Here is a 60,948-nt window from a genome sequence, read left to right as displayed (position 1 = left end):
GTCCCCCTCCCCCCTTACTAAGGGCCTATGTTATTTTTTTTTTGTCTGTTAAAACAGTTTTCTTAAATACTTCAGGCAATTCTCGTGTGATTTGTAATTGCCGGCACTCCTTGGAAGTGTTGAAAGTAAAGCAACTGATGACGAAGCGTAAAGAAATTTGACCACATTCTTTCTATTTAAATATACAGTGAGAAAAATTTATTTTTTGTCCTGATTCAACAATGAATGGATTTCAAATCTTTAACACTTGGGATTTAACACAATGTTATCCTGTAAAGGATTTACTTTTTTAAGATCCTAAATCTTTTCACTTTTCGTGACTCCAGTTCAGCCACCCATATAGAGTCCACTCCGTCAAAACATAGGCCATGTGGCTCCTGAATTCCAGCCGCCTCCCTCAGAAGCAAACGAACAAAGGCACCGTCTTTGTCAATCACATGAACACTGTGTCTAAACTGGTCTGCAATAATGACGTCACCCAGAGTGTCTACGTCAATCCCCATGGGCAAGAATTGCTCTGATTTCTGTTTTGAGCACATGCCGCTGTAGGAGAATCTAAATTGCCCTTTTTCATTGACAGCAATAATCTTTTTAAGGTTATAATCACTGACTATAATGTCCTGGTTAAAGTTTTCGACGATGTATTCTGGGCGACTGTATAATTTCCGGTCCTCCCCGGTGATCTCCCTTACCTTACTTCCGGATAGTGTGTATTCCTCAACTTTACCCTTCTGGTCGGTGACATAAGTTGAGTCGTGAAAGAGACCTACAAGAATGTGACCGGATTGAGTAACGCATAGCCCGGCCGGACACCAGTCAGTGGTCAGCAAAGTCCGAGATCCGCCCCCTTCTGTAACTTGCAGAATCCGTTTGGTTTCGATATCACTGTACAAAATGCTGTCATCATGTAGAATTGCTATTCCATCGGGAGATTTTTCTGTATCGGTAGTTATTGTGACAAGGTTGCAATTCTTATCGTCAATTATTCGGATATCACGATCATTGCCGAATAGTAAAACCTTCGTCGTAGTTAAACATCTGACCCCAAGCTGATATTCAAGATCCGTCTCGATGCATGCCGTTTGTTTCGGTCTGTCAGTTATGTGCCTCCTCAGTTTTTTAGCGTTCTTTGGAGGAAGTGCCGAGATATTATGATGCCCAGTGATCTTCCGCCGAGTGTGTTCGATTTTACATCTTGTACACAAATATCCTGGGCAGTTCTTGCACAGGAATTCCCCCGCCTCGACTTCGCATTCTTCACATTTCAATAAAGAGTGTACGTTATCCTCTGTCATAGCACCTATACACAAACAATAAATATGTCATAGAATACATACATGTAATATAACAAGTATTCCCTTTCGAACAAGAGGCCCATAGATCATAACGCGCTCCTGTGTTTCATATTTAGATATTTTACTAGAAAAAGACGTTAATGGTAACCTAAAATGATAAACGTGATGACTTCAACTTTTCAATCGTCAACTTCCCTTACTTATATAGCAATATACCCTTATCACATGCATATGGGGTTTATGCTCTCAGTTGATTCGATAAGCAAGAGCATGCTCTACATATGAACAATTTCTAAAACGAGGCAAACTATTGACAAACAAGTTGATGAAACAAGGATATCAACAGTCTCCTTTGAAGTCGTCATTTCGCAAGTTTTATGGTAGATACAATGACCTTGTCAACACAAAGTCAAATGCTGACTGATGTTTTTCATACTAATTGTTAGGCCATTACTTATACACTGAACTGTCTACGGATTTTTCAGGGTTTTTTTCCCGATCATGACAAGGAGCACAGGGCGGGTGTGACCGGTCTGCAGGGGATGCTCACTCCTCCATGGCACCTGATCCCAGCTCTAAATTTTGAGGTCCGTGTTTGCTCTGCTCCAAATTTGTACCCTTTCATTGGACTTTCGAGTTTGAATACTGTTCGTTATCTTCATATTTCATTTAGTCCTGTTGTTTCATCAGAAGGTTTTCATTTTCCCCCTCTGTGTATTGTATTACATGAAAATATATCCTCCCCTTTTGTAGCCCCACCCAAACACAAATGTCCATGAATTTACAAAAACTCAATCCATACTACGTTTGGCGTTGGCATATTAATATACCTAATCGTAACCCTGCTTCTTTTGATTTTTTTCTAAATATAAATTTCTATTTAAAATTCCGACCTTCTGTTGTAGCCCTATCCTAGCTACTGTAGGGGATAACTATGAACATTTTGAATAAAAAATTACTGTTCTTTTACATGGTTTTCACTTTTAAAACTTAAATCCCATTTTTGGGCCCAACCTAATCCTTAGTATTCGGTAGAATAGGGAACGTTGTAAACTTACGCAGTCAGTCCTAATGTTCAACAACCCCCTCTCGATCTTCTCTCTCTCATCGGCAATGGGCTCATTCATTCATTCTATCTTTATTTCCTCCCATGGGAGATTGCTTGAACATGGATACATCAAATCATAGGAATATTACAAGTAAATAAATAAATACATAATATCATAAGAAAAGAAAAGAAAGGGGAGATATATACTTTAAATTACAGCAGGTAAGAACGAGGTTGCTGACAAGAGCCATGTATAAATGGTGATATAGCTCATAGGTATAAAACTTTTTTTTTCTCACATCAGAAGTAAACGTACGTAGCCCAACCAATGCCAATTAAGGTATCATTAGGTATAAATATTGATTGTGGTTTAATGATGCACCTGAAAAATTCAGCTTGCGCTCGATAAAGAATATTGAAAAGATTATGTGGTGTTTAATTTCTTCATCGGATGCATATACAATATCTGTATGATTGTTGGGGCAAAGTTCAGACTAAACTGGCTAACACAGTGCGCAATCTGTGTGATAGCTAAGGGAGACTGAACATAGTTCAAATATTAATCCCAAAAATTAAAGATTTTATACAAGGTTTATTGGATTTTTTTTATTGGGTAACAAGATACTAAGTAATACATTGCTATCATTTACGGCAAAATTGTTCTCCTTTATCATCTTGCATGCATATGGCCTCATATCGAATATTTGTGTGATTTTTTTTTTTTTTATCAAAGTTTGGTTTTTTTTTTTGGGGGGGGGGGGTGAATGCAGTTAAAAGTAGTGAAAAATAACCTTTTGTAAAGCCAAGATCTATAATATGGGCTTGATTAGAGCAGTGTCTGTCCTTTCTGATATTAGAATGGATTCACGAGTTTCAAGTCTAAAACAGTTATATTCTGAAAGAATTTATGACTGCCTGGTTTGATTTTCCATCTGATATATACATTTGATACTTGTAAAAATAAATGGTAAAAGAGAAGAGGTGATGATTTTTACCGAAGCTTACTAACAGTGTGCGACTGTAATTCATCCCCCCCCCCCCCCGGACCAACATATATACCTTTTCCGTGGGTGAGTTTAAGCTCTTGAAAAAAAATTTACGGCACCTAAGAACACTGTAAAGATCTTTTGGGGTGAGTGGGTGGGGGGTTGGAAAACCATTTGAAAAATCAGCTTCTTTCTCATAAAGTAAAGGTTTGTATACATCTGTACGTCGACGAAATTCGCCGTGCAAGTAACCAAGCGAAGATTTGTAAGAAATTAAGAAGGCACTTTGAATTAACTTTAAATGAATCCCAGGTTAACGTAGTCAAAAAATGGTATATGTTGGGTAGTCTCTTGTCCTCTTACCTGTGGAAGGATGCAGTAACATCATTAAAAATAAAGTATGAGACTTGAATCTTTAAAAATTAAATTTATACAAATAATCTTACCTACGGCGCTTGTTCACAATATTCAATATTTGTGTAACATTTTACGCCTCATTATTGTTGTGAACATCTGCATTCAATGCTGACTGAAGAAAACCCTTACCACTTCCTTATTTTGAATTTTTTGTCGCAGTGTTGCTTGTTCTTATCTACGACGTAAGATTTAAACCTGCACAAATTTGCACCTGATAATAAATTTAACCAAGATTGCTTTGTTGTGGTTGTCAGTTGAGATCTTTAACTTTGGTACTTCGATCAATGATTATTGTGTAATCGGTCTCCAGCGAGTCACCAGTTGGTGATAGACAATGCTCAAGTTTCGTGGAAAATCTCAAGTTTTTAAAATTCACACACTGAAGAAAAATTATCTCTGTCTTTTGAAAACTTCAGTTGGTTTTTTTTTTTATTTCTGGTAGATTTTTGCTTCTAGTGACTTCATTTAACTTCATTTCGGAAGAAAATTATGAAGATTTCACAAGTAATTAACATAAAGAAGGTGGGGGTGCTCCCATCTCCACTTCTTTCCGAGAGTATATAGTCTTAGGTTGTTAATTTTCTACAAAAATTTTCAGTTGAAAGCCGGTTAGTCCCCATTTTCTCATTTTTGTGGAAAAATGAAAGAACCCCCTCACTGAAATAAACGTTCAAAGTTTAGGATTTTTTTTCTTCATTTTTTTTTTTTGGAGAGGGGGCGGGCTTTCTTGTTTCCTATAGTTATTTTCTGACCTCAACACCCACCCCCTCTATGAAAATCGATGCTACCTATCTGAATTCAAATATCTGAAATCATTGTTATTTCTATTACCTTTTTTTTTGCTAAAAATTCTTCACATCAGTGGAAAATAATTAATTGTAGAAGTAGTCTTAGAAATATATGTATATATAGGTAATTCCAGAATCAGAACCAGAAATCTGGAATGATTTATATTCTACATACTTGGGGGTGCAGGGATGTTCTGGGAGGGGTCAGTGAGTATATACTGGTCATTCCCCTGAGTCATTTCTGGATATAAATGGGTGCGCCATGTTGACAAGGTCCTATAATGCATTCAAGATGCATGCATTTTTTCGAATACAAAATAAGCATGATTTAAACAGATGAAAAATTATTTTATTTCAAAACTGAGATTTTTGTAAAGCAGGTGCGATCAGACCCAGTCCCTACCTTGATAATGCAACTTGGTCCGTCACTCATCAGTTAGGCAACCTTTGTTTTTATGACAGATTTATACACCTCCGGGGAAAAACTTTCATGATATATATGTATCAGTATATAAAAAAACCCCCCAAAAAACAAAATAAACATATTAAATTATCTGAAAAATGGCATTAATCGATTGATTTCTCTACGTTATGATGCATCCTTTCAATACATCGAATGGAGACATTAGGGTTTAAAAAAAAAAAAAAAGAAAGAAAAAAAAGAAAAAGACTTTCAATGGAACGTTTGGCAAAATTATTTTATAGCTAGCTCATATATATGTCTCTTACCAAACAACCAGAAAATGTTTTGGACGCGGTGAGCAGTCAAAACTTATCTAAAGTGTATTATGTAAAGTGTAACTTTCAATTTATCAATATCAGTATTTAAAGATTTGGTCTTTCATATGCCAGATTATACAGAACACGTTTGATCAGTATTGATTTTAAAAGAAGAATAGAGAAACTTTGCTTTTATCAGTATATGCTTAAAAAATATATATTGATTTTTTTTTTACAACTTTGAATTGAGATCCTCTTCAATACCTGTGTAGTCTTTCGAAAGGGTTAAAATATTTCCTTTTGAACCTTTTTTGCATTTTATTGAGATTTGTTGTATTTAACTTACTTATTAAATTTTTAAGCTTTTTTCTTTGGTGAAATCCTTTGATCCGCCTACTTCTGGGAAATAGAGTTGTCTTTCCTGATACACACCGGAAACCTTCGTATAATGATTTGTGCGCATGCGGCTTAGCTTTATTTTGATTTTCACTCGCGCCATGAGTGAGCACAGAAACAGAGTTTTTCAGGTAAACAACAGCATATTTACAAACAAAGTTGACATATTTTGCACCCGATCTTATTCCCCATTCCTACTGAATATAAATCTAGGCCAGGATGATGGATCTGTGGGGTGTAAGTACCGTAGACTAGCACCGGTATTTTTTGCAGGATTTTGGTGCCAGAATGTCTAGGGGAGTCATTGTGTTGTATAGTGGCTTAAGTTCCAAGTTTCTTAAAATCATTACTTATTTATCGATATCTACTGTATTTGTCTGAAAGAGAGCTTTGTCGAGGGTTGAAATTTTGCTGGATACTTTTTTTTTTCCTTGGCGAATATTGTTTTCATAGTTTTCTGCAATATTCGTGTCTTCGGGCTAAACTAACTACGTGTAAAGTAAAAAAGTACTCTGTGAAGCTAATGCCTATCAATACTGAATAGTATTGCCTCTCAAGTTCTCTCAAGATAATAAATCAAACAGATCTGTCAATTTAACTAATTTACTTTCATAAAGATAATAAATCAAACAGGTCTGTCATCTTGACTAATGTACTTGTGGTAATGGAAAAAAGAAATTCTAGAACCATGATCTGACATGATGGAAAACAATGCAGTTTGATTTTTTTATGAATCTTGAAAAGCATTCATCTGTAATGGTTTTGGCAGTGGCGGGTCTGTATAGCTCTGTAGTTAAAACACCTGACAAATGATGCAGGGGTCCTCCGTTCAATTCCTAGTCCAGCCGTACATTTTCTCCTTTCCTGTTACATAATTTAGTGCTGTTGACCACCCCCTGAACTTGCAGATGAAAGTCCTGCCAGGGGCAAAAAGAAAATGTATTGTGTCTTTGAGGGCAAAGATAATTTAAGGAGGAATGTATTAATGGTTTGAGCCCACACACACACACCTGTTCCTGTAACAAATTTTTTAACCCACAGTATAATAATAACAAAAGGTATCTAACTCCAAATTACATGTAGTACCTCCCTCCCGGAATCAAAGTTATTTTACACTTTCAGAGAAAACGCACTAGCAAACTAACACCATTGTCTTCTACGATAATTTATCTAAAGAACCACGTACGGCATGCTTGGTTTCATTTTCTTTTATCTTCGTAAACAGCGTCAGAACTCTGCTTGCCGACTGGAAAATTCAACACACATCATCATGAAAAGGTATATTTACTATTATTTCCTATGTAGATTGTAACACACGCTTTGATTGGTTACAAAGTCGGGTGTAAATTTCTTTACACCTGACTTGAGCCGGGGTAAAAAACGTGACTTCACAATGCATAGTTTCTCTATGATGAAAAGCAAATAACATGACATCATGATGCATTGTTAGTAGGATGTAGTAAATCTTATCGATAGCTTGAAGCATAGTTGATTGGACTTGTTTACAAAGAATTTATTTGAATACATAGGAAATAAATTCGTTATCCAGGTCCAATCAAGGGTGTATGGGATTTCGCCCTTTGGTCTCAGGGTGTATGGAATAAAACTCTGGATAAATCCCCGTACACCCTTGATTGGACCTGGATAACTAATAATCTTAGGCAGAGAGCAAATTTAAAAATGAGTGGGTTTAAAAATTCAATTCAAATGTTTATTAATAAATATTGCAGTGAATAAATAAAATTCTATGTTATTTTCCATAAGAACATTATGATATTTTTCCATTGTAATTTTAGAAACAGATATTTAGCCACTCAGAATCCAAGAATATTAGTACATACCACCTCATGGTGTGAGACAGATTTTCCCATCAGCTAGCAGAGTTATCTTGGACCTAGGGCTGGGAATATCAATACATATCACGATATTTGAGCCAAGATACATGTATCACGATATATTGAATTGGTTATAAATTCTTCTTTTTGTATTGAAATGAACAAATTAAACATTTCTTCACAAATAGGAAAATTTATTCGTAGAAGCTGTCTTTCTATTGATAAACAAAATGGTTTCACAGAAGTGGTGTAAATTATTATATATATCATATTAAATAATATTTATGTTAAGCATATATATATCTTATATATTAATCAAAAGTATTAAGTAAATAAAGAAAAAATAAGTCAGAATTTTTGTTGTTGATATTTCGATATTTCTACATACATATCAATATGTGTGTGATCCTCACACAGAATCGATATATCGTCCCAGCCCTACTTGGACCCCTTCGAAGCTTTAACCCCCTGTTTTTAATTAACATATGTTTTCAATGTTTTTTTAAAGAGCATTTGTTTACCTTAATCATGTTAATAATATAAAAATATATACATAAAAATGTGTCTCAAAACTCAAAAAGTTTCGCAATCCAGTTTATACGATGTATGTGTATGTGAAGGAAACAAGTTGGAATTAAATGAACCCATGTTTTCTTTTCTTTGATAGACTAATAAAAATTGGGTGGCAAAAAACCGGTAATACTCATATTTCCCAGGATGGTGGGAAATACTGGTATTTGCCAGGAAATACTGGGAAATAAGAAATAGCTACATACCTTAAATCTGGAACTTTTTACTGTAGATACATTTTTAGCAACTTTGCGCGTGGATTGCATTCGCAAAAATATTCGTCATAAAAATAAATCAACAACAATAAAATGTAAACGAAAATTTTGCTGGAAGCTGGTGTCTATTTTTAACCCCATGAAAAGGTGCTAGTAAGCAGTCATTTTAAGAAACCTGTTTATTCTACAATCTAATTTAAGTAATTACCTGACGTGATAATCTGTGCGTGGAGAGTACCTACACTACATTCAATATCGTCTGGTGGTTTGACATGCAGTATGTCTCTTTTAAATTAATCCTCCAAGAAAGAGAGGCCAGTTGTTTTATCTAACAACTAATCCTAGCAAGACAGATTGTTCACGAGATTTGACTTAATAAAATGTTATGAAAACTTCAAACAGTTTAGATGTTTTATCTCTTCCAGTATTTTTATCTGATCATTGAACTTTGGCATCATTTAATGCTGTATGTATATGCATAATTTATTGCATGTACATATATAATTTGTAATATGATTATTCAATGTTGGCATGGTTTTATAATGTATGTATGTACATGCGTAATCTATTGTATGTACATGCATAACTTCAACACTGTTTTGAAAATTTTAAGCTTTTTTTAAATTTTAGTACCACTGTACCAATGACAGTTTGCAAAATTTTGAAATGTAAAAATTAATCAACAGCTTTTCGACGCAGATTCCCAAAAATAAATCAACGTAAAAATTTCCAGATTTGCGGAATATAGCTATATATTTCATAATTTTATTCATATTTGTTGGATGTAGTACACCTTATTGTACCTAAGACTGCATGAAATTAAAAAGTTGCGCAAAGTCCTGTGCACTTGAATTAGACTTAACCTTGTTAAATTTGGGTTTTTTTCCATTACATTCACAATAATATTTGCTGTATTTGTAAGAAATGATGATCGAATTCATGACAGTTAATTTGATATGTAATTTAGGACCAGCATAAAACATTTCACTGCACAAAAATGACACAATAACTCTGTTTGCAGGCTGCATGTAAAAATAGGAATCCAAACTTAACAATACTGTAAATACTTCGAAAGAGAAAATTTGATAATTTTCTTCTAAAAAAACCTTCTGCCACAAAATATAGTTCCTCTCTTAATGCTTTGAATTCGTTATGGAATTTAATCATGGAGTTTTAATTGAATATAGTTTAATTAGCATTGTAGAATCCAAATATATTGTAAGAACTAAAACATTAAGCAGAATTTTTTAAATAGAGGTCAAGACAAAAATCTGCTCAAAAGGTCAGGAGCGAACCTTTAATAAGAGACCTTTAAGTTCTACTCAAGGTAATTATGTCTCGACAATGCTCAATCAGGAGCACAAAACTGACAAGAGCAATTTGTTTAAACAAGATGATTGATTGTAATAACTACAATGTTTATAGAAGAATTAAAACAAGTTTATTTTGTTCTTGGATTTATAATTGATAAACTTAATTTTACACTTGGATTAGAAAACTTGGCTTTTGCAGGTCCAGCACAATATATAGCTTGATAAAGCCATATAGCTTTATCAAGGTATTACAGATACCTTGATCAAGGTATTTTATGTAATGAAAATACAAAAAAAATCTTAAAAAATAGATTTAAAAGTCGAATTATGAGTTGTGGTCAGTGTATTCATTCGTGCATGAAAAGTAGTCAGGTATCAAAAAGACAGCATAAAAGAACGTCTCCTCAATTAAACGACATGCTTTTTTACCGATTTCTTTGTGTTTGAGTACTTTACATGCATGAGTGAATTTACTGACAACAACTCAGAACTCGACTTTCAGTATTTTTTAAGGATTTTAAGGATTTTTGTATTTTCATTACGTAAAATACCTTGATCAAGGTATTTGTATATATATTAATATAGATACGGATATTTATTAATTTTTTTTTACCTTTATCATTAATGGAGTAGTTATCACATTCGTGGTGTAAGGTATTTTATAAGGAGAAGGATAGACAGTTGTCTGTTAATTATACTACCTGGCATCTACCTGTGCATTCTCACGAAGTGTTAGTGTTCTGTTTCCATCTTTTAAATTGTTATTTATAAAGCTTATATATAAACTCAGAAATCAACAGCTTGCAAAAACTGTTTGTCTTGTAGACTAACGTCTAGCACCATTTCAGAAGTCTGGCTTTTGAATACAAGAAGTAAGACTTTGTGGTAGACCTGTTTGTTTTAATTTATTTATAATAATGTGTATGGATCAGAATGCTTGAAAATTAATTAATGTAGACTGACACTTATATTACAACTTAGTGGAAATAACCTTAATTCTGTAAATAATGGTTATGTGTGTATATATATTAAGATTACCATGATTACAATGTGAAAAATGGAAATTTTGATCAAAGGGGAAAATTTAAAAAAAAAAAAATTTTGGATTTTTTTTTGAAGGAAATGGCCAAAAAGTGAAATAAAAGCTCCATATTTTGTGAGATGCTATTAATTAATAAAGTAAAATAATTTTATTTTATAGGTATTTTGTACATCAATCTGCACCAAAAATGTAAAGCATTGAAAGTAAGAACCAGATAAACAGAGAGTCACTGAGGATTTTCAGAGGAGGAACCAGAAACCAGTCAAATCATGACGCAGGCGCCAACTTCAAATGACGCATGTCTAAGTATCGTACACAGTCTGATGTGTCACCGCCAGGGCGGCGAGAGTGAGAGCTTCGCAAAACGTGCCATCGAAAGTCTGGTCAAGAAGCTGAAAGAGAAGCGGGACGAACTAGACAGTCTCATCACTGCCATAACAACTAGCGGCGCTCATTCCACAAAGTGCGTCACTATACAGCGTACGTTGGACGGAAGGCTACAGGTATTTATAATTAAGTCAGCACAGCAATAACAACTGTGGGGTCCACTCAACAAAGTGTGTCACCATACAGTGTACACTAGATAGGAGGCTAGAGGTATTGAAAATTATGTCATCACCACAATAACTGGAGGGGGAGGGGGGCACTCCAAATATGTGTCACTATACAGTGTACACTAGACAGGAAGCTACAGGTATTTATAATTAAATCATCACCGCAATTACAACTGATGGGGGGTCCTGTCCACAAAGTGTGTCACTATACAGGGTACACTTGGCAACAGTCCACAGGTATTATCAAGACCATTGGGCCCACTATACAAAATGTGTCACCATACAGTGTATAATGGACCGAATATTGCAGGCATTTTTAATTAAGACCTGATTACAACCAGTGGCACCCCACTTAACAAAATGTGTCACTATACGCCCAAATTGGAGGGGCGACTGCAGGTATTTTGATTACCGTAAGTATACCAAGACAGAAATGTAGAATAAAATAAGAATTGTATCGCCATGCATTATTTATGAATATCTTGATTCATACCACTAAATGTAAGAAAACTGAACTCGCATAAAATTTGACTCAACAGGGAATGATAATTCAAGCATAGCAAAGATGAATTTTATATCATGTGAATTTATAGTTTTACAGTGAGTGATTAAACATACCTTAAAAATCATACTTTAACTTTATTATTCCTCTCAGGTTGCTGGTCGTAAGGGATTTCCTCATGTTATTTATGCGCGGATTTGGCGATGGCCGGACCTTCACAAGAATGAACTAAAGCACTGCAAATTCTGTCACTATGCTTTTGACCTCAAGCAGGACAGTGTGTGTGTTAATCCGTACCATTATGAGAGAGTAGTCTCCCCTGGAATCGGTATGTACCTCTTTCTCTTGTTTTCTTTCTTGATTTTTCTCTTGTTTTCTTTCTTTTCTCTCTCTCATGTTTGAAACAACCACTAGCACTGATTGAGCCAGACAGAGTTTGTTTTTGCTCTATCTTTAAACAGAATAAGGGCATCTTTAAAAAAAAAAAATGTTCGCTCGCCCTCTCCCAACCGACTGACTAAAAATGGCCTGAGAAACAAAGTTTTTATATGGCTATATATTGAATGAAGTTACTTTTGAAACAACCAAATTTAATTCCAACAAAACCATTTAAGGTCACAAAGCAACAAAATTTTATTCCCATGAAAATTAGTGCTTCTATTGTATATAGTTAATAATGCATTAATGTTTTGAAAATCCTGGGCATCTTGGAGGTAAGCAGAGTACAAACTTGTAATGAGCAAATAATTATGCAATTGATAGGTCAGTTGAATAAAATTGGCTCTTGGGCCTCTTTTTCTAATTATTTGTAGCAAACTTTGATGAAATGTTCATTATTTTTTTTCAGATTTGTCTGGGCTGAATATTCAACATGCAGGTAATTTTGAATGAATGCAAATAAAGGCAGTTATAAAAAGCAAGTAATCTTGTCCCACATGGATGCAGGTCATTCTTGTATTTGGAATATTTGATATTTTTAATATGGGAATTTTGACTAGTTCCCTTTCTGCAGAAGTATGAGATTCCTCAGAAGTGATGTGTTTAGAATTCATAAGGCCTAAAACAAAAAAAAATTGATTGTTTGCAGTTGCCTACTGATCCAATAAAAATGCACCAGACCCAAACTTTTTTTCAGCCATTTTTTGAGATGATTGGGGGGTGGGGGTAAGTTTCAAATTTTCAGGATATTGAACCGTTTCATTTTCTATTTTTTGATTTTTGTTTTTATCAATTTAGTGGCTTCAAATAAGTGGAGCATATTACGTTTAGTATCAACCCTTTGAAAATCCATATGATCTATTATAAAAAAAAACTTGAATATTAAATCTATTTAAAAAAACATACCTACCTATATACCCACTCTAAAAAATATAGGTCGGCAACTGCAAACAGAGAATTTTTTAAGCTTGGCTTAATACTTGAATACTTGTTATTTGAAAAATGTTATAGCTGAATTCTGAAACAAACTACCTTCCTCAGAATTCATTACATTCAGAAATGAATTATTTGGGAATTCACAGGGGAATTAAAAGTTGATTAATATTAGGGTGTCTGAAAACTTTTTCTTGGTACATGACAATAAGGCAGTTAATTGATGTAGAAAATAAAGGTTTTTAGAAAAGACAGGATTTGAAATTGTGTGAATGACAGTGATTTATCTACTCTATTGAAAAGGAGAAAAATCTATCAGTTTGGAAAAAATCATCGGTAACTTTTCAAATGTTAAAGTTACCATGCATTTGTGTACGTCTTGAAGATGCACTTAAAGCATGGACCTGATTTCACTATCAATTAATTTAAGCATATGGATGACTGAGATTCTAAGCTTTCTGTTTAATTGTAAGTGAAATTTCTATTTAATGAGAAAACAATACTCTAGCTTTGCAAACTTTTGGTGGAGAAGAAATACAGAACTCTCTAAATTGAAAAATTGAACATACTGAAAATTTTTGAGAGGGGAAAAGGCCAATTCCGACCTTTAATTGGGTGTAGAAAAATCACTGGAATGGATTTGACAAATCTGACGTAGTTTCTGATATTTCAGCCCCGCCTTCTCGCCTCGTTAAGGACGAGTACGGGAATGAGATCGGGATGAACATGTCGAGTTCGGAGGAAGTCTCGCAAACAGTTCAGCATCCTCCACAGAGCGAGTTTGCTCGGATCCTTACCTCGGGAGGCATGGGTCGGTGTCTGTGTTGTTTTGATTGTTGGCTACAGAGGGAAGGGAGGGGGGGGGGGTAAATTTGATTTTCTTAAGGGCTGCAGGAGCATTTTTAATGCCTTATAATTTTATATTTATATATATATTTTTTTGAAATGTGTTTGGATACTTATCTTTCATCTTTAACTTCTATAGAAACATTTTATACATAATCTCCAAAATGAAGATTTTTTAAAATAAACTAAAGCTTCTTATTATAGATAAATTTTAATCAGTTTATTTCAAAATATTATAGCAATTTTATTAGGATAATGAAATTTGAAAAAATACACTTTATTTGAAAATTATTTTATTCCATTTTAAATATTAAGCATCTTTTCTTTGTGAATTTAAATTGGAATTAAAAAATCACAATTTTTTAGGGGAGAATCTGCATGAATTAAATGAATTGTTTCTCACTGTCAAAATAATTGTAATTTTTTTTATTTTCAATTTGATCAAGCACATTAATTTTGCTTATTGTATCACATTTAATTGTGGGCTGATATATCAGAAATTGCCTCAGCTGTTAAATATAGTGATGTGTGTCGCAAATTCTGTGGCTCAATTTTTTTTTTTACATATTTAATTTTGAACTGTATTATTATTTTGAATAGCCTTGATTGTGCTGGATATTTATTTTTAGGACAGCCAACATCCTAGTTTTATTTTTATTGGTTTATAATGCTGTGATTGGTTGATTTAAACACAGGTCAGGGGTCATCTGGCCCTCAGTCAACTGTACCTCAGCACCCGCACACAGCAGGACCAGCTATATCAAGCCCCCTGGGGCGGGGCCCGAGTGCCCCCAACACCCCCCTACATAATCCAATGTCCCCCCAGGCAAATCCTTTATCGCCACAGGCACATTCAGGTTCTATTTTTAGTTTGATGTAGAACTGCTTGTTATGTAATCTTGGTGCAGTAGATGTTTTAATGTATATTGACATCTGTATGTCTGGCAAGAGTTTTTGTGCTGCAAATTTTCTAATAAGCACAGCTATACCCCTGCTGCTTGACTTTAATGAAACTGTGTGTTCAGAGAAGGGTGATTTGCTGCTTTTTTTCACCTTCCTTTCCAGAAATTAAAAAAAAAAATAGAATGTCATAATTCATTCCAAAAATACCTGTCAATATTTAAAATTTCAGTTTTATACATTAATAGCCTTGCAGTAAATTTGTTCGGTAAAAAGTTTATATAACTTTCCAGCTATTCTTTTCCCTTTTGGGTAATATCCTGAAGAAGATTAAAAATAGACCAAATGTAATTATGAGAAGTTTTGAAAAATACATTCTATCTTTGAAAAAGGGAAAGGGCTCAACATTCTAAATCAGTTTTTTATCAGACAAGTCAATCTCCAGATACTCAAATTATACAAGTTATTTTTGTTCCTTTATGGAATATTGTGAATATAATACATGTATAGAAAATCCACAGAATTCATCTAAGAGATTGATTTTTTTAATTGCAGACATCAAGTATGAAACTTTACAATTTCAACAGTTCAGGTCATACATCACCAGATATAATTGTTACTTGATGAATGTGTTTGATACTTCATGATTGCTAGGTCACAAACAGTGCTTCTGTATCTTAATCAGTAATGTTGTGTTTTCATGATTTTAACAATTTAAAGCTTTATAAGTCAATATTGCAACAAGTTCATTCTTGAAAATATATTTTTTTTATATCTGTTCTATGTCAGACAAGAAATTAACTAATTCGGACTTGTAGCATGTTGTCAACTTGTCTGATGGGAAAGTAAATGTTTAAATGTTGAGCCTTGAAGAATGCAAAGTTTCAAATATGTACAGATCTTAGATTGAATGAAAGAGAAAGTTTTAGAATTAATTGCCCATGTGTGAAATAATGTAAGAATACCTTACTGTTTTAATACTGGATACAAAACTTGTAAATAGGCACAGAATACCTTACTTATTACAAGACACTTAAAAATAACCATCAGTTGTTTCTTATATATTAACCTTTGTGGGATTTTCTTTGCCTGCTTATTAAGTAAATACAATACAGAAGAACAAGAGTCCCATTCAGAGAAATCCCTCATGCATTTAGTGTAACACTAAGTCCCAGATGTTAATAATACATACATGTATATTATTGTAGGCTATAGACATGGCACACATCTTCTCTGGACACAACAAGCACGCCTAATTTCTGTCTTAGCTTATACACATCTAATGCTTGACTGTACATCAGTGTCTTCCGCATGCTTTGCTTTGTATGTATAGCAGGTCATGATTAGAAACATTTTGTGGAGTATTCCCTGAAAGTTTTCTAGGAGTCTTCCTCATCTTCTTCAAATCAATGAGACATTCTGAGTAGTTCTTATCCTGTCCCTCCTTTCATTGTCTGCATATGTATGAATACGTGATTAACATATATCAGACCTGTTTACTCTTACGATTTCACCATATTTTGTACGGATTTTCTGTATGAATACATGATTAACATATATTAGACCTGTTTACTCTTACGATTTCACCATATTTTGTACGGATTTTCAGTCCAAAATACGTCTCACGTTTTGCTGTAATGAAAATGCAGAAATCCGTTCATATGGATTTTAGCAATTAGTTCTTGTTATCTGTCTCAGTTTGACGCTTTTAAATCGCTAAAAAAGAGAAAAATTTCAAACATTTAAGTTCCAAAACGCAGTGGTTTAAAAAAAATGACAGAAATCACTCGAAAGAAAGCAGGGTATGATGTTTCGCTTTGTTAGTAAACCATGATTTGGTAATCAGAAATGTAGTTGTTTTCTAGTAATATATGTACAGTCGATGAAAAGTGAAATCTTACGGGCAAATGCCAAATCTCACTGACAAATCTAATAAAAAACATTGAGAGACAACAACTTGGGTAAACAGGTCTGATATATGCAAATGAATCTTTGAAAAAAAAAATGATTAAGGAATGAATGATTTACATACATATAAATGCCATTAAATGGATTGGTGATCTCCATATATATGATTTGTTGATGATATAGTGTTGATATTAAAAAACAAAAGCTTTAATGTGACTAACCTGAATTAAGTCTGTAGATGGTAATTAATCACTGTTAATTATACCCGGGCCTGAATCATCTGTGTATCTGGGCTTCACTGGATGGATGATTTTTTAAAATCTATATCTATTTTATGTTATTTTTATCTTAAGATTTTGTACATGTGTTATGTTCAAAATTATTTTCACCTTGTATTTCCAGATTGTATTGTCAAACTTTAATCTTCCTCTTGTGCAAAGGTTGATTGTTACCAGAGGTGGAGTTGTAGCAAGGTCATTGAAATATTCTGAAGTTCAAAATATCCAAGGATTTGAGGTTAAAATACCTAGTGGTTGCATGGTACTTCAATCTCACTTCAACATATCCATAATTTTCTTGATAGCAAAGTTCTAGATACCTAAGCTGAAAAGTATACTTTAAATAACTTTTTATTCACGAGAACTTTATTTTCGTGCAATTACGCAAGACAATGCTCGCAAAAATTTCATTCTCACGTTTATTAGTATTCCTTAAGATTATTAAGAGCAAAAACCACAATTTGTGAAAATTTTGTCTCTCCTTTAAAGAGTCAATAACTATCTCATGAAAGTAAGGTGTCACGAAAATTTACTGATCTACAGTAGCATTGTCCTGTCCATCACTTAAAAACAGAAAAATACTTTTTTTCAAAGGTAATTTTGAGTGTCTTTGTTTGACCTTGAACCAATAGCATCAGATCAAGGTCTCAAGTTCAGAAAAATGAAATTTGTTGTCTCTGAAATATCTGAAGCAGAGAAGTATGAAGTGATTAATCATACGCTTGTGTCCTGAGATGATGTCAATGCTTGGATAAACAGTGTTTTTTTTTCAGTACTTTGGGACTGAAATAAAAGTGGTGGTTTTTCTCATTCTCTGGTCATGAGCAACTTGCGTGTAAAATATGAAAGTAATATGAACATCCTAGCAATTAAAGGCCATGGCCAAAGACGCTAAAACAAGATTCAAACCTAAAGACATCAACTTTATCAGTGATTTTTTAAGGGGCCGATTTGGGGCCGAAATTTGGGCCCAGTCCCAATTGAAAATATGCCTGTATTTTCCCAAAATATAGTGGAAGTTTTCTCAAAGAAAAACTTGCAAAATATGTGATCAAATTCAGTTGTTTATTGCATGTTTTTCTGTGAAGTTCAAGCAGGTTTTGTTGTTCAGCCACGTTGGATTTCTTCGTAATTAGATCATTCATACCACTATTGTTCTTGATGCAAGTAATTAGATAATTCATACCAAGAATTTCTGGGAGATTCCCAATTTAGCCTAATTGATGCTGAAATTCCCAATTCCGAAGGCCCCAGCCCCCAGTCCCAAAGTACTGAAAAAAAACACTGACTGACATTTATCATTGAATTATTTTATTTTGAATAGTTACTTCTTAGTAGGAACATTTGAAGCCAATGAGATTGGATTTCTTGTGATGTAGGTCATACAACATGTGTATTAGATTATGAGTACAAATAAATTACAGATATTAACAGGTAGACCTACGTAAAACTGACATGAAATGTCAACATTTAATTTCTGGCAGGTGCTATTATAAAAAAGATGTAAGTTAATTTAAATAACTATGACAGCTTTTAATGTCAATAACAATTATATTTAAACCTAAGAAATGTATATAAACATTATCAAGGATTCTTTGTCCAGTTAGATGTGGTGAATAATTAAATACTTCAGAATTGATCAAGGTTTATATGACAGGAAAGGTAGAGAGCCATATAGTTATATACATTTTATGTACTAATTCTTAATCTTTATAAACTATTGAACAGTGCTATTTATTTTTGCTTGTGGTTTCTAACACATTTATTATCTTGCTATAAAGGAATTAATAGCCTTGTAGAAGGAAGCTAGAAAAAATGAAGATGCTCACAATAATTTAGCTGCAATCGGTATACTTGTAAAATCACATATTTTCGTGGGGTCTAATTTTTGTGGTTTGAGGGAAAAGTTTTTGGTTCGAGGAGACTTGATTTTGTGGATGAAAGAGTGCTGAGTTATAAGATATATTTGAAATTCTACATTTCATGGAAGATTTGAATTCTTGGGTCTCTTCACAAAGACAAGGAAAATTAAACCCTCACAAAAATTTGTGTTTTCACAGTGACTGTACAAATGTAAACTTATTTTCAGATCAATATGAATGAAAAAAAGGGATCAGTAAGCAACTCAAACAATTTATTTGATAGTATTTAGATATCGGTACATATCAAGAGAGTAAGATTTAAATGTTGATATCTAATGCCTAGTATCATGGCTGTGTCAGTAACATTTCATTGTAGATATCTGATATCTAGGCAGTACTATAGCTGTATTTGAGAGTAGCATTACCTTGTTGAAATCTGATACCTTGGCAGCACTATGTCTATCTGAGAGTAACATTACCTTGTTGATATCTTAAATCTATACATTATCTGTGTGAGAATAACTTTACTTTGTTGATATTTGATGTCTAGACATTTATATCTGATGTCTTGACATTATCCATCTGAGAGTTACTTTACTTTGTTGATATTTGATGTCTAGACATTTTATCTATCTGAAAGTAACTTTACCTTGTTTATATCTGACGTCTAGACGTTATCTATCTGAGAGTAACTTTATCTTGTTGATATCTGATGTCTAGGCAGTACTATGTCTGAGACTAACTTTACCTTGTGAGTAACAGTACGTAGTTGATATCTGATGTCTTGTCAGTAGTTGGGAAGGAGAGCATTGCTGATATCTAATGTCCACTTAATGCTATAACTGCGAGAGTAGCACTTTTGAGATGTTTGCTGCATATGAATTGTCAGAGACTATTACATTGTTGATCCCTGCTGTTTGAGTCTGTACCATACAGAGAGATGCATTGTTGATATGTTTGCTTTATATCGTCAGCAGCTGCCAGTGCCATGTCTCACGGTCTGCCGTCGCCGATGGGGGATGGATTCGGAGGACAGGTATCTTCTCACGTGTCACAATCACCGACGTTATCCAACATCAGCGCATTTCCCCCACGCAGTAAGTAAATAACGTTAATCAGTACTTTAACACAAATTCAGTACATTTTCATCCAATCAATCAAATCTGTTGATACACAGGCAGATGATGACTCTTGATTGTCTATAAAAGGGGGCCATTATAAGGCAGGGGTTCAAAATTTCACAAGCCTGATGTTCAGAACTTCAGTAATTTGGATTAGGACTCAAGTGTTTAGAATCGCTGAAAGTCTAAGGACTTGGCATTATTTAAATCAAAAATTTTGTAACCCCAGAAATATAGGTTGTAAAATCTTAGATAGTATAAACACTCCTTGAATATTTCTTTTTCTTGAAAAATGTTTTTTTTTTTTTGTTTTCAGGTTCTATGGCTGCTACAGCAACATGGGTGGGAAATAACACAGCTACATATACCTCCTCCCAGGATCCTCAATTCTGTAGGTCAAAGGTCAAATTCTTCCCAATTCTGTTGGTTAAAGGTCAAATTCTTCATAATTCTGTTGGTCAAAGGTCATTTATTTTCTTCACAGTGCTTTATATCAAAGTCAAATTTGTCACAATTCTGCAGTTTAAAGGTCATATATATTCTTCCCAGTGCTTTACATCAAAGTTTGTCTAAGTTCTCTAGGTCAAGAGTCAAGGTCACTACAAAAGCAATATGTGTTGTTGTTCAACTTTTGTTTTAAATATTGACTTAACATCTTATATTTACTAGAGACAGATTAATTGCATTCAGCAGAAGTGACTTGTACAGAAAAAAAGACTTGACTGGTGATTAAAATATTGATATTACCATTGAATTACATTAGAGCTGACAATGTAACAATATAATTATTATTTCAGGGAACAACAATCACATGCAGTCATCGGACGTGCAGTCATTACCTCCCCTTACCAACCAAAACCGTGAGTACATACACTAACCATGAAGCATAAACTACGTCATCATACACTGAAATATACACTGTAATCATACAGGTTATTTTACTTTATTAAAGTGGTTACATCACATATCCTCTTTTGTTTGATAATTCAATATGTAAGACAATTTGTGGAGTTTTATTATGTTAATTGCATTAATTCCAATAAGTAATAAATGTAAGTCATCTGTAATTGTGAGAATGTAGATCGACTCATGGACAAGAAGAAAACGTGTAGAATTCTTACAGTGAGATGTCAGTTAAACAGATCCAGAAATGATCAAGTCTAAACAAAGTAAAATCTTTACAAACAGGGTTTAAATGTGACACTTAGCAATGTGCTAAATGCAAGTAAAGTTTGGTGTGGGCATGTTCCATAACTTGTTCGCCCACATGGCGAATTGAAATCTGTAGGGGACCATAATTTGGATTCATTCCAAAAACTGGTTTCATATTTCACATGTTTAGTGTGACCTGCCTTTGGGTACCAACATTTCGACCTCTTGACCTTGGAGTTTGACTTGTATTCAGAAATATTAACCTTGACATTGACCTGTCATATGGGGGCACCAGTGTTTCACAAACACTATTTTTCTTTGCCTCCTCACACATTATTTGACCTCAGCTGGTTTAAGTGAGGTATGCTTGACCAAATTGATAGTCATATGTCCAAAGATAATGTAAAAATTAAAATCACTGACCAGTATTTTTTTGGAAACATTTTCCACCAATTTCAACCAATCGTACAGAATTTTATTTTTCCAGTGTGGATGGCTCTGGCTCCTGGATTTTTAAGGGTTAAAAAAATCTGATATTGTAGGCTAGCAATGTCACACATAGACTTCTACATTAGAAATACATTGGAAATGTTGTGATCAGTATAAACTTTAAATTTGTTAATCCTTTCTCTTTCTACAGCCCCAGAGTTTTGGTGTACCATTACATACTTTGAACTTGACCAGCAGGTTGGCGAGACATTCAAGGTCCCATACAGTTATGCTCGAGTGACCGTGGATGGCTACACTGACCCGTCCAGTCTTGACCGGTTCTGTCTTGGTCAGCTGTCTAATGTCCACCGCACAGAAACTAGTGACAAAGCCAGGTACTTATGGGGAATCACTAGGTGCAGTCACTTAAAGATCAGTCAGCATAGAACTTAATGACACTAGATATAGTTTATTACGAAATACTGTAATTTAAATAGGTGCTAAATTGAAGTGAAATTTGTATGACAAATATTTACTCATAATCTCCACACTCCTATCACTTATTTAATATTTAGCTCACCTCAGCCAAAGGTAGATCAGAGAATTTCTGATTGAAAAGTGTCCTGGTTCTGTCAATTGTATGCACTTCATATTTCTGTCCTTGAGAAACACTGAAGCACTTCAATGACCATCAAGGCACTGCACACTAACAAGTTCTAATTCGGTGGTACTTTGTTCAGCAAGAATGATCTGCCCTTAGGTCTGAAATATGAATAAGTTGAAATCTACAGTACTTTTACACCATTTTTAGCTCACATGAGCTTTTCTGATCACCTGTTGTCCATCACCCATCCGTCCGTCTCTTCGTCCGTCTGTAAACTTTTCACATTTTCAAATTCTTCTGAAGAACTACTAAGCCAATTTTAACTAAAGTTGGTACAAAGCATCCTCAGGTGAAGGAAAATGTAAATTATTGAAATGAAGGGTTAAGCCCCCTTTCAAGGGGAGATAATCAAGAAAAGACAAAAATAGGGTGGGGTCACAGACCTGTTTACTCTTACGATTTCGCCGTATTTTGTACGGATTTTCAGTCCAAAATACGTCTTACGCTTTGCTATAACGAAAATATGGAAATCCGTTCATATGGATTTTAACAATTAGTTTTCGTTATCTGTCTCAGTTTGACGCTTTTTAATCGCTAAAGAAGAGAAAATTTTCAAACATTTAAGTTGCCAAAACGCGGTGGTTTGAAAAATGACAGAAATCACTCAAAAGAGAGCAGTGTATGACGTTTTGCTTTGTTATTAAACCATGTTTTGATAATCAGAAATGTAGTTGTTTTCTAGTAATATATGTACAGTCGATGAAAAGTGAAATCTTACGGGCAAATGCCAAATCTCACTGACAGATCTAATGAAAAATACTGAGAGACAACAGTTTGGGTAAACAGGTCTGGGGTCATTAAAAAAAGCCAGAAAAGCTGAAACTTATGTGGAAGCATCTTGGGGTAGTACAGATTCTAAATTGTTCAAATGATGACCCCTGGAGATAGGGTGGGGTCACAATGGGTAATCAAAGTTTTACATTGAAATATATAGGAAAATCTTTAAAAATCTTCTTCTTAAGAAACACTGGGTCAGAAAAACTGAAACTTATATGAAAGCATCCAGGGGTATTGTAGAGTCTAAATTGTTCAAATCATGACCCCTAGGGGTAGGGTGGGGCCACAGTAGGGAATCAACGTTTTTACATTGAAATATAAAGGAAAAATCTTTAAAAATCTTCTTCTCAAGAAGCATTGGGCCAGAAAAGCCGAAACTTATATGAAAGCATCCTTTGGTAGTGTAGATTCTAAATTGTTCAAATTATGACCCCCGAGGGTAGGATGGGGCCACAATGGGGAATCGAAGTTTTACATTGAAATATAATGATAACATCTTTAAAAATCTTCTTCTCAAGAAGCACTTGGCCAGAAAAGCTGAAACTTATGTGGAAGCATCCTGGGATATGTGGATTCTAAATTGCCTCAAATCATGATCCACAAGGGTAGGGTAGGACCACAGTACATATTACAAGGGGGAAAATCTGGTGAAGAACAGCAGGGCCAGAGTACACAGGTGAGTATTGTGGCCCATGGGCTGCTAGTGGAGCTTGAATTCTTGCACAAAAATTATAAACCTTTGCCAGTTCAGTTTGTAAACATCAAAAAGCCTTAATATACTGAAAATTAGTGTTGCTAAAATCTGGAAAGTTTTCAGTATAAGTTTGTATTTGCTATAAATTTGTGTAAATGTTTGGCAGGTTATACATTGGTAAAGGTTATATGTATAAGTACATGTATACGCATGCTTTGAATCTGTAGAGTGTACTAGTATTAATATGCTGTAAATATTTACACTGTTTAGCAGGTTACACATAGGTCAATGGATAAGTATGAAAAAAGTATAAATTTGTGTACTGTTTGACTATTTATCCATTGGTCTTTGTTTAAGCATGTTTAAGTTTGTGTACTGTTTTCAGTTACACATTGGTCTCTGTTTAAGTATGTATAAGCTGTAAGTTTGTGTATTATTTGACAGGTTACACGTACCACAGGCAACTTTGCCACATATGATCCACATATGTGTATCATATGTGAATCATATGATTGGTTTCATATGAGAATCATAAAAAAGGGCATCATATGTGAATCATATGAAGCAAATCATATGAGTCACATATGATTCACATATGTGAATCATATGCAAAGAACATCATATGATTTGCACATGAAAAGTTTTAGTGTGTTTCAAGTCATTTACATATGAGAATCATATGAAATGGGCATCATATGTATATCATATGAAACATTTATGTGGTTTTTTTTTTCATATTTATCAAAAGGAAATACACACTTGTACACATTAAAAATAAGGTATTTCTGCTTTAGATGAAATTTCAGTACATTCCAATGATCTGTTAAATACCTGTAGATATTTGATAATGCTTGCATAATTTTCCAAAAGTATCTTCATCAACAGAAATAACTAATACCACACAGTGCACACTTTAAACAAGGAAGTATACAAACAAGTCAGTAGCATTTGTCGATACATGTATTTTACATATTCTAAAACGAGTACAAATTATTTGAAAGGATTTCAGCAAAATGATCAAGGAAATGAACATGTATACATGTACCAATAAATAACATAATTAGATCATGAACTTGTATAAAAATATCATATGGCATGGAAGTGTCCTTAGCAAAATTGAAATATCTGCAATAACATTTGTCAATATATGTAATCTCTATTGTAAATTTATGTCAAATCATAAATAATTCAGATTACATGTACCTACAGCATATTTAACACATAAATGAGTATGAAATCACAAAGGATGGTGTCTCGATCGAACAAAGATACATATATACATATATATAGTTTTTCATGAAAATGTTTATGTATTTATGCATAAAGCATAAAATATAAAATGTGAATACATTACAATGAGATTTTACAATCAAAATGATATTCCAGTATACATATAAATATAGAAAGCCTTGCATGTCAAAGTCTGACAAGATTAAGTACATCCTCCTCATTCATATTTATTCCAGATATTTCCTAATTCTTTTCTCTTCTTTCTCTGTCAACTTTTCCCATTTGTCCTCCCGCTGATCTTCCATCATCATATTGAAAATTCTTTGAATTGTACCCAAAATGCAAATCCACCAATGTCCCCTTTCTGAACAATTTGTTTGTGGCACAGAATAATCTCTAAAAATTTTTTTAAAATAATTAGCATTAATAATAATAACAACAGGTCCATGGACCACATTGTTCACCTGAGCAACAATGGCAAACTCACTTAACTCTGACACATGTGGCTTTTGTGAAATGTGTGTCAATACAAAACAAGAGGCCCATGGGCCACATTGCTCACCTGAGTAACTTTGGCCATGCTGTTCATTACCAGACTTCTCCCTTGTAATACCTATTGTGGCCCCGCCCTACCCCCAGGGGCCATGATTTGAACAATTTAGAATCTACACTACCCCAGGATGCTTCCACATAAGTTTCAGCTTTTCTGACCCAGTGGTTCTTGAGAAGAAGATTTTTAAAGATTTTTCCTATATATTTCAATGTTAAACTTGTATTCTCTATTGTGGCCCCGCCCTACCCCATGGGGTCATGATTTGAACAATTTAGAATCTACACTACCCCAAGATGCTTCCACATAAGTTTCAGCTTTTCTGGCTCATTGGTTCTTGAGAAGAAGATTTTTAAAAATTTTTCCTATATATTTCAATGTAAAACTTGTATTTCCTATTGTGGCCCCGCCCTACCCCTGGGGGTAATGATTTGAACAATTTAGAATCTACACTACCCCAGGATGATTCCACATAAGTTTCAGCTTTTCTGGCTCAGTGGTTCTTGAGAAGAAGATTTTTAAAGATTTTTCCTATATATTTTAATGTAAAACTTGTATTCCCTATTGTGGCCCTGCCCTACCCCCGGGGGTCATGATTTGAACAATTTAGAATCTACACTATCCCAGGATGTTTCCACATAAGTTTCAGCTTTTCTGGCCCAGTGGTTCTTGAGAAGAAGATTTTTTTATGACCCCACCTATTTTTGTCTTTTCTTGATTATCTCCCCTTGTAAGGGGACTTGGACCTTTATTTTCACAATTTAAACTCCCCTTCCCCCAAGGATACTTTGTACCAAGTTTGGTTAAAATTGGCCCGGTGGTTCTTGAGAAGAAGTTGAAAATGTGAAAAGTTTACACATGGACGGACGGACAGCTAGACAGACAGACGGACGACGGACAACGGGTGATCAGAAAAGCTCACTTGAGCATAGCTCAGGTGAGCTAAAAAGTGCTGGAATAAATTGCAAAAGTATTTTTTTGATATTTGTTCCATACTGAACAAATTTACTCAAGATTCCCTCTTTAGGCCCCACTATTGTAGCAATGTAGAATTTGTTAAAAAGACTTAATTTTTTCCTATACACAAGTATAAATTACTATGTAAAACTTTGCAAGCTTCAGGGGCCCCACCGGTGATTTAATGGTCATTGTTTCAACAAGCTTGAAACAACACTGCATAGGGATGTTTGCAAAATAATATCACAAATTGTAGTGTGGTAGTTCTTGAAAAGCAGATTTTTAAAGACTTTACCCTATATAATCTTTAGGTTGAACTTTGAACCCCTACTGGTACCTTACTATTGGTCCTCTTTGCCAAGTTCAGTTGAAATTAGTCCAGTGGTTCTGGAGAAGAAGACATAAATGTGAAAAGTTTATGCCAACAACGATGATGATGGACAATAGACAATTTTGATCAGAAAACTTCACGTGAGCCTTCGGCTCAGATGAGCTAAAAACAAGTACTTTCATTTAAAATGAAAGTACTTGTTTTTAGCTCATCTGAGCTGAAGGCTCAAGTAATTTTAAAGATGAATATGATTGGAACAATTGTTTGTGACATCCAACAAACATGAACTAATTTTCTATCATTGATCATATTTACTAGCAAAGATGTCCTTCCAATAAACAAATATATACAGTGTATCTCAAAATTTTAACATTAAAGTTTAACATCAATATTTTTACAATTTAAAATGTTGACTCTTACTGTTTTCATACTAGCATCATACTAGCATCAGTGTGAAGTATTCCCTCTCTGGATTTGTTAGCATAATTGTAGAAGGAAGGAAACATTTTCATCGATAATCATCACAGTAGAGACTTAATGGAGGGACCCTCTACATCAACTTCTTTGTTACCCATCAGCTAAAACATTTTTTTCTGAACAATTCAATTCACAATGTATAGCTTAAATGGAATGCAGTGCAAACTTTTGTTTTGACGAGGTAATTCAATTTAGCAATAGACTTTAATACTTCTTAGGATGATATGTAACATATATAAATAAAATGTGTGCACACCTTTGCTCTGATGTGATTTCTGTAATATGTGAATTCAGTGGATCCAAAGCTAGACATAACCCCCATAACATTTCATGTCCAGCCAGCCTTCTTTGCCAGATTGCTGAGCATCTCCTGAATGAATAAAGCAATGCATTTTTCACTTATTTTTCTATACATCAAACACATACTAAGATTCTTCAAGAAAAAATGGTTCACTTTTATACATATTGACTATAAACTTTATTAGTTTCATATAATATGACATACATGCTCAGTGCATCTACTTAAATGCTCAGTGCATCTACTTAAATGCTCAATTCTTGCAAAATAGTTAGCTAGCATTTATATTCATCATACCTGTACTTCTGTACCCTTAAAAGAAATCCAGGGGTTGATGCTAAATCTTTCTTTAAGCCAATTGACATTCTCTCTGCAAATTTTTAATTTATATAAAAAAAATAATTGATATAATATATATAATCCATTTCTGCTTGATGCAGACCCCCAAATCATTAACCAAAGTACATGAAAATGTATACATTTATATGATAAAACTACCAGGTAATGTTTTAAAACAGTTGTTGATACCCTATATTATTTCCAAGACATTTATTTCGCTTTTGGAAGACATGCTTCATAATAAAATCATAAAATTTTAAAAGTAATAACTTTTTTTCAAAAATTTTGACAATTGAATTTGGAATGTTCAAATAGTATATATTAATTAAGATTGCAAAAAATTAAATAGATTCGGATACAAATGTACAATTTTTGGACCAAAAAATCTACAGACATGCAAACAAACAGGCAGAGAAACAGACATTGTGAATCCATTATATCCTAAAACTTTGTTGGGAAAAATATAACAAAGTTTATTATACAGGGTGTACTTACCCTTTTTTGAAGCAAGCCTAGGATATTGGTGTCTGTTCTTCCATTTTATTAATGAGAGAGGCTGACTGTATATTGAACCTATATAAATTATAGAACAAATATTCACACAGTATAAATATTCTAATCCAACTAAAAGTTAAAAGAAACTACAAAAGAGAGTGAGTACAAGTCTTTAGGTTAAATTCTCTAGTGTTGAAAAAAAAAATCTATAAATGTCAATTTATATACATGTAAATAATCAAATGAAATTAGATAATGTACTTTCAATACACATGTAATAGTACCTTGAATGTCTGGTTAAGCTAAAAGTCATTATCCCCCAGAAGATAATGTATAGTTTTATAGTTCTTCATAGTTTTTATAGCCAGCAAGTTCTATAATATATGCCTTACATATTTTCATATGTTTTCATACTTATATATATTTATTAGTGTCCTGGATTTTTTTCTATAGAAAAAGAGTTGGATTAATTTAGTTTTTGATATATGTTTAAGTCATTACTTATATATACTGTGATGATTATTGTATTTATTTATTTATTTTACCTGCATTGTGATCATGCATCGTCTGCCAAACCAGCTTTGGGTCTAAATCGTCAGTCAAATCAGCTTTGTATTCAATCGTCAGTCTAATCAGCTTTGGTTCTTTGAACAACAAAAAAAAAAATACAAAACAGCACTGTGACACTGAACTCCAGTTCCTAAATACATTATTTAAAACACGTTTCTCATTAATTTGATGAAAGAACCGAATAAATAACGATCTCAACAAACATTTTACGTTAACTGCTTTACAAGGTTTCTACTTTCACTTTCACATCGAATATAAATATTCACGCGTAGCTATTAACAAAAGGGAAACAAAAGTGATACTAAATGGCCTAAACATTCATCGTTAACAAACAAAATTACTTATTGATAACTAGGTTTATCGGCTTTTTACGAACTGCATTAATTTAACAATTATATACAAGTGATGAGAGTACTAGAAAGTTTATACTCATCTGTAACCGTAATGAAATGATCTAAACACAATGAACTAGCCTTTAAAAAGTCTTTCAAAACGTATCCAAGATCACTTACTTTTTCCAACACCCAACTCTTCTGCTGCAGAAGTGACGTCAAACATGACGTACACTTTCATCTGATAAAAACCGAAACCGGTCCGTAAATAAAATGTGGAATGATTTTAATTTTACTCATAAAATAAAACCAACCATAACGGTTTTTGGATAAAATACAAATCAATTTATTCTTGATGAATTTTGTTTTTCAAGAAAACAAATTTTGAATTTTATGAAAGGATTTTTTTTGAGGGGGGGGGGAGGGGGGGAGTACGTAATAGATTACTTATTCCCTTTTTATCCAAGCTTCTTAAGGAATTTACACACCTTGATATATGTTATTGAAATTATTTTTTAATCATGCACTCTACTTGTTAAAATATAACACCAACTTATTCACATTAAGCTTAATATGAAATTACTCAAGTGTTAACTGATTAACATTGAATAAACGTATTTTTTTATCTCATTGAATTAAAATAAAAATGAATTTTACCTGTTTATAACAAGGACAAATAAATGAACACTCACAGATCTGTTTCATATGATTCTCATATGATAATTCTCAAAGTATACATATGATTCTCATATGCAATATCTTTCATATGCGTATCATATGTATATTGCTTCATATGATTTACATATGTGTTTTCATATGATCCACATATGATTTGCCACATATGATACTCATATGATTGAATATACATATGAATCTCATATGATCCTCATATGATCCCCATATGAAGGACAATGCATATGTGGATCATATGTGGCGAAATTGCCTATGTAGGTAAAGGTGTACAGCTGGATTACTATGGAGAGGGGGACTATTGATATATAAGCTATTATTACATTGACAGGTTACACATTGGTAAAGGTGTACAGCTGGATTACAATGGGGAGGGAGACTATTGATATGTATAAGATATTATTACATTGACAGGTTACACATTGGTAAAGGTGTACTGCTGGATTACAATGGGGAGGGAGACTATTGATATGTATAAGCTATTGTTACATTATTTGACAGGTTACACATTGGTAAAGGTGTACAGTTGGATTACAATGGGGAGGGGGACGTGTGGATCCGGTGCGTCAGTGACCACAGTGTGTTTGTCCAGTCTTATTACCTCGACAGGGAGGCGGGGAGACAGCCGGGGGACGCAGTCCACAAAATCTACCCCAGTGCTTATATAAAGGTAAATCATTATACAGACTATCCACATACAAAGAAAGATGGAGGCTTTTTGCAGAAATAGTCCTTATTGTATATATTGTAACATTAAAAAATATCCTCTTCTTAATTGTCCAGCTGGACTTAGAAATAATGTTTACAAACTTATAAACCTTTCAGTACAACATATATATTTATGTCCTAAATTTTGTAGTTGAAATCATTGAAGTGGAAGCTTGACATGTAAAAGGATTGTTATGAGGAGCTTTATATGATGGATCCGTGCATCTTAGAAGCTTACCCTAGCTCTTAATTCGGTGTTTGGTTGCTAGGTCTTTGACATGTCAGTGTCACAGGCACATGATACCCTACCTCTTAATTCTGTGTTTATTTCTTAGGTCTTTGACATACGTCAGTGTCACAGACAGATGCAGGAACAGGCGGCTACTGCTCAGGCGGCTGCCGCAGCACAAGCCGCCGCGGTGGCAGGAAATGTCCCAGGACCCGCCTCTGTTGGCGGCATTGCACCAGCTGTCGGTGAGATTCTTAGCATATATGCAATTTAGTGATGTGGAAATTTTTTCTTACACATTATTTTTTTATGGCGGAAAAAATTTTAATGGTCAGAAATTGTATAAAATGAAAAGGGGATTTGAAAATTGCATTTAAATGATCAAAATGAATCATTTAAAAGTTCTCATTCTGATTTCATTCCTCAAAAATAAGAGGCACCCATTGATTTTTATGCCCCGCCATGAATATGGCCGGGGCATATAGTGTTTGTCATGTCCGTCTTCCGTCCTTCTGTCCTTCCGTCCTTCCGTCACACTTTGCGTTTAGCTCTGTTCAAAGCTCAGTTTCAAAGAAACTATCCAAGATATTTTTATCAAACTTCATATGCTGATAGATATTGATGAGGGCTATGCAACTGCATCAACATTTTTTGACCTTGACCTTTCCTTTGACCTTGACCTCACTTTTCTTAAATTAGTGTTTAGCTCAGTTTTAAAGATACCATTCAAGATAGTGTAATCAAACTTCATATGTTGATACATACTGATGTAAGCTATTCAATTGCATCAACATTTTTTTGACCTTGACCTTTATTTTGACCTTGACCTCACTTTTCTTAAATTAATGTTTAGCTCTGTTTTAATGAAACCATTCAAGATATTTTTAACAAACTTCATATGCTGATACATACTGATGAGAGCTATTCAACTGCATCAATATTTTTTACCTTGACCTTTCCTTTGACCTTGACCTCACTTTTCTTAAATAAGTTTTTAGATCAATTTTAAAGATACCATTCAAGATAGTGTTATCAAACTTCATATGCTGATACATACTGATGAGAGCTATTCAACTGCATCAACATTTTTTGACCTTGACCTTTCCTTTGACCTTGACCTCACTTTTCTTAAATTAGTGTCAAACTTCATATGCTGATACATACTGATGAGAGCTATTCAACTGCATCAATATTTTTTGACCTTGACCTTTCCTTTGACCTTGACCTCACTTTTCTTAAATTAGTGTTTAGCTCAGTTTTAAAGATACCATTCAAGATAGTGTAATCAAACTTCATATGTTGATACATACTGATGTAAGCTATTCAATTGCATCAACATTTTTTTGACCTTGACCTTTATTTTGACCTTGACCTCACTTTTCTTAAATTAATGTTTAGCTCTGTTTTAATGAAACCATTCAAGATATTTTTAACAAACTTCATATGCTGATACATACTGATGAGAGCTATTCAACTGCATCAATATTTTTTACCTTGACCTTTCCTTTGACCTTGACCTCACTTTTCTTAAATAAGTTTTTAGATCAGTTTTAAAGATACCATTCAAGATAGTGTTATCAAACTTCATATGCTGATACATACTGATGAGAGCTATTCAACTGCATCAACATTTTTTGACCTTGACCTTTCCTTTGACCTTGACCTCACTTTTCTTAAATTAGTGTCAAACTTCATATGCTGATACATACTGATGAGAGCTATTCAACTGCATCAATATTTTTTGACCTTGACCTTTCCTTTGACCTTGACCTCACTTTTCTTAAATTAGTGTTTAGCTCAGTTTTAAAGAAACCATTCATAATATTTTCATCAAACTTCATATGCTAATACATACTGATGTAACCTTTTCAACTGCATCAACATTTTTTGACCTTGACCTTTCCTTTGACCTTGACCTCACTTTTCTTAAATAAGTGTCAAACTTCATATGCTGATACATACTGATGAGAGCTATTCAACTGCATCAATTTTTTTGACCTTGACCTTTCCTTTGACCTTGACCTCACTTTTCTTAAATTAGTGTTTAGCTCAGTTTTAAAGAAACCATTCATAATATTTTCATCAAACTTCATATGCTAATACATACTGATGTAACCTTTTCAACTACATCAACATTTTTTGATCTTGACCTTTCCTTTGATCTTGACCTCACTTTTCTTAAATTAGTTTCTGAATCAAACGTCATATGCTGATACATACTGATGTAAGCTATTCAACTGCAGCAATATTTTTTGACCTTGACCTTTCCTTTTACCTTGACCTCACTTTTCTCAATTTGTGTTAAAATGTTGCATTACTAATATACCCTTGGTGGGGCATTCATGTCCTATGGACATATTTCTAGTTTTTTTTTTTTCACAGGCCTGAGTGCAGCAGCAGGGATTGGAGTCGATGATCTGAGGAGACTGTGTATATTACGTCTAAGTTTTGTGAAGGGCTGGGGACCAGATTACCCCCGACACAGCATAAAGGAGACACCTTGTTGGATCGAAGTACAGCTTCACCGGCCACTCCAACTCCTGGACGAGGTCCTGCAGACAATGCCCATAAATGAACCCCGACCCCGTGGATTCTTTCTTGGTTGATTGACTTTTGATTGACCTTTTGACCCAGGGAGTCATGACAGCATTTCTTTCTGTTTGCGTATCCTCTGGTTTAAATCAACTTGCAATCAGCGAAGTTGATTGCTATCATCCAACTGTTCTTACTCTGTTGTGTTGTGGGATGTTTTTATATAGTGCTGTTACATGCTTCTCATTGAAAAGTTCATTTATGCACTTATTGCTATTTTTAAGGTCATCTATGAAGAAATAGCATATGACGCAGTGTTAAAATATGTTCACAGAAATGATCAGGGGATAATTTTAAGCTTTTTCCTGTAATCATGAGCTAGTAACTAATGTTTATCTTGTCAAGTGTACTGAGGATCGAGCGACCTTGTATACTAGTAACATACTAGTAATAGTATTAGTATTGGTAAAATGTCCCATCCTATTACTCTCAGGTAGTAACCACAAACTGCCAAAGTTGGAGTTCTCCATATTTTTTCTTAAAAGAATTTTTGACCCTTAAGCTTTCTTTTACAGTTACTTATTGATAAGTCACATCTATAAACCACAAGTTGAGGAATAGAGCAATGTCTTGTATAATTGTCAGTCTCGTAAAACTGGTTTTCCAGGTACGGTTAAAAAGATAGATTAAGAGATGGTATAGATTGGCCAAATAACGGAGTGTGCATTTAGCCAATCAGAGTGTTTGAAACTGTCTGTTCAGCTGACCAATGAGAAAATGAATTGTTGTGTTAAGCTGACCAATCAGATTCTTTGATTGTCATGTAGCTTTGAATTCCTAGACTCAAGAATGGTCGAAAGTCTTCTAAATGAAGTCCTGCTTTCGGTGGTTGAAGGTAAGTTAAGTTTTTAATGTTCCATTACATCTGAGTAGTGGAATTTCTGTTTCTGATATTGATGCTCATGGACTGATGACTGTTGATTTTTTTTTTATTAATGCTTTTTGGAAGTCATTAAACAAAGAGAGAGATTATGTGTCATAATTACATCATAATGGTTGTAAATTTTTATATTTGTACACATTCAATGTTTCATTGTTCACTGAGCGTGACATTTACATTTAGATATATTTATATACAATTATATATATATATATACATATTGTAGCTGTCTTTTATACAAATGGAAGAAGGCAAGAACCAGGTTCAGTTTTGTGGTTGTTGTAATCTTGAAATGTCATATTGGAAATCATGTCACGATGGAAATATGTATTTGCCCTGTAGTTGTGCTCAATAATATGCCAAAGTACATATGTATGTAGATGTTCTTAGTGAAGGTAATGTTGATTGTGACCTAGCATGAAATCACATTTTTTTCACGAAGAAAAAACAAAACACTGGTTATTGTCAATAGAATTGTCACTCTCTATTAATATCAACTCCTGTAAGTTTTGAGGTGTTTGAACAAAAATTTCTAGGCCTACAATATATGTACAAATTCATTTTTAATTGGATTATAAAAGAGAAGTCTTGCCATATATCAGTATGTATTTTATGTTAACACTGTTTTTGTTAGAATTAATGTGACTTCAAATTCCTTCTTTTATGAAAAGTATAAAATTTTGTCTATATTGTTTTTTTTTTCTTCCAGTCAAATTGATGCTTTTTTCTTTACACATGGTTGCACAGTTATGCACAAAAATTTGACATAATCTTCTAAAATTCTTAGACAGTTCAGCAGTGTACATGTATTTAATATAAGTACTGATTACTTCATGTATTATAATAAGCACATACTGTAGATTCCTTATTTTACATGAGTACTTAATATCGCGATATGACTCTTAGACGACAAATCACGAGAATATTAAATCACGAGTGGGCAATAGATCTAAAGATTTTATATAGGTGTCAGCACCATAAAAATAAAAGCGAGTAATTTTATTTCGCGAATGGAGCTTCTCGGGTATGTTTAGGAATCTACAGTATCCAATTCTTCTACTTTGAAATACTTTTTATTTTGAATGTGGTATCAGAATGTTACATGGTAAATAATTGTTTCTTGGAACAAAACCAATATCGCCAAACCCCTTAACTCCATCACTACCCTAACTCCATCACTTTCGGGAAACTTCGCGCTGTTTGTACAGGAATGCGATTGTGACGTCATATTTTACATGCTGAAAATCTACAATCAAATGCCGAGATACTATAACTGTCAAGTTGAAGAATGCCTCTAAAATAAATAACAATTATACCTGATCTATTGTATCTATCATATTTTATGTGAAATCAGTAAGTACTTTTCTCCTATTCCATCGATACCTCCAATATGTGCGTCAATATTCTCAATTTTACATGTCAGTCATATTTATGAAGGTCTTTACCAAAGGATTAATATGACATACCATATTGAATACGGCTAAAAATAAATAATTATTTTTCGTCTCAATTTGCCCTAATATGCTACACGTTGAAGATAACGTAGCGTGACGTTATTACATATAAAATACGTTATATTAACGTTATTTTTTGTGTTGTTGATACTTTCCTAAAATACAATTTAATGCTATTTTAAATCGTCAAAACTAATTCTTATAGTTTACAAGTTAAAGATGAAGGGAGAAAAAAAACTACACTGGAAAAAAATTTCTACTTAATACGTTGACATATCGTAGAGGGCCCTGGTGACGGAGTTAGGGTTCATGAGACGTAATGTACACGGATGTGATACGCGTTCTATTTATAGTAGTATTGTATAATCCCAATTACTGAATTATTTAAAATTGTTCTGAAAACAACGTTTAAGTTCATTACTAAGTGTAGCAAACAAGAAAAAAAAAAAAAAATTGAGAGAGTAACCTGGCATGTTTTCCACTTATGGTGACGGAGTTTGGGTAGTAGGGGATAAGCAGGAGGAAAATTCTGATTTGAGTCTGTTGTTCCAGTCAGATATAAAATTTATCTATATGTTGTACATGATGCAGTTTTCTGTATATGTTCCATACCTTATCATTAGAAATTGAACCACTAGTACAAAATGCTTCTTATGCCAGTTGACATAAGTATGTTACTGTTAAGTATAGAGGTCAGTCATTTTTATAACTTGATGTGGTAGATATTCTGTGTCTATAATCTGTCGTCATTCAACATTCAACATCTTTATCAGAGCAATCAAATTTCCGGTGAATCACAGATTCTTCCAGTTTCAAAATACACCTTATGTATCTTCATTACAAAAGAGCTGCATGCATTTTGATACCCCCCCCCCCCCCCCCCCCCACACACACACACACACACATTTAATAAAGAAAATATGTTCCTAACATAATTTAGTCCTGTAGTTCATGAATAGAAAATATTTTATCATCATATTTGCAGTTAGGGTACTACAGCGAATTCACGTCAGTTTTATTGTAAAATTTGTAACATATTCACACTCAGATGTGTTCAATATAACAAAGTATGTAGAACTTTACAGATTTGTTAAATCTGTAGGAGATTTAGTATACTTACAAATGTTACAATATAAATCTATAGGCCATTATGTATATTTACAAGAGTTACAATATATGATTTTATCTCTTATGAAGAATATTTCAGAATGATGTTGCTTCATCGTTTCTTATTTACTTCTATTTACTAAAGATGAAGATTTTTACACGAGTTTTAGAACTAGGAGTTGTAGTGCAATATTTTAAGTCACTTTCAGTATATTGAAAAATACATTCGTGTGCACAGAATTGGTCTGAACTTTTTTTTCTTCTCGAATGTCGCATGATGGAATCACTTTATCATTCTTTTTACAATAAAAAAATGAAAATTACATTATTGATTGTTATAATTATAATGCATCCCTGAATGGTTGATATTGCTCTGCCTGCAGTAGTCCTAGAAGGGAATAAATACGGAATATACATTGAAAAATTTGATAAGAAAACGCTCTAGGAACAAATTACTATAATTCAAATCAGGTTTTTTAGGACATGTTCATTAAAAATTCTTAGAAAAAAAAGGCATGAAAAAAAGGAAAGGGGGGGGGGGGGATAACATCGAGTCAGGCAATGAATTCTTAGGTGGAAAAAGTTTTATTTCATGTACACCACTTTTCTAAATAAAGCTTTTCCGACTTTATTATATTTAAAGGATGGGTGGGAATCGCCCTTAGAATTCTCCCACCTTCTCTGAATTCATTGTTAAATACTGTTTGCGCCAATATTTGACGCGTCAGTATAATTATAGTAAGGATAAGTAATAGAGATATGGAATCCTGTACAGAGTTGAGGTGCATTCCTCTTGGTTGTGAATTTGAGATTGAAACATGCATGTTATTGGAAAACTTAAACATTGAATTGTCTAACATAAAATTTTGCCGTAAATGTCGTCTGGAGGGTTGTAATAATTGACAATATACTGAAAGAAATAGGGTCTTGGGGAAACTGTAACCAAACTCAAAAATTGTACTTCGGGGGGGGGGGGGGGGGGAGGGGGTAGGCTCTAACTTTCTTGTCGAATTTTACATAGTATTACATTAACGTGGGAGGATTTGAATATTACATTAACATGGGAGGATTTGACAATACTGCGCATAAAAAATGAGGTCATGAAGCCTTTTTCATACAAATTTAATACCTTTTCTAGGAAAAGAAATGACCCCCCAACCCCAATCTATACGTGCCTGTACTCATTTTGTCAAGTGTTAATATTAAGCACATTGTTATGTTAATCTGCCGATCATGGAGTACTTACAAAATGAAAGTGAAAGTGGGGTTTTCCTGTTTACTGATACGTTGATTTTACGAGAGATAAATAGATTTTCTGATATACAGGTTTGACAATACATGTATGTATATAAAAATCATCCCTTATATGAAACTTATCTACCTTTTCTCTAATCTATTAAAGTAATGGGAATTTCTTTGGAAATAAGCGCGCCTCAAGTACTTGAAATTTATTTCCGTTATTAGAAGTAAACTGTTCCATATTTCACTCCTGAACAAACCTAAGGCTTATAAATACATTATTTAATGATGTTTGTTAAATTCTAGGAAAATGTACATGTATAATCTTTTATTCATCTTCAAGGGATTTCAAGAGCTCTTCTCAGATCGATAACGTGTTATTTTATTGCGTCCTTAAAAGAGAATGCCTCAAAAATCCAAGGGCCATTAACATAATTGGTCAAAAGCTGAGCACTCTCATTACATATTGAGGAAAATCACATTAAAACAGAGGAAAACTGAAGTTTAATAATTTATTTTTCAGATATGTGATTTTTGATTGTTTTATAATACATTGGAATGTATCACGTTCCTCGACTATCAGAGGCAGTCTATGCGGGACTGTGTCATGAAATAGGGAGTCCTACGGAAGTGAGGATCAGGAGGGAAGTGATGGACACTTTGGAGGTTGTAAATAAACCTGTTTACATTATGAGGGGATTTAACAGAATTAAGAGTGGGAGTAGACGTGAAGGATTCATACTGAGGTCTTCAGATATGGATTTCATGCTATGGCTTCCAAACCACAAGGTAATCTGTGACCTCTCTCAGATTAATCTCTATCGTATCCCAAAGCAGACTGTGATTCTCATGGAGTGTGATGATTTACCGATGGGATTTACCAGATTAATTCTGATGAGTCCATCAAATTATGCAGAAATCAGTTCTTCCTGTGTAGTAATGAATAACAAAGTATACATTTCAAGTTTATTATTCAGAGATAACTGTTTGCAATTCTTATAAGGACCAGCAATGTCTCCATCGCTTCTGCTTTCCCTCATGGACCTATGTTCGACATATTCCGTATTCCAAGATTCAGAAACAGACTTTGCGTTCTGCTTCTGGTCACCTCACTGGCCAACAAAAGCACTACCCTGGATACAGAGATGTCGTGAAAAAGCTTGGCCTTCCGAGATTATTGTATCAGATATATTAAGCGAAGGATTCCATGTTGTTCCTATTGGCAGCACACCTGAAAATTGGCTAGAATGGAGAGTCTCATTCTCACGAGCAGAACAAAAACTTGTTCACTCAATGAATCACTGCCAGTTTTTGTGTTATGGTCTCTTTAAATTATTTTTGAAAGAAGTAATTAATTGTCAAACCAATACACCCATTCTTTGCTCATATTTCATAAAAACAATTGTATTTTGGGTTATACAAAACAATACTTCCTTAGCTTGGACACCTGATAATCTATTGTCTTTTTTCTGGGATTGCTTTAAATTATTGATACACTGGGTACACATTGGAGAATGCCCTAACTTTTTCATTCCACAAAACAACATGTTTCGTGTAAAAGTCACTGGTTCTGCACAAACCTCATTGTTCCGTCAGTTGTATGATTTGTATTGTGAGGGGATACTATTAAGTGAAACAATCAGACCTTACCTCAGTCAAGCCATTTTAAACAGAACATTGAGTGTCTGCACAGACGAGAACAGTATTATATCTAGCAGTGATTTAGATGTAGGTTTATTTGGAGAAATATCTGTATTTTGTCAAGAGATTTGTAGTGCTGAGGAATTTGCAGTTTACATGAAACAAATAGAAAGAATGATTTCTGGAAGGTTGACACTTTATCAGACAGTTATTTTACAAGTATCACATCAAAAGTGTTTCTGAACACTGCCATGTGCTTACGGAGTAGTATTAATCTAAACGAAAATCGCAATAAGGTTTGTTATAAAGCAGATAAAGTATCAACATTGCTAAAACAGTCGTGTAAATTTGGTTGTTTATCTGACATTCTGTATCTTGCTATGTATTTCTACAGAACGCGTAGATATGAAAACTCACTACGGTGTTTACATAAAGCGCAAGAGAGGATGTTATTGCCATTTGTTATGTATAGGGACCATGTTAATGTAGATATGTACAGACACTGCATGGAAAAGAATACCCTGGGTACTAAGATGAGGAAAGCTCTAGTGAGAGATACTGTACTACACATGATGTACACTTACATTGATGAACTAGTGTTAGAGCAGGAGATCAGTAAGAAGAATATTAATCCACATGTAACTGTTCCACCTCAAGTGATGTTACACATGTTGTTAATACTAAATCACCACAGACTGGGTGACACAATTAGGTCACAACGGGCTCTACGGGATCTGCAGAATTTGCTGCTGTATGATGACGAGATTTATGTTCCCCATCTTTTCAGATATTTCTTGGAAAGTAGTTGGAATCTGCCACCAGATCTGTGGATGCTATTTGGAATCCCTATATTGTTACCAGTATTCCTTACAACGAATACCATTTCACAGTATTCAGGAAGCAACACTCTTAAGAATAGACACATTTCCTCTTAGAATGATCTGAGTTCTTTTTTTAGGTCACCTGAGTCACTCAGGTGACCTATTGCTATCTCTTTTCGTCCGTCGTCGTCCGTCGTTCGTCGGTCGTAAACTTTTGAACATTTTCAGCTTTTTCTCTGGAACCAGTGAACCAATTTCAACCAATTTTGGCATATAGCATCTATGGGTGAAGGGGAACAAAAATTGTGAAATTCGTGGCCCCTGCCCCCCTGGGGCCTGAGGGGTGGTGCCAAAACCATCAAAATTAATGCAATCTTTAAAAATCTTCTTCTTTACTCATGGACATCAAGCAGTCAAACTGTTGGTATGATTTAAAAAGCATTGAGCCCTCTACCAAAATTGTGAAATTCATGGCCCCAGGGTCAGGGGTTCTGGTGTTAGGGCGGGGCTATATAGAACATATAGTGAAAGTGCATTATTTCTTTGAAAATCTTCTTCTCTACTCCTGGGTATTATTGAAACAAATTGAATACATAGTTATGATAAGCAAGAGTGACTCTACCAAAATTGTGAAATTCATAGCCCCAGGGTCAGGGGTTCTGGTGTTAGGGCGGGGTTATATAGATCATATAGTGAAAGTGCATTATTTCTTTGAAAATCTTCTTCTCTACTCCTGGGTATTATTGAAACAAATTGAATACATAGTTATGATAAGCAAGAGTGACTCTACCAAAATTGTGAAATTCATGGCCCCTGGGTCAGGGGTTCTGGTGCTAGGGCGGGGCTCTTTTGATTATATAATGAAAATGCATTAATTCTTTGAAAATCTTCTTCTCTACTCCTGGGTATTATTGAAACAAATTGAATACATAGTTATGAAAAGCAATAGTAGCTCTACCAAAATTGTGAAATTCATAGCCACTGGGTCAGGGGTTCTGTTGCTAGGGTGGGGCTATATAGATCATATAGTGAAAGTGCATTATTTCTTTGAAAATCTTCTTCTCTACTCCTTGGTATTATTGAAAAAAATCGAATATATAGTTATGATGAACAAGAGTGACTCTACCAAAATTGTGAAATTCATGGCCCCTGGGTCAGGGGTTCTGGTGCTAGGGTGGGGCTATATAGATCATATAGTGAAAGTGCATTATTTCTTTGAAAAGCTTCTTCTCTTCTCCTGGGTATTATTTAAACAAATACATAGTTATGATAAGCAAGGATGCCTTTTCCAAATTTGTGAATTTCATGACCCCTGGATCAGAGGTTCTGATGTTAGGGCGGGACTCTATTTATTATATAGTGAAAATGCATTAATGCTTTAAAAATCTTCTCTGCATCTGGGCATATCAGAGGCAAAAAGGGTAAAAGATTTAATATTGAAGGGTATTTTTACCAGATTTTTGAACATCAAGACCATTTGGTCAAGTGTTCTAGTCCAGACCAGGGCTCTATTAATTTGTATTCTACTGAGAGGAGTTATTCCCCTTTGCCATTTACTTGTGATAATTAATCACTGTAAATAATGTACTTGAAAGGTTAATAGAATAAGAGAATTATGCAAGAATTTTTATTGTATAATACAAAAAGTACTTTCATAGTTTTAATGATCAGGTAGACTTGTCTTATTAAGGTTTTCCATCCCTAATAGGAACTAATTCTCTATCCTTAGATATCAGTCACGTATATAATACTCTGATATTAATTCAAAGAACTTTACAGTAGAAAAGGATTTACCAAGTGAAAGTTTCAAAAACGTAATTAACTAAGCAGTATTTAATCAATAGAAATTGCATTGAAGTCTATGGAGACAAGCGATTTTTTTAAAATAAAAATTCAGATAATAAGAATATCAATAACTACTGTGGTGGAAAGATCCATTAAATCATTAGAAATAGAATGACAATTGAAAACAATTTTTTTACCATATATTTTTTTTAAAATTGATTTTTATTACTTAAAAAAAGAGGGAGATAACTATTCAACAAAGGTCAAGTCATAAATTAGGACACTTCCATTCTTAAATGCTAATAGTAATAAATGTAGATTATGTCTAAATATACTGAGTATTCCACCCGTACACATCTGTTATGTATTCAAATTCATTGAATCTGAGGCTATTAGGGATGGAATACCAGTACCTTAAATGTTCATCAAAGACCAAGAGTCTTACTCAGGCCAATGTAGGAGATTTCCACAAGGAATTAAAAGAGTACAGAAGCACTGATAGTTTCTTAATATACTGTCTGGTGAGAGTGATAAATGGGGAACAGATTAGAACCTAATTTATGAACTGTTAATGAATACTAGACTAATTATTTTGTTAATCCTGATCACCCTATTTTTCTTGCTTTTGGGCAACAAAGCTTCACCTTTCAGTTCATTTTATACTCTATGGATCCTCTAAATTGTTGTATTATACTCAGGTGACCGTTAAGGCCCTTGGGCCTCTTGTTCTTTAAAAATACATGTATTGCATTTATTTATTTTTTTAGGACATTGTGCAATTTTTCATTAAAGTTTAACACTTCTATTTTGTTTTCAACGAGTTTGCAATCTTTTGTAATATTTAATATGCAAAATGACTTTTAGACGTCAAATCTTGGGAATATTAAATCGTGAGTGGGCGACTGATCAAAATATTTTATATGGATGTTAGCACCATAAAAATAAAAGCGAGTAAGTTTATTCTGCGAATGGAGCTTCTCGCGTATATTAAGGAATATATCAATTCTTCTACTGTGAAATACTTTTTAATTTTGAATGTGGTATCAAAATATTACATGGTAAATAATTGTTTTTTGTTCCAGTCAGATATAAAATTTATCTCTAATGTTGTAAATGATGCAGTTTTTCTGTATATGTTCCATACCCCATCATTAGAAATTGAATCCTCCGTACAAAATTCTTCTTATGCCAGTTGACATAAGTATGTTAACTGTTAAGTATAGAGGTCAGTCATTTTTATAACTTGATGTGGTAGAATGTTCTGTTCTGTTTTCTGTCCTCATTCAACATCTTTATCAGAGCAATCAAATTTCCTGTGAATCACAGATTCTTGCAGTTTCAAAATACACCTTATGTATCTTCATTACAAAAGAGCTACATGCATTTTGATAACCCCCCCATTTTATAAAAAAAAAATGTTCCCAACATAATGAAGTCCTGAAGTTTATGAATAGAAAACATTTTATCAGAAGATTTTCAGTTAGGTAGTACAGCGGATTCACATCAGTTTTATCGTAAAATTTGTAACATAGTCACACTCAGATGTGTTCAACATAACAAAGTACGTAAAACTTTTCTGTATGAGATTTAGTATACTTACAAGTGTTACAATATTAATATGATTTTATCTCTAAGGAAGAATATTTGAGAATGATATTGCTTAATTTTTTTTTATTTACTTCTATTTACTAAAGATGACGTTTTTTACATGAGTTTTAGAACAAGGAGTTGTAGTGCAAAATCTTACGTCACTTTCAATATATTGAATACATTCGTGTGCACAGAATTGGTCTGAACTTTTTGTTTCTTTCAAATGATCAATCACTATATCATTATTTTTACATTAAAAGAAATGAAAATCAGATCATTGTTATCATAATATAAGGCCTCGAATGACTGTCATTGTTCTGTCTGCAGTAGTCCTGGAAGGGGATATATATGTAATATTCATTGAAAAATGTGATAAAAAACGCTCCAGGAACAAATAACTAATTCAAATCAGGGTTTTTTTTTTTTTAAAAAAGGGCATACCCATTAATAATCTATTAAGATAAAAAGCATGAAAAAAGGAAAGGAAAGGAGATCCAGTCAGACTGTTTTGTTTTGTTTCATGACTTTTACTAGTATTCGGAGGACCCAATTTTCTTTGGGGGGTTAAATTAAACTTACATTACTGTAATATATTCTAAGGGCGGGTAGGAATCGCCCTTAGAAATCTGCCAATCCTTCTCTGCATAAATGCATTCACTGTAAAATACTATTGGCGTCAATATTTGACGCGTCATTGTAACTGCGGGAAGGATAAGTAAGATGTGCATAGTCATGGTGCATTCCTCTCGGTTGTGAAGATTGAGACATACTTGTTACTGGTTAACATGGAAACACAGTTGTTTAACATAAAATTTTCTGGTTAATGTCTGGAGACTTGTAATAATCGACAAGACACTGATAAAAGTGAGTCAGAAATCTATTTAGATAAAAGAAAATCTAGTAGGGTCTTGGGAAAACTATAACCAAAGTCGAAAATTGTACTTCTTGGACGAGGAGGGGAGGGGGTGGTTAGGCTTTAACCTTTTCGACGATAAAAACTTTACATAGTATTACATTAGCGTGGAAGGATTTGACTGCGAATAAAAAAGCGAGGTGATGAAACATTTTCATACAAATTAATAGCAAAACCTTTTCCTAGGTAAAGGAATGACCCCCCCCCCCCCCTAAAAAAATAACGTGCCTGTACTCATTTTGTCAACTCTTAATATTAAGCGCAATGTTGTTTAACTTCACCGATCATAGAGTACTTATAAAACGAAAGTGAAGGCGGAGTTTTCCTGTTTAAAGATACGTTGATCTTATGAGGGACAGATTTTCAGACATGCAGGTTTGTCAATATGTATACATAAAAATCATCCCCTTCATAATGAATTTTTAAGTATTGTATATGAAACTTATCTACCCTTTCTCTAATTGTGTTAACGCCATAGGAATTTCTTTGGAAATAACATGAATAAGCACACAAGCACTTGAAATTTGTTTCCGTTATTAGACGTTATTGCTGTTCCATATTTTACTTTTGAAACAAAACTAAGGCTTACGTATTCACGACTTACTTATTTGATAAGTATGTTTACTAAGCTATAGGAAAATAAATAATCTTTTATACATCTCCAATTTGGACTTCATATCAAGTAGCTCTACTCTGATTGATAACGGCTGTTATCTATTTCGTCCTTAAGGAATAGTGCCTCAAAAACCCAAGCGCCATTATAATAATTCGTCAGTAGCTGGGTACTCATACAATATTGTCATATTGAGAAAATTCAGATTAAAACAGAAGAAAACAAAGTATAACTGTTTATTTTTCAGATATGAGCTTTTTGATTATATCATAATACATCGGAATGAATCACATACCCCGACTATCAGAGGCAGTCTATGTAGGACTGTGTCGCAAAGTAGGGAGTCCTACCGAAGTGAGGATGAGGAAGGAAGTGCTGGACACTGAAGAGGTTGTGAATAGACCTGTTTACATAATGAGGGGATTAGACAGAATGAAGAGTGGAAGTAACGGTGGGGGATTCAGACTGATAACTTCAGATGTTGATTACATGTTGTGGTATCCAGACCACAAGGTAATCTGTGATCTCTCTCAGATCATTTTCTATCGTATCCCACAGCATACTGTGATTCTTATGGAGTGTGATGATTTACCAATAGGATTTACCAGATTAAACATGATGAGTCCATCAAATGATGCAGAAATACGTTCCTCCTGCGTGGTAATGAATAACAAAGTATACATTTCAAGTATATTATTCAGAGTTAACCATTTGCTATTCTTAAAGTCCTGCGATGTTCCCATCACTACTGCTTTCCTTCATGGACCTTGTTCTACATTTTCCACAATCGAAACTCCAGAAACAGACTTAGTGTTCTGCTTCCGGTCACATCACTGGCCTACAAAAGCACTATCATGGATACAGAGATGTCGTGAAAAAGGTTGGCCAGCCGGGAATGTTGTATTGGATATATTAGGCGGGGGATTCCATATTGTTCCTATTGGCAGCACACCTGAAAATGGACTAGAATGGAGAATCTCATTTTCACGAGCAGAACAAAAACTTGTTCACTCAATGAATCACTGTCAGTTTTTGTGTTATGGTCTCTTAAAATTATTTTTGAAAGAAGTAATTAATTGTCAGACAAATACACCCATTCTTTGCCCATATTTCATAAAAACAGTTGTATTTTGGGTTATACAAAACAATACTTCCTTAACTTGGACACCTAATAATCTATTGTCTTTTTTTCTGGGAATGCTTTAAATTATTGATACACTGGGTACACATTGGAGAATGCCCTAACTTTTTCATTCCACAAAACAACATGTTTCGCTTGAAAGTCACTGGTTCTGCACAAACGTCATTGTTCCGTCTTTTGTATGATTTGTATTATAAGGGGACTAGATGAAATCCCGCGCAAGCGCGGGGAATTGAATTTATACCACTATCGACAGAAAAAATCCAATAATATATATATTGTAGTTTCTACTGACAGCCTACAGGCTTATAGCAGGAAGAAATACTTTGTTCAAAATCCCGCATGAAGTAGAAGTACGTCTCCACCCCCCCCCCTTTCGTAAAACTTAAATAACAATATCATTAATTGACGTTTATTGTGAAACCTGTTATATACAATGTACTATGTCATGGATATTGTACTTCAAATGCTCTTATTTCATTTCCGTCACGAATAAAAGCAGTGAATATGCACATTTTACTGAGAAATAGATTTTTTGGGTAAAAATTCACAGGTACTTGGGTCTTGGTTTATAAATATGTATGTTCCTTATTGATATGTAAAAACTGTACCTTACGTCTTTTTTTTTTCTACATATCAATAAGGTACATGTATACATATTTATAATCCAAGACCCAAGTACCTGTGTAGAAATTAGCTTTTATATAACGCGCGCCCTATGAATACACTGGGCCCAACCCCCCTCCCGTTTTGTGTCCAAAATATACATAAAATTTAATAAATCAATTTTTTTTGGTGTGTCCGTGGGGCCCTACCCCAACCCCAAACTGGTTGCCCCCCCCCCCCCCCCTTTCAAGTTTCCTGGATCCGCCGAGTCCAGGCCGAGTATTTGATACAAAAGACTGTATTCAGAAAAAAACTGAAATGTATTAATTAAAGCACAAAATTATACAACGTAATTGTATTTGAATAATGCCTTATTCATTGATATTCTCTTTTCATGTAAGCAAGTTTATTACGAAGTACAAATTGTACTTCGGGTTCGTTGCCACGATGCTCTCAGTGAGGAATATATACAAATTTTACTGATAAATTTATTAGGAAAACCTACTACATATATGTAATAGTCTTTCGATATATAATATATTCACAACTTACAGTGTTATCAATGATTTACCATTATTTCAATGATCATTCACACAAAAGCTTTTTTTTTTTGTTTTTCACTACTACGTCTGAAACGTACTGACATTCCCATTTTTTACTGATAAACTTAGACAATTACTGACCATGTGCTGTCATTACTGCAAAACTTAGACAATTACTGACCTTTTTACTGCCGGTGCTGATAAACTTAGAAAAGTGCTGACAATCTTAGTCCGTGCTGATAAACTTAGATAATTACTGACCCGTTTACTGTCCCTGCTGAAAAACTTAGACAAGTGCTGACTTTTACTGACAATTACTGTCCCTATTGTTCTCGCTCTCGGGGAGACTGCAGATGTGTGAAATTGATTTTTTTTTTTTAATTTAAAAGAGGGTTTATTTGATTTTTTAAAAATTAATTTTTTTTTAACTATGCCCTAATGATATTTTGATAAAGCTCCTATGATCAATGTATAGTAGAATTATTAATGTAAAAATATTTCATACGGAAAACATAAAACTCCAAAACCTTTCAGCAGATAAGCAATTTAAAAAATTTTAATTATTTTAAGTGGCGTTTATTAGCGAAATATCATGGTTTTTTTTACAGGGATCTTTTAAATTTCCTACTGATTATTAAAAAAAAAATATTATTTCATGTTACATGTACTCCCTCTTTTTGTTTAATTATGTATGAAAAAATAAAACTGTCTTGTTAGATGTGTTATATGCATTTAATTTTGAATACAATATTTCAGACCCGCAGTATGCGGTGGGCCAGGGGTGCCCCCTTCTCTGAGAATAGACGTTTTGATGTAATTTTCATTACTTTAAATTTGACGTACATTTGTAGATGCTGCCACCCCCCCCCACCCCCCTCCCCCAGCCCCCCCCCCACCCTCAATTTGTTTTGCTGTACACTCAAACATACGCTAATTCCAGCATTTGAAGGAAAATATATATTGTAAAGTTAGGCACATCCCCCTCCCCCGCCCCCGGAAAAAGGATGATTTTAATGAATGTTTTAAAGTTTATACAGTTTACTTTTCCTCCTTAATGGCCTGTATTTACTCATTGATTCTTGGTATTCATTGATTAAGTTATTGCTCATTTTATTCTTTTGAATAGAATACATAATAGTTGATTTCCATATCTTGCATTTCTGGATTCCCACCTGAGAGATTTATTTAGGGTCAATGTCCTTCTATTCAGTTGCATTTGTAAGTCGTATTTTCTTAATTCATATGTCAATTGTTACTGTTATGATTTGTAATGCACGGTAACTCATTTGGAATTAAGTGAAAATAAATAAATGATCTATTTAAAAAAAAAATCAGCGGTTTCACAAAAGAAAATCGTATGCATGTATATTTTAACTCAATTTGGATTGAAAATGATACTTTGTTCAGTATATAAACTGGTTTGATTTTACAGTAAAACTGTGCTTATTGTTCTTTCAAAATGTTTCAAGTCTGATAGTTGATAACTAGCAGAATTACAGAATTATTGAACACACAATCGGAAACTCTGTGAAGCACCTTTGTGTAGAAGAAATCGCCTGAGGCGATCCGAGTGTGTATGGTAGCGAGAAAATAAGACAATAGGTGTCACTGCAGCACTATACAAAAGGGCACTCGCCGGATATCACAGTAAGTTAGTTACGCAACATTACGGCGACGGGTAGACTTCTCTGTTCTTCAACACAATTTTGAGCAATTTAACACACATCTCTCACCCTCTATTTAGCTATTGCTATTCTAAATAAGAAATACTACTAAATTTATTTGAGATAAACTAAAATGAATTATCAAGTATCAATTAAAAATAACATGTAAAAAGCAAAGTTCTGGAAAAACACAAACTTTTATGATTTATCTGCAATTCTAACAAACAAAAAATAATAATTAAATAACTACTAAAGTGTTGTAATTTATGGTTTTCAGGGGTTTCTTTCTAATATTTTCTGTTAAGTCGGGTTAGTGTGCGACGTGCATTTCAAGGGACGGTAAAGTGAGAGAACAATTATAATGAATGTGTTGTCGCTTGCATTTACCATGATAGATGATAAACATTTTGAAGATGCATGTAAAGTTTGTTTATCAACTTAAAAAGAAAACAACAACAAACTGAACATAACTTAAAGTTACCGTATAAACAATACCGTAATGAACAATTTAAGAATAATTATTCGAAAACAATTTACATACAACAAGATCAGAAGAATATAAAATTTTTTCTCAGTCGGATTTATACTGTATCTAAATCTATCTTCATTCACTTCGCCTGGATAAATATTGATTTTTTTTTTTGGAGAGAGAGAGTGTGTGACACGAACGGCAACTCGGCACGGGAGATGTTGGGGCCTACAATGTTGTCTTAATCTTATAAAAAAAAAAAGGAAAAAAGAACGATATAAAATATTTCTCAAAACTGAAACGAATGAAAAAAAATACTAATAAAAACGATAAAGATTGTACTATATTGTACTAAGTGGCCACATAGATTTTCACCCTACAAAGTAGCAAATGAATCCTTTTCCTGTATACTATATAGATATTGGGTATTTCACGTAACTTGGAGAATATACGTCTACGCTTAATATATTGAAGATTAAATCTCATTTTGATGTTTTGACGAATATTTCGCTGAGCTTTTTGAATCATCTGACGGCATTTAAAATTACAGTCATGTATTTTCCATTTGCAACTGGAAAGAAAAGTCACTATTAATGAAAGAGGATTATGTATTAAGTTAGAAATACATTTCATACTGATTCTCTATTACACATGTAAATATTTCTACGATAATTCACTGCACTTTAATATATTTCATGATTTTGTTTACTGTGTTTAACGCATTCGGCTTCAGAATTTCAGTGTTAATTCGCATACACCTTAATAATTAATAATTTTTCTGTCAGAGTTACGCCGATGTAATGAATTCAGTATCAGTTTACACGTATCCAACTCAAACAAGACCCATAACTTCTTGCTGTGAATAAATATATCAATTTCTGTTATTTTCCTTTGCAGATCAAACTATACACGCCCTTCCTTGTGCACCCGTATTATTCTAATTAAAAATTGTCTCTACATCTGAAATCACCGACAAATAATATTTTCATGTATCTAACGGAATTCTACCAAATCACGAGTCAAGCTCTTTCATTTGCTTGAATTGTCGCTTGAGTACACAGAAACTAAATTTGCATTTATTAAGAACAGACATACCCCTTAAAATTAAAATGCTTACAATTAAAATAAAATGATAGAGAATACCGGTAATCATACTCTGTAGGTATGAAGCACCTTTTGGTGAAAATAAAATCGCAAAACATTATAGCCCCCCCCCCCCCCATTAGTTTCATAATTTGCTAAAGGACAAGTTTCTTTGTGTAAATACACAGTCGTAAATATATTCTGCCATTATCCTGTTTTCAAGATGTCCAACAAATTAGTTTTCTAAAATTAGGCAGTGATTGATTTTTCTCGTGTAAATTTTGACCTGTATACTGTACTTATGGTCATTAAGCGAGAGATCATTTTCGTGCACATTTCGACCTTGCACTCTGCACTCATGGCCATTGAGCAGTGAGGGATCATTCTCGTGACTCCTCTCTTACATTCAATATAGTTAAACTCTATACACCACAGTTAAGAGGTCTTCCCACATTTATTTCAAAGTTTATGAAAAGCGGGTTATTATGGCGTTTACGTAATGCATTCGAGGTTGTTTTTCCGCTAGTCGAAAAGGCCCGAGAAGTTGCGATTGATCCATGTCATGTTGCAATAGCTTGAATAAAATTGTTATGTTTGAAACACAGTGGAATTACTTAAAGGAAACTATGAAACACTGAGGAAAACAACCTCGACGGCTGAAGTTAAGAATAAGTAGTCTACAACAGTAATAAGTGAACTTCGGTGTTCATTTCAACGATATATATATATTTTTTTTTTGAATTCGGCAATCAACCAGATTTATGATATATTAAATTTAATTGATAGAGAATTTGTGAAACTACCATTAACTCAGTTTTGCTCTAAGCATGCAGAGTGGTCAATCAGTTTGTATATTTACTCCTAACACCAGTAGTCAAGCGCAGACATAGAACAATAGGCAATAAGGGCCAGTTTAAACTGATCACTGCAAATTTCATATTATTAAGATATACAAGAACGTATGATATCTTGGTTCCGCCTCAGTGCTTTAGCATGTGTAAGGTAAACGAATAAAAGAAAAGGCGCCGGACGAATCAACGATTTTCATTATTTCATAAGATTATTTTGGAAAATATGGTTTCATTGCGTAAATCAAAAGCAGTTTAAGAATCCTCTGAAATATGAGATCGACACAATAAAGTTTGCCTTTGTTTCAAAACATTGGAAAAGAAAGAAAAGGAACGTTGCATTAACACGATTCCTTGAACGTCTTAAAATTACGAGGAGAGAGAAATAATTAATATGTGTGCTGCCTATCACTGTATTTAACTCATTAAATGAATAAATTATATTGTTCAATATTATTTGAATACGACTTACATAAATATATAATAATAATTAAAATTAATTGAATACGACTGAGAATTCAAATTTTATCGAACATCTATTCAAGTTTTTTATACCATCAGTCCTTCTGCACTCTAGTTCATTAGCCACCGCAATTTCCATCATCGACATAATTTTTAACAATTTCTATCGGAAATTGTTACCTTCCTTGAAGGGGAACTGCTTTTTTTCGACAAGTTCAAAGAAAGTCTGAAAATATACTTTCCTGTTACTTGATTAAAAAAAAATTACAAACATGTATTTCCGATCGATGTACGTTAAAATACATTAAAAAAGGGCATATTTATCATCCGCCTGTGATGGTATGAATTGATGAAAACCAATTTGTTAATTTATTTATTTATTTAGATTTAACAGGGATAAAGATAAAATACAATTATTCCACACAATAATTATTTAAACTTGATTCACGCATAATTAATTATACATCGTATTCATTATGAATTATTTTACAGATATTAATAAAAAAAAATGATAGTTTAAACATTTTAACTGTCTTGGAACTCGCATTTTATTTCAAAATATTATTAAAATTAAATTAAGACTGTTTCTAAATTGAAAGTATAATACACACAAACAATTTCACACATCTGCAGCCTCCCCGAGAGCGAGAACAATAGGGACAGTAATTGTCAGTAAAAGTCAGCACTTGTCTAAGTTTTTCAGCAGGGACAGTACACGGGTCAGTAATTGTCTAAGTTTATCAGCACCGACTAAGATTGTCAGCACTTTTCTATGTTTATCAGCACCGACAGTAAAAAGGTCAGTAATTGTCTAAGTTTTGCAGTAAAGACAGCACATGGTCAGTAATTGTCTAAGTTTATCAGTAAAAAATGGGAATGTCAGTACGTTTCTGACTTAGTAGTGTTTCTTTTTAACATCGGGCTCGATGCTATATGATGTTCTAGAAGCTTCCGTCAATATTACGATCGGTGAATGACGAAAATAATTTGCACATTTCCCTTTTTAATCGGTTGTCACAACTTATTTCTTTTATATCATTTAAATCAAGTTTTGATTGATTAATTCAGTAATGACGTTTAATGAAATAAATAAACGATTGCTTGTTGTCAGTTTCATTAAAAATTGCCAGTAACTTTGATCCGCCAACCGGAAACGCCACCGTACTCACGTTTTTGCTATTTCATGTCTGTTTATAGAAAATAAAAGTAGACTTTTAATTTAATGTACGATACTTACAATGCAAGTGAAATCTAAATATAGTTTACGGACATCATCTTGTATCGTGTGTATTCTTAGAGCAGTAAGTAAGAACTCTGGTGCACCCGTTTCGGAGTTTATTTGCAAAATTTATTAATTTATAAGTATAGATATCATGTCTACTTTTAAGTGAAACAATCAGACCTTACCTCAACAAAGCCATTTTAAACAGAACACTGAGTGTCTGCACAGACGAGAACAGTATCATTTCTGCCACAGATTTATATAAAAGTTTATTTGGAGAAATATCTGTATTTCATCAAGAGATTTGTTGTGTTGAGGAATTCGCAGTTTACATGAAACAAATAGAAAGAATGATTTGTGGAAGGTTGACACTTTATCAGATACTTATTTTACAATGTATCACATCAAATGTGTTTCGGAACACTGCCATGTGCTTACGGAGTAGTATTAATCTAAACGAAAATCGCAATAAGGTTTGTTATAAAGCAGATAAAGTAACTGCATTGCTAAAACTATCATGTAAATTTGGTTGTTTATCTGACATTCTGTATCTTGCTATGTACTTCTACAGAGCACGTAGATATGAAGATTCACTCAGTTGTTTACATAAAGCGCAAGAGAGGATGTCATTGCCATTTGTTATGTATAGGGAGCATGTTAATGTAAATGTGTACAGACACTGCCTGGAAAAGAATATCCTGGGTACTAAGATGAGAAAAGCTCTAGTGAGAGATACTGTGCTAGACATGATGTACACTTATATTGATGAACTAGTGTTAGAGCAGGAGATCAGTAAGAAGAATATTAACCCACATTTAACTATCCCACCTCAAGTGATGTTACACATGTTGATAATTCTAAATTACCACAGACTGGGTGACACAGGACTCAGCGATCTCTACTGGCTCTGCAGACTCTTCTGCTGTATGATGATGGGATTTATGTTCCCCATCATTTCAGAGATATTTCATGGCAAGTACTTGGTATCTGCCACCAGATCTGTGGGGGCTATTTGGAATCCCTACATTGTTACCAATATTCTTTACAACAAATACCATTTCATAGTATTCAGGAAGCAACACTCTTAAGAATAGACACACTTCCTCTTAGAATGATCTGAGTTCTTTTTTTTCTTTAAAAATATTGCATATGTTAATTTTTTTTAGAAGGACACTGTAGACTTTGTCATTGAAGTTTAACACTTCTATCTTGTTTTCAACGAGTTTACAATCTTTTGTAATATTTGCATGCTACTGTATATTTTTATTATTTTATTATCCGATTTGCATTAGCTGCAATAATGTAGCCCTCTCCGATTCTCTTTTTTTTTTTTTTTTTTTTTTTTTTTTTTTTTTGTGGGAGAGGGCTACAACTCCTTAATATCTCCGTAATGGTGCAAGTGCGGGAGTGATTCACTACCGCACAGATTTCGGCTCAAATTATCAGTAAGTGGATATTTTATTAACATATCTTACCTGAACTCATAAAATGTAGTTATGCAAGACATGAATTAATCCAAAAATATACAGAACAATCCGTATATCGGTTATTTTTCGTGTATGTCAACATCACAACTTGAATTTATCCGCCATGTTTACTGACCTTGATCGATTTATTTTGGGACAACCAATGAGAGTTCGGGATCTAGGGGAGCGGATCGTTTAGGATTTCCCTTATTTTAAGTATAAATATCACTGTTTATGAAGAAAATATTCCATGGAATGCTTTTATTTATCGATGTTTAGTGATATCATACAACACAAACATTTATCAACACCGACATTTACTTTATCAAGTGATTCTAAATTTCAAGCGCAAGTCTCAGTACATCACGCGAGAACTGTCATGGCTGCTGAGGAGAACGACTGGTAAACACGCAGATTTATTTTACTTGGTTTTCGCGTATAAAGGGCTATGATGTTGATAGTGAATAAAAATTCCGTCTCATTGGAAGTAAGTTGAATGCAAAAATAATTTATTTTGCCTGCAGTCGCCCGTATCTAAAAAATATATTTGCACCATTACGGAGATGCAGTGGAATTGTAGCCCTCTCCTGAAAATATCAGATTAAAAAAAATCGGAGAGGGCTACATTATTGCAGCTAGATTTGCATGTTATTTCATCTATACATGTAAGTAGATAATGTTCCTTAGTTCTGTTTTGTTTCGTTATAGATTTTAACTTGTTTTAATATGTGTTATAGATTCATACTGTTTAAGGTCTCTATGCCCACTTTTTTCCATTGGGTGCCATTGCTATATCATTTAATGAGAAATTAAATGGTTAAATGTTCATTTATTTAAGATTCAGTTATTTTCTTTTTCACTCTATTCATCCGAAAATTAAAAATAAAATCTTTTCTCATCTATAATAAAAGACAAGATACGAGTACATTAAACAACAGTGTTCTTTAAGAAATGAGTCCTGTACTCAGTTCATTTGTGGTATTAATATTTTTGCATATCCTCTTCCCTGTCACTTACAAATAATATGAATAGTCTCATGATCACGATTGAAATAGTTATGTGCTTTAAATGTAGAAGTGATATTGTTTTACAACCTATCATACACAATACTTATATATTATATCCAAAGATATATTTTTCAAAATAATTCAACTGCGAATATAATTAAGACATATTCACTTTTAAGCTAAAATGAATAATATTATTTGCAAAAACTTTTATTCCAATTTTATTAGTTTGAAACCCATCTGCGACAATTAATGTTCGCAAATGGTAATATATTTTACATAAATACTCAATTAAATTAAAAGTTCGTGGCGAGAAATATTCGCGAGTAAAAGGAAGTCGCAAGACATGCCGATATATGTCGCACGCGCGAATATTTTATTTATAATTTATTTTGATTTAATTTTTGTATAACGGACTCTTGGTGTACAATGAACAGAAGTGGCTCTACCGATGTTACTCATGGTTTTTAAGATTTTTATTGTGTTTACTTATACAACATAAGTTTTTTTACCGCCAGCTTTGATGAGTTGGTAACTATTGACACAAATTTGGTACTATTGGGTGACACAAATTTGCTACTACAAACTAATAATACAATTTTTGCTGCTGTCCATCAATTTATTGATGAAACTTGTAGATTTTAAATTGCTCTGTTACTGAAAAGAACTCAATTATGTCACTTGTTAAATTAACATTTCTATGCATTTCTTTTTCTTTGCATGACAATTGTTTTATTTAAGGAGAGGAACCAGTAAGTTGTAAGAACCTGTTTCTGGTCCCTTTGCTTAAGTGAATAAAATCTGTTCAACACAACATGAACAATAATTGCTTTGTTATTTACAACTGTTATTATAAAGAAAACACAGCTAGATGTTATGCAATTTTTTATTCTGGTCAAGCTACCATTTCAACTTCGCAGTAAAACCTTCATTTGTTGGATCTTTATTTATACTTCAGTATGTTCGAGGTAAAGGCCAATTCTGCGCGTTTCTTATAATGATAATAATATAATGTTGTATATAATAATTAGAATCCAAACAAACAAAAATGTGAATAAATAGAAATTTAGAAAGTATAATGACAATCGGGAAACGGATCATTCAGTGTAAACTCTAACCTGATCTTCAAATCGTCAATTTTAGGAGTTTTACAGGGAAGATCAGCATATTATTTTTACAACAATTTTATCTTTCCCACATGAGTGAAGGTTTACATACTATATAGTAATCTTCCGGGGGATATTTAACTCTTGGGGAAGGTTTTCTGTAGAGTAATCTTCCGGGGGATATTTAACTCTTGGGAAAGGTTTTCTATATAGTATCTTCCGGGGGATATTTAACTCTTGGGGAAGGTTTCCTATATAGTAATCTTCCTGGGGATATTTAACTCTTGGGGAAGGTTTCCTATATAGCAATCTTCCTGGGGATATTTAACTCTTGGGGAAGGTTTCCTATATAGTAATCTTCCTGGGGATATTTAACTCATGTTAGTCATAATTTGATACACATATACTTCTTCATAAGAGGGATTAGTCATATTATGACAGAATCTTAATCAATGATTTAAAGTTTGCGCTAAATGGTATAATAATTTGGTGAAACATAAATATTATGTGTTCTCTCAAGTTTTACAGGTGATCACATATTTACTGATCATACACCTAAATATCATGTAAATTAGAACTAGCCAATCTATAAGTATTCTTCAAATGTTGATATTAAGTTTAGCGTTAAGTTCAAAAAACCTATAACCCCTCCCCCCCACCACCAATACTGGTAATAACATAGTTAGCCCATTTCAGAAATCGAAAGTAGAGGTTTGTGATTCTTGGGTCAAATAGCAATATTTTGTAAGATAATTTTCAGGGAATATAGGTATGTTTATTATATTAAATAAATCACTCTTTTTGTATTGAATTATTGAGTATTAATATGATATATTTGATTTCCCATTTAATTCATTGACATTCTCTTTCGACACATTTGCACGAATTACGTTTTTGTTTGTTAGATGTTATTTATTGATGTTATACTGTTAGTTATACGATCTACTCATTTGATATGATGTAAATAAATTCTATAGTCTTTTTTCGTTTCCAGCTTTTATTTCAGGTAGCCTGTCAAAAATAAATTAAGACATTGTTAGGCTTCAATAATTTGTTATAATATCGCTGCCTATATACATGTAAGTGCCTTATGAACCCAGAGTCTTAAAGTCAGTCAGCCAACTTCGAACATTTTTATTAAATTTTGAAAAAATCGTCATCATGAAACAGAGGCATTTAAATAAAATCAATATTTTTTTTTTTATTTTTCAATTTCATATTCATAGAAATGTATTTCATCCCTCGGCTATCGGGTGGGGTGGGGGTGTTGTTGGGTGGGGGTAACAGGCGGTAGAGAAAACGGGGTCTGCTTCACGCTTGAGCGAAAGCGAAGACCAGGTTTCCCTAGCAACCCCAGAGTACACCCATTTTTTTTTAAAATTGCGGACCAAGGGCGAACGCAAATCGAGCCAGTTGTTCTTTTTTGGGGTCCGCTCTGCGGTTAAAATGTGTCTGGTTGGTACTGTATCTTCTGTTAGAATGTTTTATTAAAAAGTCAAAAATACTTCTTCTCAAAAAATTCTCTGTCTATTCATGCATATGTGTAGATTATTTCCATTCTATATAGATTGTTTCAAATTTAAAAAAAAATGATTAACATCAAACTCTACTGAATTTTCTCCCTGTCATGGAATGCCCTCAAATTCCAAGAACATCCAATTTATTAGAAGACTGTAAACCTTGGTCAAATTAATGAATTTTTATGCATGCTGATACTTGATTACTTGTACATACTACATCTTTCAAAAATTCTACTCTCTATAACTGAACTGGTAGAAATCAAAGCTTTGCACCTTTGCACTTTCATAGTAAAGAAAAGTTTCAAGCAGTTTATTTCAATTTACTATCGTTAAATATGGACAGTTTTTGGTCAGGAAACTGACAAATATATTGATGGAGAGCATTCACAATGCAAAATGAAGTTATAAAATTATTAATTTGATAATTATCGTTTTAAAATGAAAACAAAACCGATATTGATTTTTATTGAATGAGGACAAAATCCTTTATTATTATTATAGATGGAGAATGTTTGACTTTCGCAAAATAAACACAAACATATAAATTCTAGTTAGTAGTTCTGGGTAAATAAAATGCCATATTTTCCTTTTTTAAATTAAAAAAAAACAGCCTATACCAAAGATTTTGGGAAAAAGTCAATAAAAAAAATGAAACAGGTGAACAACATGGCATTTCAACATATGTTCTTTTTAAGAATATCAAAATTGTTGATTCTTTACAGTGTATTAGTATTCATAAGATTAGGACTTTGTTCCTGGTGTTAAGGACATACGCAAAGTACCTTACCTACTGATAATTTTTCAAGATATTCTTAATTTAATATTATAGTGCCATCAGATATTCATAGACAAAAAATCAGCATGCATTACCAGAGTTTTTGAAAAGATATCAATTGATGAAAATTCTTGTATAATTCAAAGAAAAATATACAAAAATTATTGAACATATATTCTAGATGTTTTGTTTATCCAAACAGCATATATAGAAATTTAAATGTATCACACTGTTCCTTTAAGTATTGGAACTCTTCAACTCCAGGGAAAAAGACAATAAAGTTCAAACTACGTTGCGTATGTCCTTAAGGCCCCTAGAATCCCTGAAAGGAAATATAATCCCCCTTCCCCAGGTCCAAACTCTTAAATCACTCCAATCACCCCTCCCCAGGCCCAAACTGTTAAATCACTCTTGGACCAGTCAAGATCTGCGAAACTGATTGACAAAGACAGGAAAATGCATTTTCTGTATAAAGAAAAATCTTTATAATTCCGAAACGTTCCTTTTCTAAATTTTTTTTCTCGTTGGGGCATCATTTGTACTTAAGTACATGTGTATTGCTAAATTTTTAGAGCATTTTATTAAATCCCTGAAGAAAGAATTAATCACATTTCTCCAACAATCTGAATGAAATAAGACCTTGAAGTAATTTTTATATGGATTCTCGCTGTGTTGACTGAATACGTGACAAAAGCGTCTGTTAAGGCTCTGACGTACACTACGACTAGATTAACAAGTGATAAAATTGTCTAACGCGATGAGGGAATTAAAAGAGTCTGTTAGACGGACTGAACACAAAAACAGACACTTTGTTTATTTTCAAAACAATAAGTAGTCGTATAGTCATATAGTCCTGTAGAAAACATTTGTACCTTTGAATATTTTTTCTATCGTGACCTTGTTTCTACACTCATATATGATATGAACGATTTTTAGTCTATCTTTAACACAGAAATCAAAGGATGACGTTATGCCACTCAGATGAATAAAATATTTACTGAAAGTTTACTGAGAGGTGACTGATAGAGTTCATCAAAGCTTTACTTTCATATATTATAGACGTCACCATATACCAGCGAAGGGCTGCAAATTTAGACCTATACTTGGTACTCAGCACCATAGAGCAGTGAGGGTTCTTAATCGCGCTAACGCCTACCGTGACACGGGGCCTCGGTTTTTAAGGTCTCATCCCATACCCGTAACTTTCACTTCTAGTGCCGGAAGCTTGATGAAGGAACAGTCACTATCTATGTTTTAATCTTAGGTTAGACGCGGCGAACGAGAAACGATCCTGGGCCTCCCGAACGCACGCCATACCACTAGACTACCGTGACCGGTGTAATTTAATTGAAGAAAAAGACAAAGTATTAATAATTTAATTGATTCTTTTTCAATGTAGTTGACCCCATCCCTGGTCGACATATTAATGAAAATAATAATGAACTGTTAATTTATAAATCGTCGTCATTATATATTAATGTTGAAGGACAAAATTTTTTTTCCTTTCCTCATG

General features: G+C 33.6%; 2 protein-coding genes across 4 annotated transcripts; one reads left to right on the top strand and one right to left on the bottom strand.

Moving 5' to 3' along the window:
- Nucleotides 1–214: 214 nt before the first annotated feature.
- LOC133198053 (tripartite motif-containing protein 2-like) lies at nt 215–1,295 on the bottom strand. The gene has a single exon (XM_061334207.1). The coding sequence runs from the start codon at nt 1,293–1,295 to the stop codon at nt 282–284; it is 1,014 nt and encodes a 337-aa protein (XP_061190191.1). The 3' UTR covers nt 215–281.
- Nucleotides 1,296–5,730: 4,435 nt separating this feature from the next.
- LOC133198960 (mothers against decapentaplegic homolog 4-like) lies at nt 5,731–35,836 on the top strand. 3 transcript variants are annotated; one of them, XM_061334859.1, is made up of 13 exons: nt 5,731–5,781; nt 10,785–11,128; nt 11,835–12,009; nt 12,529–12,558; nt 13,726–13,863; nt 14,594–14,755; nt 19,824–19,943; nt 20,284–20,358; nt 20,765–20,827; nt 21,760–21,943; nt 30,454–30,622; nt 30,996–31,134; nt 33,272–35,836. In XM_061334859.1, the coding sequence occupies exons 2-13, from the start codon at nt 10,895–10,897 to the stop codon at nt 33,493–33,495; spliced, it is 1,713 nt and encodes a 570-aa protein (XP_061190843.1). In that variant the 5' UTR covers nt 5,731–5,781; nt 10,785–10,894; the 3' UTR covers nt 33,496–35,836. The 3 variants fall into 3 exon arrangements, with proteins under 3 accessions (XP_061190843.1, XP_061190842.1, XP_061190844.1); XM_061334858.1 differs by having other exon boundaries at nt 19,821–19,943; XM_061334860.1 differs by lacking the exon at nt 13,726–13,863 and having other exon boundaries at nt 19,821–19,943.
- Nucleotides 35,837–60,948: the final 25,112 nt, after the last annotated feature.

Source organism: Saccostrea echinata, unplaced genomic scaffold, assembly GCF_033153115.1.
Source record: "Saccostrea echinata isolate AGI-Se365-2 ecotype Australia unplaced genomic scaffold, CSIRO_AGI_Sech_v1 ptg000033l, whole genome shotgun sequence".
NCBI lineage: Eukaryota > Metazoa > Mollusca > Bivalvia > Ostreida > Ostreidae > Saccostrea > Saccostrea echinata.
The sequence above is the reverse complement of the archived record's forward strand: the minus strand, read 5'-3'. Positions and strand labels throughout refer to the sequence as shown.

What these genes read in the sequence shown, in the direction of transcription:
- LOC133198053 (XM_061334207.1), bottom strand. Translation starts at nt 1,295, where the DNA reads ATGACAGAGGATAACGTACACTCTTTATTGAAATGTGAAGAATGCGAA.
- LOC133198960 (XM_061334858.1), top strand. Translation starts at nt 10,895, where the DNA reads ATGACGCAGGCGCCAACTTCAAATGACGCATGTCTAAGTATCGTACAC. An exon ending in ATCGCCACAGGCACATTCAG is followed by an intron (nt 14,756 to 19,820) that starts GTTCTATTTTTA and finishes TTATATCGTCAG; the next exon opens with CAGCTGCCAGTGCCATGTCT. An exon ending in GAAACTAGTGACAAAGCCAG is followed by an intron (nt 21,944 to 30,453) that starts GTACTTATGGGG and finishes ATTATTTGACAG; the next exon opens with GTTACACATTGGTAAAGGTG.